Raw genomic sequence first — 60,948 nt, forward strand, 5'->3', positions numbered from 1 at the left:
TTGAATTCAATTTGGTACTTTGACCTCTTTATGATCAAAATAATTGGAATTAAGTCTATATATACACATGTGAGAGTTGGCCTCCATGTGTCCAATGAAGAAATTATGAATAATGGAATGACAAATTAATGATTGTCTAATGCTTACAGGGGTGGATCCAGGAATTTTTGAGAGAGGGGAATTTTACCATTAATTTTGGTTATTCAGGGAGGGGGCTCCACCCTCAAAATGTGTTATTTTTACTTTATTTTAGCAACATTTCCTGAACCAGCACCCCCCTCTGGATCCATCACTGGGTTATCATTTACTCCTTCATTCTTGATTACAAACCTAAGGACACTAAATTGTAATTTCACATTTTTTTTTTAAATTTGACAATATTTCATTATCACACAACAGCAAAATTATGAAAGCATATAGATGTACGTACAATAATAGCAAACTGATTGTTTTGACATATCATTTGATATACATATATATTCATAAGAAAATTCGAATTATCATGCATATTATAGATTATCAGTCTTCAAGTTATTTGTTGTGTGTTTTTTTTTTTTTGTTGTTCAAAGTAATTTCACATTTTGAATCTTGCTTATTTTGTTTAATTGATATGTTGATATGGAATCAAATGACATGCATGCATGCAGAAGCTATGTGAAAAATGTCAGATCTTGTGTAGCAATTTGTAAACCCAATGATTACAAAGCCTATTAGTATTCTAAATGAGTAAAAAAAATCCTATTTTAATTCATATTTTGCAATAGATATGATAAAAGGATTAGCATTTAATAATCTATAGTTTAAAATTGAAAAAAAAAATCTCATAAAAAATATAACATATATTTTACAGATGCATTTTTTGTAAACTTTACAAAAGGAACAGATTTTCCCCCTGAATTTATATAAAAATCAGTATTATGTCCTGTGACATTTTGTTATTATGCTTTAATAAACTTCTGATATTGACTTTGTCCTTGCATGGTCATTTTGTCCATTTTTTTTTATATCTGTACCCAGGTTTTGTCTTTTGACTTTTACCCCAACTAATCTCTTTGTGTATAATACACATGGGATGTTCTTTACAGCTCAGCAAGCCCCTGGCTTTGTTTCTCATTGTTCCTTATCTACAATTACTGGGTGAATGTACTGAATGACTTTGTGAGGTTGTAATTTGCCATCTAATACTTTTATAAGCATTTCATATCATGATCAACATATCATGCTATTTCAGTCAATATTATAAATAATTCATTTGATACATAATATGTAATATTGTAGGCTTATATGGTGATATTTGGAAAATAATGACAAAGCAATTCTCAGCATGAATATTGAAAATTATGTTGCAATATACATCACCCAATACAAAGGCAAAGGATACATTTTCATTTTTACATTTAAATTCATATGAAATATTGTGAAATTCATAATCATGTGAATGCATAGCTGCAGAACTGTAGCTCTCTGAGAAAATATGAATTGGTACAGATCTGTCCCAATATTTTGTCAGAGAGCTACAATTCTGCAGCTAGTGAATGTGGTTAACTTATACTACCATTAAGATATGTAATCTCTTTCTAATATGTGTTTGATTTGTACCTTTTTCATATTGTACAACAAAGTATAATTTAATGCACATTAATCCTCGGATTATATTTTTTTTTAATTATTTTTTTTTTAGGCTTAATTTTTTTTTTATTTATTTGTACAAATAGAAATTAAGTGCATCATAATATATACTTTTAAAGGTAAGATGTACAATTGATATATAATCATTGATACCAACCATTCATACTCCACTCAAACATTTCAAAAATATGGATTATAAATTTTGATTAGTGTAAAATTTGTTAATTTCTATAAGGTCATCTAAAATCTTTTAAAATCATTTTAGTGACTTTTTGGAGGAAAACACCTGAAACACTTTTAAAGCCAATTTAAATGGTCCAGGTCAAGCATATTTTGCTTTTAGGCCAAATCTTTGTAAGATCATTAGTGCACTTTGACAATTATTTCTAAATATTCAGGCTAGTATAATGAAGAAGTATGGATGTTTCAATTTTCATTAACATTTAATACCAAAACCATATCTCCTTTGCTTGACCAAAAAAGCCCCTCTCCCCTCCACACACACACACACACACACACACACACACACACACACACACACACACAGTGAGGTCTAGATCCGCCACTGTTTAATCTGTGATTTTGGGGCGAAGTTGGATCAATTTCATTTTATGAACAGGTCCAATGGTGCGATGGATTTTTCATTTTCAAGACAAATTAATAGAAATATAAATTGCTAGCCAGTAAAAAGAAGTAATGATTTAAATCAGATACTTGGAACAGTGTTGATGTTAACAGGGACCTATATACTAGTTAGTATATATGTCCCTGATGTTAACTTATGAAATTCTTATATTGTATACAAGATATTATCCAACTAACAGATAGACTTTTGCAATTATATCTTATGCATTATGAACTGTAGCTAAACAATATTACTATTAAAATCTTATGTCCATTTCCATGTAGTTGGGAATCATTTAAGCTTTCCTGGTGCAGATTTTGATTTAATTTTTATTTTGTGAACATAAATCAATATTTGTCTAATCACAGGAACCGGTAATTTTGTCTGTAATGATAATGAGAGTCTATACCATACCACCCCCGTGTTTTTATTAGGAGATGGTATAGAATACACCCGTATTATCATTACAGATAAAATGGTAATATATTTACAAGTGCACTCTACTATTGCTCTCCAAGGGCAAGGGTACAGGCACCGGAAGTATGGATACATGTATTTAGAGATTGGCCTTCTACTGGTATATAATAAAATGAATTTTATTATACCGGTAGAAAGCCAATCTCTAAAGCTTACAAAAAAGCATGAAACGATTACATGAATCGAAAGAGGGATGGAATAGACTAGGAATTCATACATTTCAGAGAAATTATTCCCACCAAAAAAAATATGAAAAAAGGTGGGGGGGGGGGGTGTTAGTAATATCCATATTTAAGGTGCCTGTGGGCAAGGGCGCATCCAGAAATTGTTTAAAGGATGAGCGGATTGCGACCCAAGTTTGTGCCTATTCCGCCCCGGCCCCAAAGAGGGGTGAACATCTCAAACTGGTAAAATGACCAGTTTTGTTTAAAACTGTAAAACTATGGAAGTAAAGTGGAGTGACTACAACCCTCTCGATTCACCACTGATGAACAAGAACTACATTACGAGGATTAGGAAGCACAGGGTTCATTTAGAATAATTGTAATCTTTAAGGAAATCTTCTTGGAGCACATTATCGCAAATAGTTGCTGAAATTGAACCTTACCATAATTCCGCCGGCGAGGATTGCAGCTATTTTCACTTTCACATCGCAGGAGGCGCGTTTGATGAGCCATCAACTTATACAGACAGTATCTCCTCATATCTACATGTACAGGGGCGGATCCAGGAATTGTGGTTACGGGGCGCCACTTTATGAGGCAGTGGGTCCATGGCGAAGCCCTGGTTGGGGCCCAAAGGGCGAAGCCCCCGGAACCTCCTGGGTTTTACAAATTTTATGGGGCTTGAAATCTTTCTCCTATTTAGTCATTTGTACTACATGTATTTTCTATCATTTTAATAGTTTCTGTGGAAACGAGGGGGTTATTTATATTCGGTCTTTCTATCCCCCTCGTTTCTGTCCAAGCCTTCATAAAGTATGTGGGAAATCAGTCGCGCTTCGGTTTGAATTTATTTCAGCTTACATTTGATGTGAATTGTTCGAAAACTTACATAAATCAATTCATGAATGATTTTGCCGCAAGGGAATACAATTGAAACCATTCAATTCCACACGAAAGCAACGATAATCGTCGTCATTTCAAACACAACAGCCTTTTGCTGTCAAATTCGCCTCCATGATAAACAATGACTTCAGCGCATGCGTCACCTCATTTTGTAAAACAGCTAGAGTCCCAAGAGGGATGAAATGCCTTACTTTAGTAAATCGCACACAAATCTAACTTTTTCAGTTTATTTTTTCATCACACGCATCGTATTTTTGTGAATGGACATATTTTTCTGAATTTGAAAATACAGAAAACAATATAGATAAAAAGGCAGTTGCTACATAAATTATTCAAAGTGTTTGTTGAAATGAAAAATAGAAGAAAATGTACGTAATTTATATGTAATTGTCTGAAATAAATGCGCATATTGTTTTTGCTGTGCTGTTTGTTTTCAAAAATGTCATTGTTGTAACAAACAAAAAAAGAAAAAAAAGAAAAACAAAAAAGAAAAACAAAAACAAAAAAAGAAATAATAACTAGATGCGATCTCGTTGCGAGCAACGAGTGGGTCTTCCGCCCAATTTTAGATGTGATGAGATAAGAATTTGACTGAGATTTTCGTTCATAAATAATGATACAAATATATTATCTAGACGTACAATTTAGCTTCGGTAATGTTTTACAAATATTGATCATTTAAGTGTTATAAATTAAAGACTATCTGCCCCTCTCGGCCACTAATTAAAGGGGTCAGCCTTTTTTCGAGAAAAAAGTTAATAATGTTATTTGTTGCGATACAAATTCGACTGATCAGGCGAGTCATGTCGCCCGGAGGCCTATTTTTTGATATCATTCTAAATATATCTCGCAAAACTGAACAAATTTTGATCTACATGTCTTATCAAAATTTTCTTGAGAAAAAAATTATTGATTGCGACATTTATCAGACTCTAAAGGCGAGTCATAAGGCCCGAGGGCCTTTTTCTTGATATCGTTTGAAAGATCTTGCAAAACTGAACAACTTTTGTTCTACATGTCTTATCAAAAGTTTCTCGAGAAAAAAGCTATTGATTGTGACACTAATCAAACTCTTCAGGCGAGCCATGAGGCCCTTTCGCCTTTTTCATGATGTTTTTCGAAAGATCTTGCAAAACTGAACAACTTTTGTTCTAGATGTCTTATTAAAAGTTTCTTGACAAAAATGTTATAGACTGCAACAATAACCCAACTGTTCAGCTGAGCCATGAGATCCGCAGGCCTATTTCTTCAGATCATTAGTTAACGCTTGCGAAACTGAACAACTTTTGTTCTACATGTCTTATCAAAAGTTTCTCGAGAAAAAAGTTATTGATTGTGAAACTAATCAAACTCTCCAGGCGAGCCATGAAGCCCGTTCGGCTTTTTCATGATGTTGTTCGAAAAATCTTGCAAAACTGAACAACTTTTGTTCTAGATGTCTTATTAAATGTTTTTTGACAAAAATGTTATAGACTGCAACAATAACCCAACTGTTCAGGTGAGTCACGAGACCCGCAGGCCTATTTCTTCAGATCGTTAGTTAACGCTTGCGAAACTGAACAACTTTTGTTCTACATGTCTTGTCAAAAGTTTCTCGCGAAAAAAGTTATTAATGTTATTAATTGTGATACAAATTTGACTGTTCAGGCAAACCATGATGCCTGGGGGCCTATTTTTTGATATCCTTAGATAGATCTTGCAAAATTGAACAACTTTTATTCTACATGTTTTATCAAAAGTTTCGTGAGAAAAAAGTTAATCATTGTAACAGAAATTCAATGGTTCAGGCGAGCCATGAGGCCCATGGGCCCATTTCTTGATATGGCACGAAAGATCTCAATAAACTGTACAACTTTTGTTATATATGTCTAAACAAAATATTTACGAGTAAAAAGTTATGATTTAAAACGTGGAAAAAAATTGGACACTTTTTTAAACTCCATTTTCGACCCCTACCGAGCTTCCATACTAGGCACTTCCGGAAATTTTGAAAACCCAGGTGCACAACTACAACATGTCGTCTAACATCACTGAAAATTTCAGCATTCTAGCTTTTATCGTTTTTGAGTTTTTGTCTGGACAAAATGGTCATCTGAAAATCGATAAAAGGGGGATAACTTCCAACCGGAAGTGATTTTGCAAAAATTGAAACGGCGGTACAAACTTCAAATGGCAACGCATCAATCCTGAAAATTTGAAGCAAATCGATCCAGCCATCTCCGAGAAATCTTCTGCACAAAAATCGGTAAGGAGAAAAAAAAAAGAATAATAATAATAACTAGATTCGATCTCGTTGCGAGCAACGAGTGGGTCTTCCGTCCAAATTTAGATGTGATTAGATAAGAATTTGACTGACATTTTCGTTCATAAATAATGATACAAATATATTGTCTAGACGTACAATTTAGCTTTGGTAATGTTTTACAAATATTGATCATTTAAATGTTATAAATTAAAGACTCTCTCTACCTCTCGGCAACTAATTAAAGGGGTCAGCTTTTTTTCGAGAAAAAAGTTAATAATGTTATTTACTGCGATACAGATTCGACTGATCAGGCGAGTCATGCCGCCCGGAGGCCTATTTTTTTTTTATATCATTCTAGATATATCTCGCAAAACTGAACAAATTTTGTTCTACATGTCCTATGGAAATTTTCTTAAGAAAAAAGTTATTGATTGCGACATTTATCAAACTGTTAAGGCGAGTCATAAGGCCCGTGGGCCTTTTTCTTGATATCGTTTGAAAGATCTTGCAAACCTGAACAACTTTTGGTCTACATGTTTTATCAAAAGTTTCTCCAGAAAAAAGCTATTGATTATGACACTAATCAAACTCTTCAGGCGAGCCATGAGGCCCGTTCGCCTTTTTCATGATGTTGTTTGAAACATCTTGCAAAACTGAACAACTTTTGCTCTAGATGTCTCATTAAAAGTTTCTTGACTAAAATGATATAGATTACAACAATAACCCAACTGTTCAGGTGAGCCATGAGACCCGCAGGCCTTATTCTTAACATCTTTAGTAACGCTTGCAAATCTGAACAACTTTTGTTCTACATGTCTTATCAAAAGTTTCTCGAGAAAAAAGTTATTAATGTTATTAATTGTGATACAAATTCGACTGTTCAGGCGAGCCATGACGCCCGCAGGACTATTTTTTGATATCATTAGATAGATCTTGCAAAACTGAACAACTTTTATTCTACATGTTTCATCAAAGTTTCGTGAGGAAAAAGTTAATCATTGTAACAGAAATTCAATGGTTCAGGCGAGCCATGAGGCCCATGGGCCCATTTCTTGATACGGCACGAAAGATCTCAATAAACTGTACAACTTTTGTTATATATGTCTAAAAAAAAAGATTTACGAGTATAACGTTATGCGACATTTATCACTGTTAAGGCGAGTCATAAGGCCCGTGGGCCTTTTTCTTGATATCGTTTGAAAGATCTTGCAAAACTGAACAACTTTTGTTCTACATGTCTTATCAAAAGATTCTCGAGAAAAAGGTTAGTAATTGTGACACTGATCAAACTGTTCAGGCGAGCCATGAGGCCCGTTGGCCTTTTTCATGATGTTGTTCGAAAGATCTTGCAAAACTGAACAACTTTTGTTCAAGATGTCTTATTAAAAGTTTCTTGACAAAAATGTTATAGATTACAACAATAACCCAACTGTTCAGGTGAGCCATGAGACCCGCAGGCCTATTTATTAACATCGTTAGTTAACCCTTGCGAAACTGAACAACTTTTGTTCTACATGTCTTGTCAAAAGTTTCTCGAGAAAAAAGTTATTAATGTTATTAATTGTGATACAAATTCGACTGTTCAGGCGAGCCATGACGCCCTGAGGCCTAGTTTTTTATATCATTAGATAGATCTTGCAAACCTGAACAACTTTTATCCTACATGTCTTATCAAAAGTTTCGTGAGAAAAAAGTTAATCATTGTAACAGAAATTCAATGGTTCAGGCGAGCCATGAGGCCTATGGGCCCATTTCTTGATATGACACGAAAGATCTCAATAAACTGTACAACTTTTGTTATATATGTCTAAGCAAAATATTTACGAGTAAATAGTTATGATTTAAAACGTGGAGAAAAATGAGACACTTTTTTAAACTCCATTTTCGACCCCTACCGAGCTTCCATACTAGGCACTTCCGGAAATTTTGAAAACCCAGGTGCACAACTACAACATGTCGTCTAACATCACTGAAAATTTCAGCACTCTAGCTTTTATCGTTTTTGAGTTTTTGTCTGGACAAAATGGTCATCTGAAAATCGATAAAAGGGGGATAACTTCCAACCGGAAGTGGTTTTTCAAAAATTGAAACGGCGGTACAAACTTCAAATGGCAACGCATCAATCCTGAAAATTTGAAGCAAATCGATCCAGCCATCTCCGAGAAATCTTCTGCACAAAAATCGGTAAGGAGAAAAAAAAAGAATAATAATAACTAGATGCGATCTCGTTGCGAGCAACGAGTGGGTCTTCCGTCCAATTTTAGATGTGATGAGATAAGAATTTGACTGAGATTTTCGTTCATAAATAATGATACAAATATATTGTCTAGACGTACAATTTAGCTTCAGTAATGTTTTACAAATATTAATCATTTAAGTGTTATAAATTAAAGACTCTCTGCCCCTCTCGGCCACTAATTAAAGAGATCAGCCTTTTTTCGAGAAAAAAGTTAATAATGTTATTTACTGCGATACAAATTCGACTGATCAGGCGAGTCATGTCGGCCGGAGGCCTATTTTTTTTTTTTTTTAATATATATATCATTCTAGATATATCTCGCAAAACTGAACAAATTTTGCTCTACATCTCTTATCAAAATTTTCTTGAGAAAAAAGTTATTGATTGCGACATTTATCTGATTGTTAAGGCGAGTCATAAGGCCCGTGGGCCTTTTTCTTGATGTCTCATTAAAAGAGTCTTGACTAAAATGATATAGATTGCAACAATAACCCAAATGTTCAGGTGAGCCATGAGATCCGCAGGCCTATTTCTTAACATCGTTAGTTAACGTTTGCGAAACTGAACAACTTTTGTTCTACATGTCTTGTCAAAAGTTTCTCGAGGAAAAAGTTATTAATGTTATTAATTGTGATACAAATTCGACTGTTCAGTCGAGCCATGACGCCCGGAGGCCTATTTTTAGATATCATTAGATAGAACTTGCCAAACTGAACAACTTTTATTCTACATGTTTTATCAAAAGTTTCGTGAGAAAAAAGTTAATCATTGTAACAGAAATTCAATGGTTCAGGCGAGCCATGAGGCCCATGGGCCCATTTCTTGATATGGCACGAAAGATCTCAATAAACTGTACAACTTTTGTTATATATGTCTAAACAAAATATTTACGAGTAAAAAGTTATGATTCAAAACTTGGAAAAAAATTGGACACTTTTTAAAACTCCATTTTCGACCCCTACCGAGCTTCCATACTAGGCACTTCCGGAAATTTTGAAAACCCAGGTGCACAACTACAACATGTCGTCTAACATCACTGAAAATTTCAGCATTCTAGCTTTTATCGTTTTTGAGTTTTTGTCTGGACAAAATGGTCATCTGAAAATCGATAAAAGGGGGATAACTTCCAACCGGAAGTGGTTTTTCAAAAATTGAAATGGCGGTACAAACTTCAAATGGCAACGCATCAATCCTGAAAATTTGAAGCAAATCGATCCAGCCATCTCCGAGAAATCTTCTGCACAAAAATCGGTAAGGAGAAAAAAAAAGAATAATAATAACTAGATGCGATCTCGTTGCGAGCAACGAGTGGGTCTTCCATCCAATTTTAGATGTGATGAGATAAGAATTTGACTGAGATTTTCGTTCATAAATAATGATACAGATATATTGTCTAGACGTACAATTTAGCTTCGGTAATGTTTTACAAATATTGATCATTTAATTATAAGTGTTATAAATTAAAGACTCTCTGCCCCTCTAGGCCACTAATTAAAGGGGTCAGCCTTTTTTCGAGAAAAAAGTTAATAATGTTATTTACTGTGATACAAAATCGACTGATCAGGCGAGTCATGTCGCCCGGAGGCCTAAATTTGATATCATTCTAGATATATCTCTCAAAATTGAAACAAAAATTGTTGTACATGTCCTATGGAAATTTTCTTAAGAAAAAAGTTATTGATTGCGACATTTATCAGACTGTTAAGGCGAGTCATAAGGCCCGTGGGCCTTTTTCTTGATATCGGTTGAAAGATCTTGCAAAACTGAACAACTTTTGTTCTACATGTCTTATCAAAAGATTCTCGAAAAAAAAGAAGTAATTGTGACACTCCTCAAACTGTTCAGGCGAGCCATGAGGCCCTTTCGCCTTTTTCATGATGTTGTTCGAAAGATCTTGTAAAACTGAACAACTTTTGTTCTACATTTCTTATCAAAAGTTTCTCCAGAAAAAAGTTATTGATTGTGAAACTAATCAAACTGTTCAGGCGAGCCATGAGGCCCGTTTGCCTTTTTCATGATGTTATTCGAAAAATCTTACAAAACTGAACATCTTTTGTTCTAGATGTCTTATTAAAAGTTTCTTGACAAACATGTTATAGATTGCAACAATAACCCAACTGTTCAGGTGAGCCATGAGACCTGCAGGCCTATTTCTTAACATCATTAGTTAACGCTTGCTAAACTGAACAACTTTTGTTCTACATGTCTTGTCAAAAGTTTCTCGAGAAAAAAGTTATTAATGTTATTAATTGCGATACAAATTCGACTGTTCAGGCGAGCCATGACGCCCGGAGGCCTATTTTTTGACATCATTAGATAGATCTAGGAAAACTGAACAACTTTTATTCTCTATGTTTTATCAAAAGTTTCGTGAGAAAAAAGTTAATAATTGTAACAGAAATTCAATGGTTCAGGCGAGCCATGAGGCCCATGGGCCCATTTCTTGATATGACACGAAAGATCTCAATAAACTGTATAACTTTTGTTATATATATCTAAACAAAATATTTACGAGTAAAAAGTTATGATTGAAAACGTGGAAAAAAATTGGACACTTTTTAAAACTCCATTTTCGACCCCTACCGAGCTTCCATACTAGGCACTTCCGGAAATTTTGAAAACCCAGGTGCACAACTACAACATGTCGTCTAACATCACTGAAAATTTCAGCACTCTAGCTTTTATCGTTTTTGAGTTTTTGTCTAGACAAAATGGTCATCTGAAAATCGATAAAAGGGGGATAACTTCCAACCGGAAGTGATTTTTCAAAAATTGAAACGGCGGTACAAACTTCAAATGGCAACGCATCAATCCTGAAAATTTGAAGCAAATCGATCCAGCCATCTCCGAGAAATCTTCTGCACAAAAATCGGTAAGGAGAAAAAAAAAGAATAATAATAATAATAATAAGAAAAGTGAAAAATCAACAATAGAATAATAGAAGGGTCTTCCGCTGAAGACGGAAGACCCTAATAATAATAAGAAAAGTGAAAAATCAACAATAGAATAATAGAAGGGTCTTCCGCTGAAGACGGAAGACCCTAATAATAATAAGAAAAGTGAAAAATCAACAATAGAATAATAGAAGGGTCTTCCCCTGAAGACGGAAGACCCTAATAATTAAAATAAAGAAAGAAAAAGATAAACCGAAGTTTTGAAATGTATGGGATTAAATATTGTTTTGATTGATCTCGACCATAATATCAGGCGCGAACATAGATTTTCAAAGAGGATGAATCAGAGGATCTGTTGACTGTTGTTAATAGTATGGTATGTGTTTTGTACAGTGTACATATTTTTTATCGTATGCTTGCAGTTTTATAAGTTAGTTACCGATTAAAACATCCTTCAAAACAGAATTAGATATGACTAACGTTTATATTGACAATATTCATTGATAAATGTTTTAAAATATCTGACAAAAACTTAATTCACTTAGTCTTCATCAACACCCCCTCCCCATTAAAACAAAATTGTATTATGTTGAAAATAATAATCAGTGTACATGAATATCGATGTGGGATCGCATAAACTTGCAGGAGTTTCGACCCCCCCCCCCCCCCCCATAAATATTAATTAAGTTTTGATCCAGCATTGACGATTTGTCATTTTCCCTAAAAGAGTTCAATTGATTATTTCGAATGCATGTGAATGAATCTCTTTGTTAGATGATTAATGTCCAGCTGGATGTTGGGGTAATCGTTCATTATAATGACACTCCAACTCCAAAAAGTCTCTCCTTGCCCATTGTGGAACGTAAAGTGCATCTTTACAAGTAAGTGTTGAACTGAAAAGGACCTTTCTGGTTTGCAGTTGGTAACGGGTAAGGTGCAGCCGATGAAGAATTATAATTTCTACTGGTTGGAAAATATCTTTATTGAATTCCGACAAGCATTCCACTTGGCATCAACTAAATCTACGACTGACCACTTCTGTTTCCAAGCGCTGACCTCGTATTGGAGAGACGTGGACGATTAAAAGTCATTTCCCCGCATAAATAAACTCTCTCTCTCTCTCCCACTCCAAAATGAAAAGGAGAATTGCAGCCTGTGCACCCCCCCCCCCCCCTGTCGAGATCCGCCAGCAAATGTTAGGTGGACTGAAATTAACAACCTTCATTGATTTGCAGTTTAACAGTCTGTATAAACAGATAAAGTTCTTCTGTCACAGGTTTGTTGTTCTGTCATAGATTTGTTGTTTTTAGCTCACCTGAACCGAAGGTTCAAGTGAGCTATTCTGATCACATTTTGTCCGTCGTCCGTCTGTCTGTCTGTCCGTCTGTCTGTAAACTTTTCACATTTTCGACTTCTTCTCCAGAACCACTGGGCCAATTTCAACCTAACTTGGCCAAAAGCATCCTTGGGTGAAGGGCTTTCAAGTTTGTTCAAATGAAGGGCCATGTCCCTTTCAAAGGGGAGATAATCACAAAAATGCAAAAATAGGGTGGGGTCATTTAAAAATCTTCTCAAGAACCACTGGGCCAGAAGAGCTGAAATTTACCTGAAAGCTTCCTGACATATTGCAGATTCAAGTTTGTTCAAATCATGGCCCCCGGTGGTAGGATGGGGCCCCAAGGGGGGATCAAAGTTTTACATACAAATATATAGGGGAAAACTTTAAAAATCTTCTTCTCAAGAACCACTAAGCCAGAAAAGCTGAGATTTACATGAAAGCTTCCTGACATAATGCAGATTCAAATTTGTTCAAATCGTGGGCCCCTGGGGTTGGATGGGGCCACAATAGGGGATCAAAGTTTTACATACAAATATATAGGAAAAATCTTTAAAAATCTTCTTCTCAAGAACCACTAAGCCAGAAAAGCTGATTTTTACATGAAAACTTTCTGACATAGTGCAGATTCAAGTTTGTTCAAATCATGGCCCCCGGGGATAAGATGGGGCCCCAAGGGGGGGATCAAAGTTTTACACACAAATATATAGGGAAAAACTTTAAAAATCTTCTTCTCAAGAACCACTAAGCCAGAAAAGCTGAGATTTACATGAAAGCTTCCTGACATAATGCAGATTCAAATTTGTTCAAATCATGGGCTCCGGGGGTAGGATGGGGCCACAATAGCGGATCAAAGTTTTACATACAAATATGTAGGAAAAATCTTCTTCTCAAGAACCACTGAGCCAGAAAAGCTGATTTTTACATGAAAACTTTCTGACGTAGTGCAGATTCAAGTTTGTTCAAATCATGGGCTCCGGGGGTAGGATGGGGCCACAAGGGGGATCAAAGTTTTACATACAAATATATAGTTAAAATCTTTTTCTCAATAACAACTGAGTCAGAAAAGCTGATATTTACAAGAAAACTTTCTGACATAGTGCAGATTCAAGTTTGTTCAAATCATGGTCCCCGGGGGGTAGGATGGGGCCACAAGTGGGGGGGGGGTCAAAGTTTTACATACAAATATAGAAAAAAGCTTTAAAAGAACCATTGGGCCAAAGAAGTTGACATTTACATGAAAGCTTTCTGACATAGTGTAGATTCAAGTTTACAAAGGGTAGTTTGGGCCATGATAGGGACCAAGGTTTTACATGCAAATATATATGGAAAGTCTTCAGATATGGGCCAAGGTGACTCAGGTGAGCGATGTGGCCCATGGGCCTCTTGTTCAATTCATGTTATGAAATTCCCTATAAGAAGATACACCCCCCCCCCCTTAAAAAAGAAGGTATAATGAATAAATATAATAATAACAAAATATGAAAATAGAAATGAATGAATATAAAGGGGGATAGACACATGAGATGCGGTTCCTTTAATGATATTTAATCCCATTTCAGGAATGCAGTACACACTGCCCACTTTGCACCTTTGAGTGGTATTTTTTAAATATTTTTTTTATTCCATATTACATTTTTTTTTTACTTATTTTGTTTCCAGTAATTCATTATTTTCATATTCAGAAGAATAAGTCCATTCACAGATATGAAATGCAATGCGTGTGATGAGAAATAAACTGGAAAAGGTTAGATTTGTTTGCGATTTACTAATAGTAACTCATTTCACCCCTCTTGGGCCTCAAGCTGTTTTACAAAATGAGGTGACGCATGCGCTGAAGTCATTGTTTATCATGGAGGCGAATTTGACAGCGAAGGGCTGTTGTGTTTGAAATGACGACGATTATCGTTGCTTTCGTGTGGAATTGAATGGTTTCAATTGTATTCCCTTGCGGCAAAATCATTCATGAATTGATTTATGTAAGTTTTCGAACGATTCACATCAAATGTAAGCTGAAATAAATTCAAACCGAAGCGCGACTGATTTCCCACATACTTTATGAAGGCTTGGACAGAAACGAGGGGGATAGAAAGACCGAATATAAACAACCCCCTCGTTTCCACAGAAACTATCATTTCAATAAGGTGAAATTAATAAAATGACCCAAATTTTAAGGTTGGTTTTTTTTTGAAAATATTAAGTTCAATTAAAAAAATCAAAAGATTTTGTCATTTATTTCTCCGGGAGTTGGAGAAATTATTGCTTCTTTTATCGTTTAGTACATTTTCCGAAACAAGATTACTGCGATTTACCTTAAATTTGAAAATTCTAAAGGGGGGGGGGGGGGGCACCGGCTGCGCCCCCTCTAAATCCGCCACTGATGTATATTGCAATAATCTACCAGAATATACTGACACTTTATAGGTGATATTTCATTAGTACAAATGGACACCACCACCACCACCACAATCCCTCCAAAGGGAGGGGGTGAGACTAACAAGGAAAGGGGAAAAAACACATCCCGCACATTATAATATACATGTAACAGACTGTCTTTGCATTTAGTCCGAGTGTTTTCAGTTATATTTTTAAAAATTATATATGTATATTGATTGCAACACAAACATCCTATTATAATTACATGGCGATGATAAAGTCTCAGTAAGTTTTTACAAAGGTGAAAATTGATATACACCATATTGTACAAACTGATACAGAACTAAAATATTGCGGAAACTTATCAAAACTTTGCGGTAGACTATCAGTATAGCAATGTGCATACTAAAACAGAACAGTTTCTGCAAACCGAAATTTGCGCAAACTTGATCAGCTTTCAGCAAATTTTCGTTGCGGAAATTACTTGAAAACAACGTAGATATATCAAGTTTCAGCAGGACACACCAAGTTTTTGCAGGGAGAGCTTTCAAGATGAAAAATGAGTGCGGAAACTTGACGAAAACCACTTGTACACCTAAGTCTATGAAGTGAAATTTGCATTTTTCATCCATTTGTAAATTCCGTGTTTTTAATGAAAAGAACTTATAATAATTGACATTAGTAAATACTATGTAATGTTGCAGGTAAATTTTGTAGGGTATATAAGCGAGTGAGGGGGGGGGGGATTCAGACCAGCTTTTAGTGTTAGGAATTACATGCTTTAGTCCCAGTTTGTGTTACTCTGAAGTGAAGTCCCAATTGGTTATTAAAATGCACGTACATAGATCTATACATTTCCATACACCTATTCAGTGCAAACGCCCCCCCCCCCCCCTCCCCCCCCCCCCCCCCCCAATTTTCAAATCTAAGGTAAATCGCGGTATCTTGTTTAGAAAAATGTACTAAACGATAAAAGAAGCAATAATTTCTTCCACTCCCGGAGAAATAAATGACAAAATCTTTTGATTTCTTGTATTACTTTATTGGAAGAACTTAACTTTGTTCTAAAACCCCTAAAATTTGAGTCATTTTATTAATTTCACAAATGACTAAATAGGAGACATATTTCAAGCCCTGTAAAATCCCGGAGCTTCCAGGGGCTTCGCCCCCCTGAACTCCACCAGCGCTTCGCTCTGGATCCACTGTGCGCCTCAAGGCGGCCCCAGACCCCCTGCCTCATAAAGTGGCACCCCCCTCCCTCCCTGTAACCGCATTTCCTGGATCCGCCCCTGATATTACGAAGTTCATACAGCCCGAATCATCGAAGCTTAGACTGGGTATTTTGAATTGAAGATTTTAAGATTTTCAAAACGCAGTTTGACAAATAAAAACGGGTGTGTAATGCTCTAGTATGAAATTATTTGGAAAAGAAGAATCTACACGCGTGCACATGCGCATGCCTCTCTGCTGTCTGACTTGCTCTATCCTTCAGACTCTCGCGTTATAATCTAGGGGATAATTGAATTATCTCTCAAGATCCATGCAAATGGCCACATTCAAGTAATAGACAATTGTGTGGTCGTACATGAATTTACATCTGTTGATTTTAAAGCAAGATAACCATGAATTATGTATTGTATTCAGAGGCGGGTGCAATATTTCAGTTTGGGGCCCGGAGAAATTGGTGGGTGGGTGGGTCTAAAGACCGCCTTTAGACCTCAGTAAGTCCAGGACAAAGTCCTGGGTGGTTCCAGGGGACAAAGCCTATTAAAGCTCCCGCTTTTTTCTCTCTTCTTTTTATTGCAAAAACTAGCACCAGTACTCTCTAAAGTATTTTGATTGCATATCTTTCTTCTTAAACGCTGTATATTTGGCATGCGCATATTTAATATACATTAATGAAAAAAAAAGGCTAAAACTATATTGCATTAAAAGTGTACAAATTGAGTTTACTTAGTTTATTCCCAACATTGGGTGCATAATCTTTTGTTCCTTAGAATGTATAAGTACGAGAGACACACGTTACATGGATATGAAAACAGACACTCAGATCTGATTGATAGGATTAAGTTTCCTCTTGAGAATTTTTCACTCATATGGAGACGTCACCATCGCCGGTGAAGGGCTGAAAACATAGGCCTATGTTCGGTGCTTACGGCCTTTGAGCAGGGTGGGAATTTTCGTGCCACAGAAGTTGAGACAGTGGGCCTCGGTTTTTGCGTTCTCATCCGAAGGACTGTCCCATTGGGTCGTCTCTTACGACAGGCACGGAGTACTGAGGACCTATTCTACCCGGTGTTGTAAAGCATTTTTCCCCGCATAGACTTTCCCTCCGGAAAAACGGGCCCGGGATAGATATTCCCCCTGGAAAGATTGGCCTGGAATAGAATTTCCCCTTACGAAGAATTAACCCGGGTCCAACCCCAACCCCCTAGGAAAAACCGTCCCAATATAGAAATTCCCCCTAAATGACAGTACACCCCCATTCTTACATTTTAGCTATGTATCTGTTTCCATTTCTATTACTAGAATTCTATTGCTTATTTAGACCCAGTAATTGTTCTGCTTATTTTTGTGTGTATGTATCGTGAACAATCATCATCTTATGATTTTTAATAAAAAGGAAATTGCTTAAATCGTGTAATGGTATATCAAAATTCATTCAGACATCTTAAGTCTTTATCGTTATTTACTAGTATCTAACATTTGAATTAGTAAAGTTGGGAAGAACTTAAATGATTTTTTTAATTGAAATAAACGAGAACATTGAATCACTTTTATTTATACAGTTCATCTATTTTACTTTTCAGATATTTTAATTATACATCTTATAGTCGATTTTTTACGAAAAATCCTACTGATATTGACCATCGTTAAAGTCTTTTGGTAAGCATATTGTATTTACAATATGCATTTCAAAGTTTTCAGCGTGTAAATCCAACTTCATCATGTCAACAACAAAAAATATTCGTTTGTTTTATGAATATCGTAATATTAATGAGCGCATATCTATTTCCTTAAACTATTATAGCAAATGAAATCCGGAAACAAGGGGGGGGGGGGGGGGTGTTCTATACCAGGGCGATTTTTCCGCCAAGGGGGAGACTCTATACTGACTTTGTACATAGGGGGAGATTATATGCTGGGGCGCTATTCCGGGCCCGTTTTTCCGGGGTGAGGGTGGGGGTCTATGATACAACACCGGATCCCCACGGAATAAAACATATCTGATATACATATTACATGTAAAAGCCCTACATTAACTCGATACTGGATATTGGACTACAGGGGCTTTGCAATTGAGGACTAACCAAATCACGGTTAGGGTGCACGTGGTTCGGGAGGGGTTGTCCCCCTCCCTTACGGGAGAAAATATTGAAGTATTACAGGTAATGAGCAATTGCAAGCACATTAAATTCTTATTTTTGAAATGATGGGAGGGGGGTGCGATCTCCACACCCCTTAATTCTGCAAGTGAGACTGTTAGTTAACTCTATGATAAAATTTAGAAGATATAAAACAGAAAGAATTTTGATACAAGTAAACTTTTTTATATATTTTTTGAAAATTATCTAGATATGCAATATGTAGGATTAAGCTCAATAAAAATCCGAAGTATGTAACATTTGATAAGGATAATTTTCGCATTGGGCGCCTCTATGTCGGCTTGATTAGATCGCGTCGTATACGTACATTTAATGACAGAGTGAAATTTCAGTTTTTTTATTGAAGAAAATATGCGGTTGTCATAGACAAAAAACTCCGCACTTTTATCGTGTCCAGAGTTAGGCTAAATGTCGCACTTTTAAAGGTATTTTGTTGATTAGGAATATGCATTGATTGATCACTATTTTACGATCAAGTGTTGCATCTATATATTTTGGAAAATGAACTATACGTGATGGCTGAACAAATCATCGATACATAAATGTTCGAGATTATGTCTCTAGGTAGTGTCAATAATAACAACGAAATCTTTCTTTGGAAGCGGAAGACCATAATGATAACAGAGATAACAATGAGGTCTTCAGTTGGAAGCGGAGGACCTGAATTACAGTAAACAAAAAACCCATATATACTAGACTAGATAGGTAAGGGTCAATGGCTTATGATATCGTGTCTGACGAAGCGTAACGTGTAGAATTTAATAGGGTAGTTTGTTAATTGGGAATACAAAATGACTGACTAGTGGGATCACTATTTTTTTTTTAATTTAAGTAGTGTCAAGAACAACGAAATCTTCCGTTGGAAACGGAAGAACTTAATGATATCTTATTGAGGTTTCCATTTGGGAGCAGAAGACCTTAATTACAAGACTTGTTTGGTTAGGGTCAATGTGTTATGTTGTCGTGTCCGACGAAGCATAACGACTAGGATTTAAAAGGATAGTTTGTTAATTGGGAATACACAATGACTGACCAGTTGGGCCACTATATATATTTTTTTTTTTATATCTGAACTAAACATCGTGTGATTATTTCCTGTACATATATGAAGTATTCAAATTGTACATTGTATAGAATATCAGGGACTAAGTAGAGTACAATGGGGGTACTTTGTTAATTTGGAAGTGCACAATGATTGATCAGTATTTTCCGTTCAAGTGCCATTTCTATCTGGTCAAAACGAGCCTTTTGTCAATTTTGGACCATAAATCCTGCAGGAGGAGGGGTGGCTTCTGCTCCTCCGCCGCTAATTTTTTTTTTTAAAATTTCAAAATATTCAAAAATAAACACCGCACGATTATCTATTCTAAATATTTAAATTATTCAAAATGTTAATGTTGTCTATTGGCTAAGTGAATAACGCTGAATATTACCGCAGATATCCATTGACTTCTATTACCTAATTATTATAGATCAACACAATTATATTTATACGTTTACTTAAAAAAAAGTGGCGGATCCAGGAGGTTAAATTGCAATATGAATACTTTACTTTTGAAGAAAGAAAAAATAGAAAACCCAAACAGATTGTAAGAAACTGGATTCTTTTCATTTTCTCTATTCTTTATTTTTTTTTCTATGAAGTATTCAGTATCAACTATATCAACTGTATCAATGTGATGGATCTACAAAACACAGTTACAAATGTTGTAGAAAATAAATTACCAAAAAAATAATTATAAGGATTTTCAGATTCAGATTATTATTCTACATCAATACCATGATATGAACTATTTATCAAATAAGTTATGAATACTCAATTTACTTTACTAATACATGAATAAATGCAAGTACTTTATGTGCTGCTCTATTTACAATTATATCTATATTCATCACCTTCATGAACCTTTACTAAATATACTACATATATTTACTAAACTAGTACACACCATTGCACAAATATTACAATGTAGGTTCATGGTTCATAAATAATAAAAACAAAATATAAAGCATACAAGATATCATACTATCTGACCACTATACCTACCCCAGATAGGGAAACACTGGTATGTCAGAACGTCTCCAAATAACAGACAGACAGACTAGCGTGCTAACACAGCATTGACTGATATCTGTAACAATACCCTTATCTTAATAATTTGATAATAAGAATAAAATCATAATAGAAAAGCAATCGGCATTACTCTGGTATTTCACCCAACTTGCAAAGTTTGACAACATTGCTATTAAATAATCCAATTTCATATTACACAATATATCTTAAAAATATATATCACACAAATACTACACACTCTGTATGCATCTCAATTTCTAATCAATACTTACAATGTACCTCATCACACAGTAGAATCTTTGACCACAGACCATAACACAAATGGCGCGCACGAGAAAAATAATCTCTATGACCAAGTTTTGACATATTTCAAAAACTTCTCTTACAAACATAATACCATTTTAAACATGTAAATAATGCAAAATATAAGTTACAATATCTTCATTACTCTGAATCTGCACAAAACTTAATATACATGACTGCATTATTTTTGAGAGTGCGACTATGAAATTTTTTTTATTGCGTAACAACTTTGCTATTATATATAATCTGCAGTGGTCAAGTGGTAGACCCACCGGATTGGCAATTCCAGACCACAACAACCCCGGTTCGAATCCTAGCTATGCTAAAATAATTTTTTTTTCTTTTTCTAACATATACATAAAAATATGGTATTAAAATACATCTCCAAATAAACAATGAAACATACGAGTAAAGATCATAGGAATTTATCACGTACAAAATCAGTATCTAGGTAGTGTTAGTGTGTTAGTGTCTGACGAAGCGTAACGGTCAGGACTCAATGGTGAAGTTCGTTAATTGGAATTACACAATGACTGACCAGTGCTTTACGTTCAAGGGTAATATATATCTGGTCAAAATGGGCCACTTGTCAATTCTAGAAATTGAATTGTGCGAGGGAGAGGGGGATGTTCGCTCTCGGTCATCCACCACTAAAGTTAATAAACATCATATGATGAATTCCTTTACATGTATATATGTAAAGTATTCAAAATGTTAACATTTTATCTACTTGTATTTTAACTTCCAATAATGTTACAATGATAGGTGAGTGCCGCTGTTATAGGCATCACCAAAATTATCTAGCTAGTGGCGGATCCAGAGGGTAGAAGTAGGCATAAAATCGTGATAACAGTACTTTGCTTTTGGAATAATGATAAATAAACCCTGACAAGACAACCCTGATATATATATATATATATATATATATAAAGCACTAAATAATCACAACTAGGTACTGAAAATTTTCGCCCCAGCCCGGGGTCGAACCAGCGACCTACGGCACCCACCGCCTAGCAAGATTGTCAAACCAGTGCGTAAGTCCACTCGGCCACAACGACTTCCCTAAAAAAGGAAGCCTTGTTATGCTCCTAAAGCGCTACTTATACACACTGATGCAATCCCACACAGTCGCTGTGTCATTCAGTGTTTAAGATATTTTATAAGGAGAGTGGATCTCTCGATGCAATTGTATAGAATATTTAATATAAAGCACAAACAAACAATTATAACACCCAACCTTACGTTTACCCCTAGGATCTAAACGATACATGTGAAAATCAATTAATTAATATATAAAGCACTAAATAATCACAACTAGGTACTGAAAATTTTCGCCCCAGCCCGGGGTCGAACCAGCGACCTACGGCACCCACCGCCTAGCAAGATTGTCAAACCAGTGCGTAAGTCCACTCGGCCACAACGACTTCCTTAAAAAAAAAAAATATATATATATAAATGTCTGTGATCATAGAAATGTATCACATAAAAAATCGATGACTAAGTGGAATAACAATTAATTGTCAATGATAACGGGTTTTCATTTGGAAGCAGACCTTAATTACAATAAATAAGTACGCCCATACAAACAAGACTAGTTCGGATATGGTGTCGTGTCCGACGAACCGTAACGAGTGGGATTTAAAAGGGTAGTTTGTTAATTGGGAATACACAATGACTGACCAGTGTCCCCACTACATTTTTTTTTAAATTTCCGAACTAAACATCGAGAATCTTATTTGAAATGTCTGATTCGGTTCACTAAACAACTTAGCATCACCAAGCAGAGTCCATCTTTCACCGTAGATTTTTCTACGAGCTTTGCCGCTTATGGGAAATGTCACGAGAGATTCTCCGACATTTTCCAACTTTTATGTCATGTTTTTATATAAAAAAGGGAGATTCAAGGAATTTTGGTTCTGCTGTGAGATTCGATTGTTTAGTGAAGCAGCATTTTAGGCGTAAGGAGTTAGAAGTTAGCATGGGTTGGGTATTTTTGTATTTATAATTGAGAATGACCTTTTAATTTTATTTTGAGAGGAGCCAGGTATATTTTCAGCACAATTTTGGGTCTTTTGGAATTATTTGTGGAATTTCATAAGGAGTTTTGGTTAAGTGACTTTTAGTGAGGAATTAGACTTTGCTGATATTTGCTATTTGTTGAATATTTAGTAAATTGGTGTCATATTATAGTTAGAGAATTTATTGAATTTCATTTATTATTAGATTTGTGTAATTCATACATTTAGCTGAGGAAGCTAGTGTATTTCTAAATTTTGCTTTGTTTTATAACTGGAATTCAGATTTACAAAATTATTCAGGAATTTCAATAGTGTTGGAAATTCACTAAGAAAAATTAAGCCCAAGAGTTTAAGTTTTAGTTATTGGTTTTACTTTCATCCAGGAGGTCTGGGAGAAAGATTAGGAGTCAGGAATAATTTATACTATGAAGTGTTGATTGATTTTCCAACATGAGAGTGGTGGGAAAAGTTGTTTACAGACAGATTTAGATGACTTGATACAGCCTGAGACAGAGTTTAGAATTTATTGATCGTTTGAGAGATTTAACCATTTTAATAAATTGTAAAATTGTATTTTGTTTCATTTCAAATGCAGAGATTTACAAGGTTTCCTAGAATTGAGGGTTTTCCAACCAAGTTGGAAATGCAGGACAATAGAGTAAGAATCGAACCAGAAGATACTAAGTGTTTAAGGAATTTTGTGACTTCCTTACAGTCTAGGTGTTAATAAGCTGACAAATAGAGAAGAGAATTTAAGAGATTTCGTGTATTAATAAATTCAGTGTAACTTAGAGAGCGCGGGTAAATAATAGGAGGTATTGGTTGTAAGCAGTGGTGAGTGATAGGGATGAGTAATCAAAGATGATGATTCAAGGGAGATAACTCAGTGTTGCGAAATAGGAAGTTAAGGGTGTTAAATTTTAAACCACTGTGCCACACAAGCCCTCCTAGGCTCAGGTTGAGCCGTGTAACACAAGCCTTACCACGAAAGATAAGACCACCCCCACAGACCGTTACAATATTCTGACTGAATAACAACTCTGATGACACCCCTTCTTTTAAATACGTACCCTAGCCGTAAAATGAAATGGATTGCATTTGTTCTCATGGTATAACTTTATCCTAAATAAAATTTTGTATGATATTTTTAATGAATTGAATTATCGATTAATTAAACTTTTCTTACGATATTTTCTTGAACTTAGTATATATAAAGTTTTCAATTTCTAGTGTCAAAATTGCGCACAACTCTACATTACCATGCTATGAGTATATGTATGAATAACCTTTGAAATCATACACTTCAAATGACATAAATTTTCAAAATATATAATAAAAACGAAGATAACAAACAGCATTATTCTCATCAATGCAATAAAGAATACATGTACAAGGGTAAACACAAACCTGTGGAGACACCAACAGTAGGATCAAGTGCCTAGGAGGAGTAGGTACCCCATGTTGTATGGTCACACCTGTTATTGTTAGCCAATGAAAATACATCAAACGTTTTTGGTAGGTTTCCTGTCTTACAGGTGGTCACATTCAGTTGCAGGGAACTAATAAACTAATACTCGTTTTTATAGATGAAACGTCAGTTATGGAAGTGACGCAAATCTGTAATACGTTTCTAATTTTTTCCTTCCATTTCGACGATTATTAGAAGGAAGGTCAATATATATTAATTTTTAAGCCGTTTGTTTGGATTGATTTTTTATATGTTGTCAAGACTTAAATGTAGCCAAACTACGTTATCATTGAATTAAGGAATCTTGTTCAAAATTCTTCCTGCGCAGTTTACATTGACACCATCGTGTCATTGCTAACAGATACACGTCTCATTTTTAAATATGCATGCTCTGGCTAAGACCGAAACAGATACCACATGATAAAGACATCCAAAATACGATAAAGGACTCATTTTTAGCTCACCTGAACCGAAGGTTCAAGTGAGCTATTCTGATCACATTTTGTCCGGCGTCCGTCTGTCTGTCTGTCCGTCTGTCCGTCTGTCTGTAAACTTTTCACATTTTCGACTTCTTCTCCAGAACCACTGGGCCAATTTCAACCTAACTTGGCCAAAAGCATCCTTGGGTGAAGGGCTTTCAAGTTTGTTCAAATGAAGGGCCATGTCCCTTTCAAAGGGGAGATAATCACAAAAATGCAAAAATAGGGTGGGGTCATTTAAAAATCTTCTTCTCAAGAACCACTAAGCCAGAAGAGCTGAAATTTACCTGAAAGCTTTCTGACATATTGCAGATTCAAGTTTGTTCAAATCATGGTCCCCGGTGGTAGGATGGGGCCACAAGGGGGGATCAAAGTTTTACATACAAATATATAGGGAAAAACTTTAAAAATCTTCTTCTTAAGAACCACTAAGCCAGAAAAGCTGAGATTTACATGAAAGCTTCCTGACATAATGCAGATTCAAGTTTGTTCAAATCATGGGCCCCTGGGGTTGGATGGGGCCACAGTAGGGGATCAAAGTTTTACATACAAATATATAGGAAAAATCTTTAAAAATCTTCTTTTCAAGAACCACTAAGCCAGAAAAGCTGATTTTTACATGAAAACTTTCTGACATAGTGCAGATTCAAGTTTGTTCAAATCATGGCCCCCGGGGATAAGATGGGGCCCCAAGGGGGGATCAAATTTTTACACACAAATATATAGGGAAAAACTTTAAAAATCTTCTTCTCAAGAACCACTAAGCCAGAAAAGCTGAGATTTACATGAAAGCTTCCTGACATAATGCAGATTCAAGTTTGTTCAAATCATGGGCCCCGGGGGTTGGATGGGGCTACAATAGGGGATCAAAGTTTTACATACAAATATATAGGAAAAATCTTTAAAAATCTTCTTCTCAAGAACCACTGAGTCAGAAAAGCTGATTTTTACATGAAAACTTTCTGACATAGTGCAGATTCAAGTTTGTTCAAATCATGGTCCCCCCGGGGGGGGGGGGGGGTAGGATGGGGCCACAAGTGGGGGGGGGTCAAAGTTTTACATACAAATATAGAAAAAAGCTTTAAAAGAACCATTGGGCCAAAGAAGTTGACATTTACATGAAAGCTTCCTGACATAGTGTAGATTCAAGTTTGCAAAGGGTAGTTTGGGCCATAATAGGGACCAAGGTTTTACATGCAAATATATATGGAAAGTCTTCAGATATGGGCCAAGGTGACTCAGGTGAGCGATGTGGCCCATGGGCCTCTTGTTATTATATGCATTGATTAACGACAAGATGCATGTGTACATTTGGATTATAAACAGATTTAAAGAGACCTCGCTTTATTAATCATCTGTTTCCACAGTATCATAGACTAGTTCTGCACGTATCAAACCAGGAAGAGTAAACCTATATTCGTGCCAATCTTACACGATAGCAAAGTTTCAATAAACCAAGGGCACACGTTTAGGGATAGTGTAATCCACATTGCCTAGTTTGGTTGTAGGATAGGGTTTCCAATTCGAAATAATCGTTACAAAGGTTAGTTTTAAACATCACAGACATGAGTAACCATGGGGAAAATATGTTTTTCAAAAGTATTAGAATGGCAACAGATTATCATTAATAACATTTATATCGTTGGTCATTTGTATAGTTTATTGTATCTGACCTTGTATCCAGGTCGTGGATTCGACATTTCTAAGTATCGGGTGTTGTTGGAACTTGATGCATACATATCTCTCTCTCTCTCTCTTTCTCTCTCTCTCTCTCTCTCTCTCTCTCTCTCTCTCTCTCTCTCTCTCTATATATATATATATATATATATATATATATATATATGTAAAACTTATACGGTACCAATTTTGATGCACCAGATGCACATTTCGACAAATAATGTCTCTTCAGTGATGCTCAACCAAAATGTGTGAAATCCGAAATAACCATGAAGTTGTAGAGCTATTATAGGGGAAAACAGTGTGCCAAAAAAGTGGAGTCAAATTCGTCTGGTTAGAACTATAAGAGAGGGAGATAATGCTTATCTATCTATCTATCTATCTATCTATCTGTCTATCTATCTATCTATTTTTATTCATTTATTTATGTGTGTGTGTTTATGTTTGTGTACCTGTGTATGTGGGTGTGCACTGGATCAACGACATTCTAATATTCAGGGGTCATAATAGTTTTGTTTAAAGGCAGCATTTCTCAGATTGTATGGTGTCTATAACGGTGTAGTTTGCCATCATTGGATGAAATGATGTTTGACGTGTTTTAAAAGTATAAATGGTTAGTCCATTCCTGGCATAATGATTCTGATTACGGATTACTCCGTTTACCTGATCAAGATGTAACTTGCCTAACGTTCAATTTTGTATTTCTTATAGGAGTTGTATTCATCATTTCATTTAAATACAAGAAATTCAATTATATTTCAATCACATACCTGGAATTCATGGTAAAGAACAAACAATTATGCATTTTGATTTAAACTATATTTTATCATCAAAAGCAGCATATGAAATAGACAGTAGCCTGAACATATACAAGCTTTCTCCTTTAATGTACAATGTCAAGTCTATCTGTTGATATAAGAATTTAGTGCATATGATAGATAACGATATATGAAATGAAGCTACAAAATGCACAAATATATGGCATTTGATTGAATACACAACACAGATCCAAATACAAATTTAAATAAACAAAACAGGAAAAAATGGAGAATGGAGGATACTGGGAATTCAAAAGCAAAAACAATAATAACAAATAAAAGGAAAAAAACAGAGGCATTACTTATCACATATCAATTATGAATTCACGAACATTATCATATCTCCTCTTCCTATAGCATTAAGACATAAACTTGCCTTATGTATACACAGCGTCTCTAAATATCTCAATCGGATACATGCAGCAGTAATTTAATCATTATCTACAATACGTTTTGATAAAATGTCTTCAGAAACCTTACTTTGAACATACAAATGAAAGGTGAAGATATCGAACAGTAATCAATCTCACATCTCCTATAAGCAATAGAAAATAGAGAGTTGGGCAAAGACGGACCCCTGGATATAACAGAGGTGGGATGTGGTGCCTAGGAGGAGTAATTTAATATGACAACTCATCTACTGACTGATAAAGGCTATTGAAAAATAAGTTGATGTCACAAGTGTTTAAACAGTTTCGCTTAAAGTCAGATTATATAGTACTGATAGTGATTTAAATTCCAAATACCAGCTATCATCCTGTTACTGTATAACGTTTAGTAGCGGACAACTTGGGGAGGCGATGTTGAGAATGTCGTTGTAAACATTTTTAGAACCACCCATAAAAAATCGGACGGGGGTATCCCAGTTCATGAAAGTTTAATTCAGAGATTTGACGCGTTTATGGCGGACATTTGAAAATGGTGAGTTCATAATTTTATTCCTACCCCATCATACAAATGTCATGAAGATCGGACAACATTGAATAATTGAAAGCGTTGGGCAGGGGTATCATATAAAGAAAACATTTGAATGTGTACTGCTGGAAATGTCTATGAAAACATTTCCAGAACCCCATGGGGAAGCAGGAGCTGATTATACTTCAAAGGTGCCCTAGACATTTATCGTGCATCTGGAGAGAGAGAGAGAGAGAGAGAGAGAGAGAGAGAGAGAGAGAGAGAGAGAGTAGATCATATTTACAAATGAATAAAGGAACAGCTAGTAAACAATAGGTTTACATGTATTCTAGCAAACTCGAACTTCCTTGAGTGTTTGAAATGCGCTGTAAAATTAGCTAGACATGCAGGGCTGACTACTTGTAAAAGTTGTTAGCCCTGCCAAAGACCTACTAGCCCTGAAAAAATAACTGTATTTTTTTTTTAAATTACTTTTTCATGTATTTTTAGTACATGTATATATCTTCTAATGAAGTGCGATGAACCTAATTCGTTTCTAGTACATTATATTTTATTGAATTGCGGTAGAATAAACAGTAAAATGTAGTAAATTGACGAAGTCTGTTCACTTTGTTAAAGGTACAAGAATGAATTTAATTCATCTAAATTTTATTCAGCGGATATTTCATCACGTCACGTCGAACGTCTATACCAAGAAATTTATTCGCCTGTGGCAAAATTTATCGTCTCGGGCGGTCGCGCGCACGGTTATTTCAAACCCTGTACCGGGCTCAATACGGACAAGAGAGTGAAGTTGGTCGAACATTGCATAAAGTAGCAGACGTTTTAAGTGAATATGCAAACCAGTTAAAAATAATTATAGTTTTAAATCGCGTTGATATTTTCGAGGGGTTATTTTGCTTGGGAAAGTGAACATATCTATGTGTTTGTGAGAGTGTGTGCGTGTAAATCAACATAAATATTATTCAAAATAGAAACAACTTTGGCTGTATTTCTTGTTAGAATATTAAGACATGATTAAACTATATAGAATAAAAAAATTAACCTTAATGGTACTAAAAAATAAAATTATACTATTATAATTATTAGTTTATTCATTGTTACTGTGATCATGGAGTCGCAAAAGAAGAAAAGAATTTCAATTATTTGCCGCGCAACATGGTTAAGATATGCAATGCAATAAATGTACACATTCATTTATACTGTATTAAGAGATTTTTACATATTTGATTTTCCCTTCAAACCAGGAGTCAATAACGTTGTTTTGATTTCTTTTTGAAGTGATGCATGGGAAGTAAATGAATAACGTTGTTGAATGACGTCGCGGATATCTGTAACGCTATTTGTTAAAAACTGTTCATTTGATAGTTTTTATCAAACTTTGACATCTTTTTCTTAAAAAAAAAACTAACTCGATTACAGCACAATTTTTAAAACAATATTTTTCAAAATGTTTTTGTTTCGCTTTGATATCAATATTATCAAGATGAACAACACCAAATTGTGTCTATTTTAAGTTGTATTATGCAATGAATAAAGGTAATCACTATCATTTTCAATATAATTCAACAGAAAACAGTGTCAACATTGGCATGTTGAAGACGTAATTACTAAACATCTGTGCTGTTGAATGAAAAACAATTTTCACAAAGTGGTATATACATTGTCAAGATACATCAGTCAAATTTTCAGGTGGAGTTTTCGAGTGAGAAAAAAAGTCGGTAAACCCGCGACCTACATTCAATGACTCCAAAGTATTCTATGCGTTTGTTTGTTTGTTCATGTCATACTATTGGCGTTTCTATTGAAAGTTTCCATTTTATGTAAAGTTTGACATTTTATTAAAACATACACTTCTGAAATATGATGGTCAGTTTTGCAAGTAATGTCACTGGTATATTTCATCCCATTATCAAATATTCGATATGCATTAATTCAAAGCTATCGTTCATTTATATCACCTGCCACTTTTGTGCAAAAAATGCAAAGTTAACGCAAATTCAATTCTTTCATCTTGGTCCAAGATGAATATATGCGGCAGCAGAAACTTGAAGAAATACACTGGTATTTCCTTAGCTTTCAATCATATTGACTAATTTATCCCAAAAATCGTCGTAAGCACACTCTTCATCCGGATATTCAATATAACAATTCCGCTTCACCAGATCCATAATTGTACTAGGATAGCTGTTGTTGTACACCTCCGGTAGCAAAATAAGAATGACAAAATCCAAGCGGCCGCGATCGACAATGCCTTCTATCTTCGCCATGTTCAGTTCATAGTCGCGCCACCGGGATTCCAAGTACTTTTTGGACACAATGCAAACAGTTTTTCGACTCTCTTGTAGACTATACATAATATTATCGGTTTTTGGAAACCCTGGCAAATAGTCCCGATCTCTAATAATAAGTTTCATATTCCTGTTTCCTTCAAGACGGGGAATGACTTCATTTAGTACAAACATCAAAGCACAACCACTGTAGGACAGAAATGCATCATGTTCGTAATGCACGCTGTTTGATTTCTGTATCCTTGGTTGCTTTACCCACCCGAACTTCTGCTTTGACTTATAGACAATATATCGGATTTTCCATTTGTTCTTCACCAGCAATCGACCTGTTACAAAACTACAAAATAAAGCCAAGGCGACTGCACATCCAACGTACCAACCTAAATAAGATTTGCAAGATTTCGACAACAAAATTACAGATTTTTTTAATGTTTTAAAACTAAATCGATCGTTCGGTGGAGAGCATATGTAATTATCAATGTTTATAAAATGTTGTTTGTTTTCGTTTATCCATGTGAGGAATTCTTCATTCTTGCATGAACATTGTAGCACGTTATCAGACAAATCAATGGATAAATTGGAGTGTTCGAAAACTCTCTCAATGTCAGTACGAGCGTTTTCATTAAGTCTTGTCAATTTGTTTTGAGATAGATCAAGCAATGTTAAGTTAGACATACCACTCACACTAACGTTCCAGTCAGATAATCTGTTGTTACTAACGTTAATGTACTTCATCCTTTTCAAATTTTCTAGAAGAGGATTTGGTAAAGAAGAAATTTTGTTGAATGACAAATCCAAAATTTCAAGACTCTCAAGATGTTTAAACAGCTGGCCTTCAGTGTCCTTTTCCAGGTCTTGGCTCAAGTCATTGTGAGAAATATTCAGATGTTTTACGTGTCTAAAATCTTCAAAGGTTTGTGGTGACACGTGGAAGCAGAAGTTGTTTGAAATATCAACGGTTAACAAACTGTTGTTTTTCATCCGAAAATTCTTAGTTAAAGAAACTATGAAATTCTCTTGAAGGTGTAGGTGTCGAAGATTTGGAGCATTTACAGAGAACTCCGTACTACCTAAGTATACTTTACTAGAACGATAATCAAATGTTTCAAGATTCGGTGGTGAAGATATCGTCCAATTAAAATTTTGAGAATAGTTCTTATAGTAATGGCTTTCGCATCCATTGATGGAATCACCAGCAGCTTTAACAAAAGATTCCACTATTTTATCCCTACATGGATCTATCACACACTCTGGGAATTTTGGCGAATAGTTTTGAAAACTTACGTTCAACACTCTTAGATTAGTCATCGATTCAAAATCAAACACATATATGCCTATTTGTAATCTATTTTTAGCCATTGAAAATACCTTTATCGTTTTTGGTAAGTTTCTGATCACGCCTTGATCACATATTTCCAGTCTATTGTTGTCAAGGAAGAGTTCTGTAATGTGTGTGCCTTTTAGATTTTTTAGATGATGAAGTCTTAAGGTTATACCTGATCCTGTCGTACATGCGATTCCATTCAAATGCAGGGAACTAATCCTCGTTTTGTTTAAATGAAATGTAAGGTTTGACAGTGACGCAAATCCTAAGTTCCTATTGAAGGAAATGTCTAAGTGTCGCAAATTATACAAATCGCCAAATGATCCCTCCTCAACATCATATATTTTGCAATACGATAAGTCAAGAAAACTGAGCTCTGGTAAAGAATTAAAGACCCCTCTCTTCACATTCTTTATTCTATTCCAAGAAAGATCAAGATATTTCAAATGTTTGGGTAGTGTCTGTAGATGGATTTCTTTAATTCTGTTATGACTCAAATCCAACCAAATTACACTATCGTTAAATCCAGGAATCGATTCTATATTTCCTCCTGAGCACTTGACGTAGACAGCATTGTATTGATGCCAACAAATACACTTCGCTTTTTCAAATATGCATGTCCTCCTGGCAAAGGTCGAAAGAGATTCCACATGATAAAGACATCCAAATAAGAGAACACAGTACAAAAATTGCATAATTCCCATTTTATGCATTGATTGGCTTTAAAGAGAACTCACTCTCAGAATTATCAGTCTATTTTCATAACATTATAGCATATCTCTGCACGTTTATTACCTAAAAGTGTGAATTTATAAATCTGACACAAAAAGAAGTTTTGTATACGACAAGATCACATGACAGTAACTGTTACTTACATTGCATAGTTTGGTTCGAGATATTTCTATTTGAAATAATCATCACAAAAGTGAAATTTTTCAACCATATTTCTGCACGTTCATAACCAGGACATTTAAAGCAATATATGTACGAATCTGACACAAGAGCAAGTTTTGTATAAAGCAATGTCACACTACTGGGATAGTGTTACCCACATAGCCTCTTCTTTAGTTATAGTGCATTCTGATTCGCAATACGCATAACAAAAGTTAAATTTTTCAAACACCATTACGCACGTTCATAACCAGGAAATATAAACTTATAATTGTGCAAATTTGACAAACCAAGGTCGCACCACTGGGAAAAGTGTTACCCACTGTCATATTTCCTTATCAGGAAATACAACACGTACTGTTACATCTACATTTTTAAAAATAATTTTGTCTTTTACGCTTTGAAATATTACAATAAGATGATGAAGCATACTTTATGATAATTCACAGTAATTTCTGTGATTATTTCTTTGATCACGGTGACGGTAGTTACATACAATGGCTATGCATGGAATTTGACTCCCTGTGTCTACTGACCACCACTGCACTACTACTTGCTTTCTTTATAACCATTTTGAATATATGAAATAAAGTTGCACTATATCAAACACACACATTGTGATATTCCATTGTACCTCGACATAGTGCGCATTTTACGCATCACCACAACACTGTATATTTCTTTCTGCACCACCAGCATGATACATTGTAAATACTCAGATATGTACTATTTACTTTACTCATTACTCCAATCTGATCTCACTTCCTCTATGTCCAGGGATCAGTGTTTGCTCAACTCTCTATTTGTATTGCTAATAGGAGTTATGAGATTGATCACTGTTACATTCACCTTCCATATATTCTTGCACTGAGCTTTTGAATTGAAAAACATTCAAGATTGTGAACATCAATATTGTGTTGCCAGATTTATGTTTCAAAGGCGAATACAGATATTTGTCGAAGGGGATTGACGTTCCTACCCAGGTTTGTACCTTTTATGCCAAAGAAAGAGGGGATTGAAGATCCCAAACTGGCAATAAAGAACGTTTAAAGATATTCAACCCTAGGGGATCACAACCCCCGTAACTTTCTCTATTATTTATGATGCATTGTCAATTTCGTTTAATTTGAACTTTAAAGTACAAATCAAATACAAGGGCAACTCTTAATTCTGAGGTCAAAGGCCAAAGCTACAAATATTTCATATTCATTACAATTCTAGCAGTGAGACCTCTAATGAAATATGTACGTGTATTAAGATTTTCTTTTTTAAGAATCTGCTTTGAGTACGCATGTTTATTTCAACCTAAGATATCAGAATTCTGCTACAGATACATATCTATGGTTTACGTATTGCAGTCCCTTGTTCTTCTTTTTACATTTGTTTAACACGTTCGCTCTGTGTACAGAATGGAATGTACCACACCGACAACTCACACAATGCAGATACTAAGCATTAGTACAATAAATGCAAAAAGACATTCACTTGGAATAAACGTGCTATGAAACAGTGGTGCCAACTAATTTTTATAGTAATTCGTAATTCAGTTAATAGTGATTATCTTGTTAAAAGGGACAAATCGACATTTAAATGGTGCATGTAACATCGTATACAGTGGCTTTTACACTAGTTATGTTCAGTCACATCAATAATTACAGCTTAATCATTGTTCTTGTAGCTACACCCGCAGCAAGAAAAACAACTTCATGAAGTTGTCTTCTTTTGTACCTCCACACGTTACTTAATATATCATAATCTTTTAATTTACCAATGGAGCGTTCAACAAGAGATCTGTGCGCTGAAATAATGCGATTTAGTTTGCGACACCTTCTTCATTCAAAACCATTTCTTCCATTCATTTGTTGTTCCGTGAATAACGTAACAGCGGGATGACGGTTAGGATATCTTCAATACCCGAGTAAGATACATTCATCTGGAAAAGAGAGTCCCGGTCCGCTTATTTCCGGAAGACGGGAATACTGTTAAGCATCATCAAAATGACCCAGAAAGCCCTCTCAGCAAATTGGTCCCATGATTGTTAACGATCACTTGCGTATAAATTTCGTGCAATTGACAAATTCGAAAATAAAATTGTTTGGATTCTGTCTGATTTAAATTTTATAGATGTGCCATCAATAGCTCTTACAACAAAGGCCTATATGTGGTCATATATCGTGCTTTGTCCCGCCATTCCTCAACTGTTGCCCATTTAATAAATGTTTTGCATACAGAAAATAATAATCGTGTAATCGTGAATTTCATGTTAAACCGTCACCACACGGATATCCAATACTGTTGATAGTACATGGACATGATGATATGTCGAGTAACACTTCAACCATATCAGAAATAAGAGATTCCTATTTCTAGGAGAGAGTCGATGTGAGCTGCGTCTTGTATGTAAATATTCTCTACGAATCATGACGAGGAGATAAATCTCCTTTCATAAAAATCAATATAATTCTTATAAAATAGATGAAACACATAAAGGTGAACGTAACGAACAATGATCAATTTCATAACTGCTATCAGGAATACAACATAAAGAGTTGGGTAAAGATGGTCCCCTGGGTATACCAGAGGTGGGATTAAGGTTTGTAGGGGGAGTGAGCAATCAATGTTGAATGGTCTCACCGACTGTGAGCCCTATATCTTGATCAGGTAAACAGAGTAATCCGTAGTCAAATTACTTTGCGAAGAACGACATAACAATCGTTGTGAAACAAGTCAGACAACATTTGACCCAAGCATAGCTTGTGTTTACAAATTAAATCATTACAACGACCATACAATTTGCGAAATACATACTTTAAAGGAGACTGTTGAAATAAATGTGCCAGTAGCTTGTTTGTCAATAGTGTGCCTCGATTTAAAAACTGACCATACGCAGAACAAGCTCTTGTGTATCGAATCAGTTGAGAGGTATACATGTAAACACCGAATGTAGGTGATAATAAAATATTGCTACATAAACATGAGAAATTGACGATGGAGAAGCTGAAATCATCCCGTTTGTTATAAAGTTGAGTTATGAGTTGTTAGTTTGCCGTTAATATTTAGTTTCAATTAAATGTCTAAGTACAAAGCAAATGTGGAAGACTCTGTAGTGCCTTTTTTTTCGAGTTCACTGGGATATATCGAATCGACATATGAATGAAAATGATTATTGTTAATAGATAAAACGTTGTCGATATGTCTAAATGTTGAATTCAAGGCCACAACAAGATATTTTTTTTATTCTCATGTCGAAGTTGTTGATTAATTCTTCATAAGAATATAAAAAAGGTCAGCTAACAAAGGCACACGTTTCATACGCTGCCTTTCCACATATTTCCAGACTCTAAATCCAAATGACAATGAATATTTCATAAAGGATGTACTGGAGGTGTGGCTCATCATAATAACGAGAGTAACTATTTTGCAAAATAGTGTTGATGTCCGGAGGGCATCTCCTTAATACTCAAAGAAAAGGTAGGGCACATTCGCTATCTCCCATTGTTCTGCAATTAACAATAATTAAGAAAATCACTAATATGAATAATTATGAATAAAGAGGATTGTTATAGAATTGACTTACTTCTAAAGTTAGTTTGCGCGTGTTTTATTTCAGAGAAAACTGTAATTATTGAACGATCTTTATAATAAATGTTTAAAAATTATCAACTAATTCACAAATATGAGTTGGTGATAGACGCAGAATGTATATCAATGGAACAATCTATTACCGTTTATAATTTTTAAAATTCTGAATTTGTTAAATATATTGATTAATACCAAGCTGTATCGAACGTTCGATTCTATGTAAATCTTGCACGGTTTCAGTAAAGCCCTTTGGTTCCTTGAACCATCACGGGTATTGACAGATCTTGAAAATGAGTAACATTGAAGATGATGACTTGCAAGATATTTCAAACAAAATGATGAGCACGCATGCTGCCAATTTTGTGACGTGGTTACTTAAACTATATTCAGTGATAAAATTGTGTTCATCCATTTTCAAAGTAAAATAGAACATGAATAGCATCATCAAGTAAAGAACTAACGAATTATTAAATCCAATTTTTGTTATTTTCTATAGATGAGAATATGATAACAATTGCCCAACGAAAGATTAAGAAAATCAGATTGTCTGACGTGGATTGTTGATTGATTGAATATTGTTTAACGTCTCCGTCGAGAATATTTCAATCATATGAAGACGTCACCACTGCCGGTGGAGGACTGCAAAATTTAGGCATATGCTCGGCACTTACGGCGCTTGAGCAGGGAGGGATCTTTATCGTGTCATACCTGATGTAACACGGGACCTCGGTTTTTGCGGTCTCATCCGAAGGACTGTCCCATTTAGTCGCCTTTTACGACAAGCAAGGGGTACTGAGGACCAATTCTGTTCCGGAGCCCCACGGGAGCATGCCATTACAGTATATAATCTTCAATAAATCTTTTGACGCGACATTGGAACTCTTCTAAGCAAAAATCCCACTTACATCAATCCACCGTATTTCTACGTCACAGTAAAAATATGCGACGCAATTTTATACATGTGACAAAATAAAAACATATTTACGTTAATCAAGACGCTACATAATTGATTAAACCAACGTGATCAATGAAATTTAAGGTACTGCAAATTTCTTTCTCCAACAATATATTGTTTATTCAATACCTGTACATAGGCATTCCTGCATTGAAAAATTTCAGAAACATCGTGTGTATGTATTTTGTGGTTATATCGACTGCCGTACATTTTTTAACGAAACGCATTGTCATCACATTGTGCTAGTCCTTTGCTTGCAATGAATGACTTACAGGTCTAACATTTTTGGAAATTCTCCCTGAAAATAAAAATCTGGGAGCATTTCAAGAAATGGCCCATTCACTCATTACTGTGTACAGAATAAAACCATAGGCCTATTAATGAAAGCTCTAATAAATTTCCTCCGTTACTGTTGTTGTTTTTTTTTTAATTGGTAAAATGTATGGCGCGTTATGTATTGATTTAAAATATGGAACGTAATTTCAATTTAGAAATATAATTAATTCTTTAAAATAAAGTTTCTAAAAATGGAGGTACTAGTGTTTTGTTTTAGCATATCTTTGGGAACAATACGTGCTTGTTTTTATTGTTATTTTGAAGTAGATTCATTTGGTGAAAAGAAAAAGTATTCATGTGATAAGAATATTCCTTAACATTAGCCAAAATACAAGTCAATAAACTAATTCATATTTCAAACAGTATTTATTAAAAGATTTATTCTTTTGAAATGTGTTGATTATTCGATTACAGTTATTAAAATTATAACGGTTTTTGGATGATTTTCCTCTTTTCTTTCTTACTCAGTGGTGGTGTGACAGGTATGGCATTGGGGAGTTGCTTGTGTTATGGTTTTTTTTAATATTGGTATACTATTTCTGAATGACTCGTGAAGTAGTACATGTATTTTAACGTTGTTTTAAATATAAAGTTTAAACTCCATTACAACGTTTATAAAACAAATTAAACTCAGTGTATTTTGGGTGGATATGAATAATATTATGCAGTTGATATAGTTTGAATTGTACTATTGAAAGTTGAACGTATTGTATCTTCATGTCTATTCTTTTCTATATTTCTCAAGAATATATTGTCTATTGGACAAAATTAACAAAGGAAGTGTAGTTAACAAAGAATGCATGGGTAAGTGCAGTAGTCCACATAAACTATTCAAGCCTACAAAGTGGAAGCTATAACACTGTACACTGATAAAACCTAAAATGATATTAAGCGGCATTGAACTTCATAAGATATGTGTGGCCGCAATCTGAATTTTTATTCAATGCAAATGCAGACATGCTGAAGAATATTTCTACATAAAAGGTGAAGATAACGAACAGTGATTAATCTCATAATCCCATAAGCAATACAAAATACATAATTGGGCAAACATGGAACCTGGATACGCCAGAGATGGGATCAGGTGCCTGGGAGGAGTAACAAACCAGACCTATTTGGATCATTATTATTGATTAGATGGGTCTTCAGTTTCTTTCTTTCATTGTTAATGAAACGTAAGCTCGCCTTAAAATGATGCATGTATGGAATACGAATGTCTTTAGAAAGTGACCACCTCCCACCCATCCCAAAAGAAAATATGAACGGCAATATATGGGAACTGCTTTGTAAACAAGCATATGTTTTATGCTGCATATATTTATTCGTTTATTATGGGGGGGGGTCTTGATTATATTCATTTATTGATTTTCTCCTGGGTCAGCTGGAAAGCTAAGCTGCCAAAAGTTTTCATTGACCTCCATCCCTCCTCAAAATCTTTGATTATTTTTATTACTTCCCTACGAGAAATTTTCACTCACATTGAAAGTCACCAACTGTAGGTACCACAAATTTATGCTTGCACGTCTATGGACCGTAGGAGACCACGATTCACTCGGAACTCTTTGATCAATCTGCAATGGTTGATATCGTTTCAGATATAATTCAACTTCCGTGATTAAAGGACTTGTCCCATAATTTTAGAATTTGCATAATTTTATGAAAAATATTCTTTATAAAGGTCGAAGCCCTCTCGCGGCCCGAAGGGCTGCGAGAGCGGAGCTCTCCCTATAGGTAACACGTATATACATGTTTAAAAGGAAAATATAGAAAACTAATGAAAAATTAAACCATACCTATGGAACTTAAAATTTATTGTCCCAATGGCGTCGATTCGAATACTATCGCGTGGACATGTATTTCTCCATTTTGAATCTCGTGTACCCAAGTTCACGTCATTCTGAGATGTTACATAAAATCCATAAAAGCATGTAACTCTTATTTTCTTAGTCATATATAATCACTCCTCGATTTAAAACGCGAATTGTATCGTTACAACGTTTCCTATGTTTGTGTATTTGTTAAACACCGACGCTGAATATGACGTCACAATGCACTGTTTACATCAGTTGCATAACGTTTCCCGCGTTCAATGAATAGGCGGATCAAAAATGTCTAAAGTTAGAATACTTTGATTGAGCTCTGTCCTCACACATAAGATGCTAGTATTTCGGGATATTTTTTGTCCTGTTATGGATCTAGATACTAAGACCAATATTTTTTGCTTCGCCCTCAGACACGGTCACGTCGTAAGACATATTACTGTAGTTGAAAAGTATACTAAATACAATAAAAATTGTTGTGAACATATTTACAGAGATATTTCGAGTTGAAATTCTTGCACAGCAATATGCATATTTCGATCGGAGATTTACGCGCCATATTACTGTGACGTCATATGCGATAATTGGAATGAGAAAACACGTAGTAATCCGGTGGTGATTTAGGTGATAATCCTATTATTTTATCTATAAAACCGATTTAACAGCATTATCTGTATATTTACTCATCAATTGATGGACTATGGTGTATTGTGCGGCATACAGTTGCGCCAGTATTCAGAAGAAAGAGTGCGGATTTAATCAGTTTAATTCCTCAAATGATGCAGCTCGGAGGATTGCATGGATCATACACAAGTTTGATGCTATAGATATCAGTCGGTTGTGTTCGGAACACTTTTCAAAACTTCAGCTAGACCGAGATCCTGAGAATTAGAAGGCGACTGGCTTTGTGGGGAGCAAAGATTCGACTTAAAAATGATGCATACCAGGCCTAGATGTACTTCTTCGTTTGTTCAAAGTCCCGGAGTAACGGATGTTCAAAATGGCTTAACCCCGAGGGACCGTCTTGAAACTACAATAGGCTGATGTGAGTGTTTCTTAATAATATGATGTTTATCTGTCTATAGCGATAATACTTAATTCCTGAAATAAAAAACCCCACACCAATTACATCATCAACAACAGATCAATGGAATGTTTGTGTTTCAAATAGTATACATGTAGGTGCATCCCTCATCATCCCTGATCGTATTTTATAAACTGTAAACCTACAGTTGTACCGTTAAGACGTAGTATATAGCATGTTGGGATACCCCCTCGCAAGTCGGGCACGTAGAACCAGGAGGTAGGGCTGTCACCGCTTTTTCAATCAGTATATATTGGAATGACTCCTCCTTTTTTTCTTTTAATAGTGGTAGTGAAAAGGTTTAAAATATTGTAAGTTTGAAGACAAGAAGTGAAGACGTGTTCCAAAGAACGATTGCTAAAACTCTCCATCCCAGCATCGAAAACAAATTGAGGAAATAAGGATCCACTGCCCCCACCCCCACCCCCGCACATAGAGTATAAATTTGAAGATTAGATAAAACAACATTATTTTGATTAAATTAATATTTGCTTGTCAATTCTTGTTAGTTGTAAATTAAATAAGTCATCATCTCCTTTGGCTGCCCCCTTTTCGAAAATGAAGTTTTATATTTTACAACATTGCAGTATAAGATAATAACTTGTAACATGTCTGTAAAGTTCATAAAAGGAAAATTGAAAAGGTTTATATCTGTTTCATTTTTGACACATTTAAACAAGTATCCCCCTATCTTTTGTATACATACTATGGCATAATGATACCGACATGTATTTTCATTTGCAAGTCAAACTACATGTACATCATTACATTACCTAATCATATGTGTTGTTAAAATACATATTGTACTTCTATTGATTTTAATTAATGAATCTGGATAATATTCAATGGTATTTTAAGTAGCATTGCTTCTTCAACAAAAACGGAAAATGGAAATATTCATATCTAGTGATCGATCATTCAAAAACTTATTTTGTTAAACACCACTCTGATTCCACGCACAAGTACTCTGAAGTTGAAATAAAAAATATGCCAGATTTCCTCATTGACAATATCTTCGTGGTCTTTGGTGATCAGGTCTTCCAACAGTCTTTTGGAATTCCCATGGGCACGAATTGTGCTCCCTTGTTAGTTGACCTGTTTTTATATTTATATGAAGCAGAATTTTCTCAAAAACTTCTACGTGAGAAGAACAAATCTCTCGCTGTGACCATCAATTCGACTTTCAGATATATCGATGACGTTTTGTCTATTAACAATGATAGCTTTCATTCATATGTCGATTTGATATATCCCTGTGAGCTCGAAATAAAGGACACCACAGAGTCGTCCACTTCTGCTTCATACTTAGATATTTTATTGAAAGTAGACATTAACGGCAAACTGACAACTCAATTGTATGACAAACGGGATGATTTCAGCTTCTCCATCGTCAACGTCCCACATTTATGTAGCAATATTCCATTATCACCTGCACATGGTGTTTATATATCTCAACAAATTTGATATGCAAGAGCTTGTTCTGGGTATAGTCAGTTTTTAAATCGAGGTAAGGTACTGACAATTAAGTTGATGGTACAGGGATTTCAAGAGTCTCGATTGAAGTCAGCATTTCACAAATTCTATGGTCGTTATAACGATCTAGTTCGTCAATACAACCTCGTTTTGGGTCAAATGCTGTCTGACGTGTTTCATACCGATTGTTAAGCCGTTCTGATTTTGACGGCGGGTGTGACCGGTCAACAGGGGATGCTTACTCCTCCTAGGCACCTGATCCCACCTCTGGTGTGTCCAGGGGTCCGTGTTTGCCCAACTATCTATTTTGTATTGCTTGTAGGAGTTATGAGATTGATCACTGTTCGTTATCTTCACCTTGCATTGAAATACTTCATATTCATATTTAAAACTTATGTTTTTTAAAAAAAAGAATTGTATATATATATTTGCAGACTATGTGGAGATTATGTGCATTAACTTAATTGAATGTCATCTTCAGTTTCCATCATGTCCGGCAGCTACTGCGGAAGCCGGCAGAGGCATATTTTTCAAACCACCACCTCTTACCACTTCCTTCGCTTATTTCAATATGGATTGACTCGTCTGCATTCCGTCTCATAGCCGCAAGAGAGACAAGGTTTGCCCAAGGCAATCTTGTTGACTGTTGAGGACCCAAGAACTTGAAAATGAATACTGCTGAAACACTTGTTGATGATGTTATAATTGTCGTTTTCTATTGATACTATTTAAATGTGTTGGAATTTTTATTGTCATAAATAAAAATATTTCTCAATGTTACAATATGTTTTTTTTTCTCTTTGTTTGCAAACCGCTCGTGTCAACTTCAAACTGTGTGTTGATGATTCTAAATAAGTTGCGATTTTGCGAAAATATCCAGTTTTCAATGCATGCCTGATGTTGTTTGTAATCTGAACGACGAGAAAACACATAAATCAGTAATTTTATCTGAAATAATAGTTGTAATGGTCTATACCATACCACAAATAATCAAAACACAGGGGCCGGTAATTTTGCTTTTAATAGTACTAATATTACAGACAAAATTACCGGTTCCTGTTTAGTGTTTCCTATATATAAAGTATACTCTCATTGAACCGTCTGTGTTGAAGTATATAAAATGTAATATTTAAATAGGTATTCATTATTCAACTCATCACCAGACAGGAAAAGTACATGTACCTTGATTGAGCGACATCTTTCTGCAAATAATTCAGGAGGGGGGGTGTCGTTGTGTCTATTATACCTTTTACTACGTTCATGATTTAAATATTATATATATCATATATTTGATAGATATGTAGAAAGCTCTACCTAATTCACGTATCATTTTTAGCAGCTGTTTTCTATTTTGATTTCGCCATGTTTACTTCGTTCGATAGACGCGTGGATTATAAGTAAAATCTTCACATCAAGGCATAATTTGTTGGTTTGTTTTCTTTTATTTAAATATATAAATGAAGAACATGAGTAATCAATTGAATGACTGTAAATTATAAATAGTGCAAATAAACAAAATTTTAACCTAATGTAGATGCGTGTACATGCATGTCAGTATGAACTATATGCGATAGGCTATATCAATAAATTACATTCGTCGTTTTCTTGTTGAACAGTTTTAATGTAATGGAATAATATTTAATAAAACAAATTCGTCATAAAAAAGAAGATATCTACCCCTACCACACTGGTATCAACGAAGTTAAATAATAACAGGTTTCCTCACAATAATCTGATCGGCGAGAGATGACGTCACGGCACCACATGACCCGCTCTCCTCATTAGTAGATATTTCGAAACAGGAAGTCGATTGAAATGTTAAATTAAATCTGGACTTTTGCTTTAAAAACTGGGAGATCATTTTATATGTATTGGGATAAAAGTTACTCCAGCTTCTAAATAATTCACGAACGTGGGACATGTTCTTTAATAGAGCGAATTTTGAACATATATGTACGAGTAAAAGGTTGTTCGAAATAATAGAAATGTGGCTTATTTTGGTAGTAGATGGTTATGATTGGTTTTATTGCACTTCTTTAATTGGACACGTCTCATTTATCGACGCATAACTGACGAATTTGTCGCTTTTTAGGTGATTTACTTCTCGTGGGGCACTGATTGGGGATTAGGTAGTTGCAAACTTTGGTCAGTTTTGCATACGTTGGGTGAAGACAATTCTCAAACGTTTGTGAAAATTATTTTTACAAAATATTACATGTAGTATATTCTAAGCAAAATATATTACAGAAAACTAAATGTCCACATCAAGCAGTGGAGAAAAATGTCACGATCATAGCTCGAGTTTCCTCAATAGCTCTATTGTCTATATTTACATTATCCATGATCCGACAGCCTATGGCCGCGACAGGGGATTTTCCTTTTTAAGGTCATATCTGAAAGACCTGAGATTATCATTTCTTAATGTCGATGGTTTGGGTTGCACTACATATGTTTACGTCTTAGGTTTGAAGCGGTCACTACCTCCTAGTTACGAAACAAACGCTCTATAGGCACATATGAAAGGTGAAAATTACGAACAGTGATCAATTTCATAACTCTTATAAGGAATACAAAATAGAGAATTGGGCAAACACGGAGCCCTGGATATACCAGAGGGGGATCAGATTCCTAGAAGGAGTAAGCATCCTCTGTCGAACGGTCACACCCGCCGTGAGCCCTATATCTTGATAAGGTAAACGGAGTTATCTGTAGTCAAAATCAGTGTGCCAAGAACGGTCAAACTATCGGTGTGAAACACGTCAGACAGCATTTGACCCAATGATAGGGTGCATTGGCAGACTAGATTGTTATAACGACTATAGAATTTGCGAAATGCTGACTTCAGTCGATACTGTTGAGGGCCTTCCACCATGAATGACAGCGAAAATAACTTCCTTCATTTTCTTTAATTGTACAGGGGGGTGTAGCCTTTTTTATTAATGCTCAATGCCTTGCTAAATAGTTTTCATTCGTAACTTTTAAGCTTACATTCTTCTTAATCATTTGTTCTGTTAAACAAATTGGTGGGAGAATGTGGGCAGTCACTCAATATATCCCTTTTTGCATTGCATAATAATAATTAGCTTAATAATAATTAGTAATACTTACACATCTAATTGTAAGGAAGAACATAATGTTACCAATTGAGATTTTATTAAATTGGCATCGTCTAAAAGGGTGAGGGGCAATCCTCTCAATTACTAAGTTACCGCGTCCAACAAATGAAATGTGATAAATGTTGAACATAACACTGTAAATAACATAGGTTTCTTTTGTTTCAAGCACCAATAGCAGAAAGTTCTAGGAACAGTATACGTATGCACTTTGAAGGGTAATTAATTTTCAATGTCGGACAACAAAACCTGCTAGATTTTTTAGCCCATCCCAACCCTCAAACTAATGGAATTCATCTTTTTATCAGGCATCAATCTCTTATAATAAAATTTAGATCAAAACATGACGAACCAAAGCATACGATTTTCAGAGGATTCTACTGATACGTGTAGAGACTGGAAACATTATCTTGGGAAGTGACTAAATATGTTTTTATTTTGTAAGACATACAATTTTGATAGGAATAGTTATAAAGATATATGCACTATAAGTAAGGATAAACATGAATCGCACTTACACATCTAATTGTAAGGAAGAACATGATGTTACAATTGAACTTTTGTGCAGTTAATCAAGGATATATGTTCGCTATATACATGTATACATGTATATCGTCCTGAACGTAATTGCAGGCTAATGGTCTCAAATTAATTATTTAACACATATATTCATAACCAAACAAACAATAAATAAATAACAATAAAACATCAGTTGAGGCTGAAGGTAATACTATATTTGTTTGCACAATCTGAAGGCAAACGTCGAATACAGTACCCGGCTGCCCAAGTTAACGCAAGATCGATCCTTTCATCGTAGTCCAACAGATGTCTACGTTACGTGTAACAAAGTACGTCCTCAGCTCTCAATCATATCAGTTAATTTCTCCCAGAAATCATCATAAGCACACGATTCTTCCGGATATTCAACATAACAATTTCTCTTCACCAAGTCAATATTTTTCTGGGATAACCACTATTATACACTTCCGGTAACAAAACTAGGATGACAAAGTCTAGGCGCCCGCAACCGACAAAAACTTTTATCTTTGCCATGTTCAGTTCATGGTCGCGCCACCTGGACTCCAAGTACTTTTTCGACACGATTCCAACAGTTTTTTTACTCTGTTGTATACTTTACATAATATTATCGGTGTCTAGAAACCCTGTCAAATAGTCCCGATCTCTGATAGTAAGCTTCATATTCCTGTTTCCTTCCAGACGAGGAATGACCTCATTTAGTACAAACATTAATGTACAACCACTGTAGGACAGAAATACACCATGTTCGTACTTCCCGCTGGCTGACCCATGTATACTTGGTTGCTTTACCCATCCAAATTTCTTGACAAGCAATTTTCCTTCACCGAAGCTGTAAACTACAGTCAGTGTTACCGCAGTTCCAATGTACCACTCGAAATAAGATTCTCAAAATGTTAGGGTTTAGAATTAGAGGTGTTTCTAATGTTTCAAAATTAAATCCATCGTTTTGAGGAAAGCATGTGTAATTCTCTATGTCGATGAATTGTTGTTTGTAATCCTTCATCCATGTGAGGAATTCATGATTCTCACATGAGCATGCTAGCGCAGTTTTAGACAAATCAATGGATAAATTGGAGTGTTTGAAACCTCTTTCAATGTTAGTGCGAACGTTCTCATTAAGCGTTGTTAATTTGTTTTGAGATAAATCAAGCAATGCTAAGTTAAACATACCACTCACACTAACCTCCCAGTAAGATAATCGGTTGTTACTAACGTTAATGTACTTAATCATTTTCGAATTTCTCAGAAGAAGCTTTGGTAAATAAGAAATATTGTTAAATGACAAATCGAAAACCTAAACTTTCTCAAGATTTTTAAACAGCTTCCCTTCGGTGTCTTTTTTCAAGTCTCGTCCTAAGTCATTGTGAGATAAATTCAAATGTCGTAAATGTTTCAAGTTTTGAAGGCTTTGTAGTAACACGTGAGAGCAGAGGTTGTTTGAAATATCCAAGGTTAATATATTGCAGTTTTTCATTTGTATATGCCCCGTCCATGACATTAAGAAATTGTTTTAAAGTTACACGTGTCGAAGATTTGAAGGATGCACAGAAAAGTATGTAACATGAAAGTATAATCTAGTAGAATGAGCATCATGTTTCAAGATTTGAAGGTAAAGATATCGTCCAGTTAAAGCTAAGAGAACAATCAATATCGTAATGGTCTTCTTTAACTTGTACATCGTTGATGAAATCATGAGCATACATCATCGAATTGTTTTTTCCACTTTATCTTGACAACTATCTATCACAAAAAACGGGTATTTCGGTGGGTGCAATTGTAAACTTGCGTTCAATATTCTTAAATTAGTCATTGATGCAAATTCTAGGAGGTATACGCCTGTTGTCAATTTAATTTTAGCCAATGAAAATACCTCTAACTTTTTGGTAAGTTTCTGATCACGTCTTGTTCACAGATTTCCAATCTATTGCTATTGAGGGAGAGTTCTTCAATATCGGATGTTTCTTAAATGACGACATCTTAAGGTTGTACCTGCTCCTCTGTTACACGTGATCCCATTCAGATGCAGGGAACTTATCCTTGTTTTGAAAAGACCAAATGTCCGTGACGCAAATCCTAAGTTTCTATTGAAGGAAACTTCTAAGTGTTGCAAATTATCCAAATCACCGATGATCCTTCCTCGACATGACTTACACTGCAATACGATAAATCTGGGAAGCGGAGCTCTGGTAAAGAATTGAAGAACATTTCTTCACATTTGTAAGATTATTGGAAAAAAGATAAATGTTAAATGTTTAAGGAGTTTCAGTGGATCAATTTCTTGTATGTTGTTGTGACTTAAATCCAACCAAACTATATTATCATTAATTTTAGGAATCTTCTTTCCAATTCTTCCCGAGCAGTTAACACGGAAACCATTGTGTTGATGATACAACAGATACACTTTGCATTTTCAGATATACATGTTTTGGCTAAGGCTGAAATCGATTCCACTTGATAAAGACATCGCTATATGAAAATTCAAATACTAACCCGCTGTTTATTTCCTTGCCTATTTTACCTTTTAAATAGAAGTTCCGAATTATTGCAAGGTATTCAACTTTAGATGAAACACATGCCTTTACATCACTAGCTATGTTTGACATCAATATCTTATTAAAGAATGCCTCGGTGCGTGTGCAGTTTTGTACCCAGGTAAAAAAAAAAAACACGTATTGAAACAAGGCATGAAAATCGGAAATCGGAAATGGGAAAGGCTGGTTATTAACTCGCCCTCGTATATGTATGAATAACCTTTGAAATCATACACTTTCAAATGACATGCATTTTCAAAATCTGTTATAAAAAACGAAAATAGCAGAATTATTCTCAAAAATGTAATAAAGAATACAAGGGCAAACACAAACCTGTGGAAACACCAACGGTAGGATCAAGTGCCTAGGAGGAGTAGGTACCCCATGTTGTATGGTCACACCTGCTGTTGTTAGCCAATGAAAATATATCTAACGGTTTTGGTAGGTTTGCTGTCTTACACATCATCACATTCAGATGCAGGGAACTAAGAAACTAATACTCGATTTGATGAGATGAAACGTCAGATTTGGAAGTGACGCAAATCATAGGTTTCTGTTGAATGATAATATCTGAGTGTCTTAAGTTATCCAAATCACCGAAAGATCATTCCTCCACATGACTTACACCGCAATACAATATATCTAGACACCTAAGCTCTGGTAAAGAATTGAAGAACATTTACCTCTCATATGTAAGATGATTCGAAGAAAGGTCAAGATATTCAAATTTCTAAGCTGTTTATTTGGATGGATTTCTCGTATGTTGTTGTGACTTAAATGTAGCCAAACTACATTTTCATTAATTTTAGGAATCCCTTTTCCAATTCTTCCTGAGCAGTTTACCTTGACATCATTGTGTCATCACTAACAAATACACGTCGCATTTTCAAATTGCATGCTCTGCCTAAGACCGAAACGGATTCCACATGATAAAGACATCCAAAATACGATAAAGGCCTCATTTCCATTATATGCATTGATTAAAAACAAGATGCATTTGCACTATAAACAGCTTTAAAGAGAACTCGCTTTATCAATCATATGTTTCCATTGCAGTATAGACTAGTTATGCACGTATCAAACCAGGAAGTGCAAACCTATATTCATGCCAATCTTACACGATAGCAAAGTTTCAAAAAGCCAAGGGCACACGTTTAGACATAGTGTTACCCACATTGCCTATTTTGGAAAGAAAAAATCATGAATCTTTTTTTTTCTGGTTAAGATACTAAGACTTAGTTACAAAGTAGAAAAAAAAGTATAAAGGTACAATGTACTTGTGGGCTTACCAATCCACCATTTCCCATTACTTCAAAGAGAGAACAATGTGCTTTTACTAAAGTATTATTGTGTGTTTGCAACGTAGGTGCATTTGTTTTTTTGTTAGTTTTTTTTTTCATGTGAAAACACCTCTGTACAAATGTTTAATATTTATTCATGATTTTATATACTTATCCGCCACGGAATGTAGGGAGATATTCTTGTTATTCTATTTCCATCCAATACTTTCACAAGTTCTCTAGAGAAAGTGCGTCAGTAAGCAGTGAAAAAACTACTGAAGTGATTTGAGTATATTCTTAATACATGGTGGACGGGGCTTTCTTGTCAATCATAATATCACGTGATTCGTTCAAGTTTGGCTGAACAAAGCAGTCCCAGAGCAGTCCCAGTGCAGTCCCAGAACAGTCCCAGTTTTTGAGAGAGCTGTCTCCGAACTGCTTTCTGGGACTGCCTGAGTGTCAGGTTGGGTCTGGTTGGTACTGTACCTGGAATTCATGGCAAAAAACAAACAACTATGAATTTTGATTTCAACAATATTTTATTGTCAAAAGCAGCACATGAATTAGACAGTAAACGGATTATGTACAAGCTTTCTCCTTTAATGTACAATGTCAAGTCTAAATGTTGATATAAGAATTTGGTGCATATGATAAATAACGATATGAAATGAATCGACAAAATGCAATAATATAGGACATTTGATTGAATACACAACTTCATATACAAATTTAAATTAAAAAAAAAAAACAAGAAAGAAAAATGGAGAATGGAGGGTAATGGGAATTAAAAAGCAAAAACATTAATAATAAGTGAAAGAAAAGAAAAATCCCACAGAAGCATTACTTATCACATTTCATTCCTAGGAGGAGTAATTTAATATGATTATTCATCTACTGACTATTGGCATATAAGTTGATGTCACAGGGTTTTCAACAGTTTCGCTAAAAGTCGGATTCTATAGTAGTGATGGTGATCTAATTTGCAAATACTAGTTATCATTTGATCAAATGCTGTTCGACGTGTTTCATGGAAAGCGAAGATAACGAACCGTGATCACTTTCAAAACTCCTATAAAGAATACAAAATAGGGCCCCTGGATGTACCAATTGTTAGGCGGTTCTTTACATACTGATTTTGACTATGGATTACTCCGCTTACCTGAACAAAATATTCGGTTCACAGGGAATATAGCCGGTCAACAGTGATGCTTCCTCCGTTGGTGTATCAGGGGATCCCTAGATGCCTTCTCTTAATTTGTTACCTTTCATTTGAGATTGATCGTTGTTTGTTATGTGCACTTGTTCATCTTAAAGTTCTGTGCAAACTCTACATTTTCTGTTTCTTTTCATATAATTTTCATTTTCAATTACTAATAGTATTGTATGAAGATGCTGAGAAACAGAATATTTCATAAACTTACACAGGAAAAACTGTTAACACCTTCCAAAATATTTTATTCGTGTACCCTTAATTCTCATTACATATCGATTGCGCCTTCACAATTGAGGGGTTGTTTTACAATAACTATGTTAATACAGATCATGACAAGTTGGTCAAAGTGTAAATGTCTATCCTTTCAATTTTTGTGCAAGAAAAGATAACGGCAATTAATTTGATTTTAAGGTGAGTAGACGTTCAACATTGCAAAAAAAAAAATGTTCCTGAAATTCCGAAACACAATGCATGCAGATGTACCCTAATTGATGTTACAATTGAAAATCATACGATGATTGATAAAGCGTAGTTCGTGATATCTGTAAGATACTGGTGACAAGTTGTTTGTTGTGTGGAAGTATACTGTGTTGTAGCAATATGTTTGATGATGACTTCAAAGTAACTGAAGAGTATTTAATAATTTTTCTAAGAATAATTTAAGTCATCAATCACATTTGTGCATAACAGTGGAATTGTAATTCATTGAAGGAATTGGCATCATAATTGAAAGTATTTAATTACATTATAAAGTACTTCAACCTATCACAGTTCGTGAATCTCATACATACATCCTACTCCACGCAGAGGGAAAAAAAAACCCCACACAGATCACAAATGACGTTGATGAAATATAAACACAGAATCAATGACATATGCTTTGTTTTCTATCCACTACTATTTCGATACCGAAAAAATGTTTTTCTTAAACAATTTTGACAACTAGGTTATATTTTTCATTTTGTTCTACTACAATGTATGCAACATGTACAAAATACGATGCTTTAGAATATTCCTGATGTCTTTCAAGAATAACATCTTCAATAATCCATATGACGTGATATAGTGATTTCTTTACATATTTAGGACTTTGTTATAAACCTAACACACGGTTACAACTAAATCATTCTTGAAATATTCCATTTTCATCAAACAACTACATACATTATATGTATTCTTTTATCAATTGTTTATCAACGTGAAAATAAGAAATGGAACAATAAACGTTCGGGGGGGGGGGGGGGTAATGCTACAGACCGGGAAGAGAATTAAATACTCGAAAAATACAAGACTTGAAATTTAAAAAATACCCAGAACATGATCCTTTAAAAAAACAATCTAAAAGTTTTAATTAATAAATGCGATTAAGTTACTGGGTTACTGGGTTATCTAATATATGACTCCAAAGTATTGTCTGTATCTGTGTGTTTATGTCACACCATAGGTGTTTTATTGAATGCTTGTAATTTTTGTGAAAGGTTTACATTTCATCAAAGCATACCTTTCTGAGACCTGACAGCCAGTATTCCATGTGCTTTCACTCGTATATTTGATCTCATATTAAAATATTCGATGTGCAATGATTCAAAAACATACATCATTTATTCCAAATTGTAATATTTCACCTCGCTCCGACAGAAATATATATATACGGAAACAGAAACAGAAGCAATACAATGACATTAATTTAGCTTTCAATCATATTGACCAGTTTCTCCCAAAAATCGTCATAGGCACACGGTTCTTCCGGATATTCAACATAACAATTTCTCTTCACCAGATCCATGATTTTACTAGGATAATCGCTATTCCACACTTCCGGTAACAAAATAAGTATGACAAAATCTAAACAACCCCGATCGACAATGCCTTCTATCTTCGCCATGTTCAGTTCATAGTCGCGCCACCTAGATTCCAAGTATTTTTTGGACACAACGCAAACAGTTTTTCGACTCTCTTGTAGACTATGCATAATATTATCAGTTTTTGGAAATCCTGGCAAATAGTCCCGATCTCTGATGATAAGCTTCATATTCCTGTCTCCTTCCAGACGAGGAATGACCTCATTCAGTACAAACATCAATGTACAACCACTGTAGGACAGAAATATATCATGTTCGTAATTCACGCTGGTTGACCCATGTATACTTGGTTGCTTTACCCATCCAAATTTCTGCTTTGACTTGTAAACAATATATCGGATTTTCCATTTGTTCTTGACAAGCAACCGACCTGTTACAAAGCTACAAAATACTGCCATTGCCACTGCACATCCAATGTACCAGCCTAAATAAGATTTGCAAGATTTCGACAACGAAATCACAGATTTTTTTAATGTTTTAAAACTAAATCGATCCTTTGGTGGAGAACACGTGTAATTATCGATGTTGATAAAATGGTGTTCGTTTTCGCTCATCCATGTGAGAAATTCTTCATTTTCGCATGAACATTGTAGTACATTCTCTGACAAATCAATGGATAAATTGGAATGTTTGAAAGCTCTCTCAATGTTAGTACGAGCGTTCTCATCAAGCGTTACCAATTTATTTTGAGATAAATCAAGCAATGTTAAGTTAGACATACCACTCACACTAACCTCCCAGTAAGATAATCTGTTGTTACGAACGTTAATGTACTTTATCCCTTTCGAAGTTCTCAGAATATGCTTTGGTAACGAATACATTTTGTTGAATGACAAATCCAAAATTTCAAGACTCTCAAGATCCTTAAACAGCTGACCTTCAGTGTCCTTTTTCAGGTCTTGGTCCAAGTCATTGTGAGACATATTCAGATGTTTTAGGTATCTAAAATTTTCAAAGATTTGTGGTGACACGTGCGAGCAGAAGTTGTGTGAAACATCAAAGGTTAATATACTGTTGTTTTTCATCCGAAAATTCATAGTCAAAGACACCATGAAATTGTTTTGAAGGTACACGTGTCGAAGATTTGGAGCATCTACAGAAACATCCGTATTACGAAAGTAAAATGCACTAGAACGAAAATCAAATGTTTCAAGATTTGGGGGAAAATGTATCGTCCAATTAATAGTTCGGGGAGAATTATAATCGTAATGTTGTTCGTAACCATTGATGGAATCACCAGCTGTGTTTGCAGAATTTTCTTTTTTATCGCTACATAAATCTAACACACACGTCGGACAATATAACGGATTCTGCTGAAAACTTGTGTTCAATACCTTTAAACCAGTCATCAATGCAAATTCTAAGACATATATGCCTGTTTTCAATCTATTTTTGGCCATTGAAAGTAACTCTAACGTTTTTGGTAAATTTTTTATCACATCTCGTTCACAGATTTCCAATCTGTTGCTCTCTAGGGAAAGTTCTGTAATATTTGTTCCTATGAGATCTAAATGATGACGTTTTAGGGTTGTACCTGCTCCTGTCCTGCATGTGATACCATTCAAATGCAGGGAACCAATCCTCGTTTTGTTTAAATGAAAGGTCAGGTTTGGCAGTGACGCAAATCCTAAGTTCCTATTGAAGGAAATGTTCAAGTGTCGCAAATTATGCAAATCACTAAATGACCCGTCCTCAACATAATGTATTTTGCAATACGATAAGTCAAGAAAGCTGAGCTCTGGTAAAGAATTGAAGACCCCTCTCGTCACATTCTTTATTTCATTCCAAGAAAGATCAAGATGTATCAAATGTTTGGGTATTGTCTGTAGACGGATTTCGTTAATTCTGTTATGACTCAAATCCAGCCAAATTACACTATCGTTAAATCCAGGAATCGATGTTACATTTCCTCCTGAGCAGTTGACGTAGACAGCATTCTCTTGATACCAACAGATACACGTCGCATTTTCAAATGTGCATGTACTCCCGGCTAAGGTCGAAAGAGATTTCACATGATAAAGACATCCAAATAAGAGAACACAGTAAGAAAATTTCATCATTCCCAATATATGCATTGATTGGCTTTAACAAGAACTCGATTTCAGAATTATCGGTCTGTTTTCATAACATTATAGCATACCTCTGCATTTCATTTCTTGAAAGTGTGAATTTATAAATCTGACACAAAAGGAAGTTTTGTATGCGATAAGGTCACATGCCAGGAACTGTTACTCACATTGCATGTTTTTGTTTTAGATGTTCCTATTTGAAATACTCATCAAAAAAGTGAAATTTTCAAACATCTTTCTGCACCTTCATAACCAGGAAATTTAAAGCAATAGATGTGCAAATCTGACACAAGAGCAAGTTTCGTATGATACAATGTCACACTACTGGGGATTATGTTACCCACATTGCCTCTTCTTTAGTTACATTCTGATTCGCAATACGCATCACAAAATTTAATTTTTTTTTCAAACACCATTACGCACGTTCATAACCAGGAAATATCAATTTATAGTGCAAATCTGACACAAAACCAAGGTCACACCACTGGGGAAAGTGTTACTCACTATCACATTTCTTAACCAGGAAATACAACACTTACATATACTGTTACATCTACATATTTTAAAATCATGTTGTCTTTTACCCTTTGAAATATCACAATCAGATAATGAATCATACTTTTATGATAATTCACACTGATTTCTATGGGTCACTTTTATGGCACTGTGATTGTTGCAATCATTACACTTTGATCACGGTGATGGTAGTTGTGTACAATGGCTATGCATGGAATTTGACTCCCTGTGTCTACTGACCACCACTGCACTACTGCTTACTTTCTTTATAACCATTTTGAATCTATGAAATAAAGTTGCACTATATCAAGCACACATATTGTATATTCCATTTTATTATATACCCATCAATGTATCGTTCTTTGATACTGTGGATTTCACAGCGTGTGATCCGGTTTACTGGATCACCACCTTGTTGTTATCCTCTGAAACTGATAACGTCATAATGACGTCACAATGCATCAATGTAATGTTTTTTGCTTAAAATATTGGCCGCGTCACAAACACAACTGCATCTACACAAAACATAATTTCACTGTATGTCTGTATTTTTGATAATTTGGATTACATTTTGTATCATATAAATGTGGATTTAAAATATTTATCATTACTACAGTAACTTAATCCGAAGAGTTGGATCACGTCTCGTTGACAGGCGCGGATCATCAGAAGCTGCCACATCTACTAAGACACCGGACATCCATACCCGAGGACCCGTGACATTCACACCTGATGCCGATCGTTTGGCGATGGAACTGTCATTACCTGTTTTAACGACTTGGGGATCTCTCGCGGCCGGAAATCGAACCCCGACCTTCCGCATGCGGGGCAAACGCTCTAGACCTCCGCAGCGGTTCAGACACACCTTATATATGCTTCGCGTCTCGTGTGATCTGATGATCCGTGCCTTTCAACTCGACGTCATCCGACTCTTCAGATCAAGTTTCTGTAGTAATAATATTTATGTACCTCGACATAGTGCGCATTTTACGCATCACCACACCACTGTATATTTCTTTCTGCATCACCAGCATGATACATTTGTAAATATTCAGATATGTACTATTTACTTTACTCATTACTCCAATCTGATCTCACTTCTTGTATATTCAGGGATCCGTGTTTGTTCAACTCTCTATTTTTAATAAATTCGATCAGTGCATACTATCTATTCAAGATTTATTACTGGATTCAGGTACTCTTCACACAATTGCTCTGAAAAAATATAGTTCCATTCATGATCAGCAGATACAACATTACAGCAAATGTTTAGAATATCGATGTGTTAGTAATACGTAGAAGAAAACAAAATTAACGTCAAATGATTTTAAGAAAATCACTTTTTCACCAGAAACGTAAATAAGAAGTATTCATATTCCTACGCTAGCTGCCTCCTCAGTGTATTTCACGAAAATATATAGGTCATTCTTCGATTGACAATTATATTCCTTTCATGATTATTGTTCGAATCATCATACAATTTCTTCTGAGAGAGAATGTTAATCATTAATTTGTGTGTGTGTGTGTGTGTGTGTGTGTGTGTGTGTGTTTGTGTGTGTGTGCTTTCTTTTTTATAAGGATTTCTATATATAACAGAGCACTTCTGGTATATGCCGATGATTTTGACATCGGCATTAGTCTTATACAATACGTACAAATACGAGTTATCGATCGTTATAAACAAGCATATGACGCTTTGTCGACACAGCTTCATAGACGCTGGTATTAAATATATGTAATCAGAGCAGAGGAAAACAACTGAACAGAAAAGAGAATAAATGTGATATCTAAAGGAAAACAGGTTACCACTGGTAACGGTAGTTTTGAAAGACAAAAGGCTGTCAAATCATTTCATTAAAGTAATACATATATGTGGGGTTTTCCAACTTCTAAAAATATAACACATGTAAGAAATTTACGAGTGACGAGGTTTTGTTTTTCTTTTTTAAAGGTACTCAACTTATCAACATTTATATTGCAATTTATGTGATTTCTGCTTGTTGTCAGTGAACAAATTAAAGAAAAACGTGTAAAAAAAAATTACATCTGCAATATTCACTGCAGGACAGCTCGGTATTGCGTAGATGAGGTACTACGTGGTACTTTTGCATGGAAAAAGGTTTACGCAGAAAAGTTTATTTAAGTCTTTCGTTTACGAAATTCCCTGCAATTCAAAATGATTCCCATGTTGTTGTTTTTCAATATATAAATAAAATTTATTAAGGCAATGTATACATTTCTTGTTGAATAAGTGCATAGGTTGTGATCCTCATGTACAAAATTTATGAATTCATAAGGATAAGAAAATACATATATAACCATAACAGAGAAAATTTTCAAAAATAGGAGGGGTGGATTAAAGGTTTGGAAATGAGATATTTCTACTATTTTTTATTATCAAGAAAGGGGACACACATTTGATTCTGGGGTGGGCATTTTTTCAATTAAAAAAGAAATAACCTAATTGGGCAATTTATTTTCTAGGAAATAAAATTAGATGGGGAAGGGGGTATCATAGTAAATATCTACAAAGTGATTTTCACCTTGATTTTTGCATTACTCTATATATGTATATTTCAGCTAATATAAAGACAAGATTTTAAATTACCCTTCTTTAGTATTTTTCATGTAATTGTACATTTTTTACAAGGTTAAAAGGTCAAGGACAGGTGTGCGCACTGTTTGCTAGTGAAACAAGACTGGTCACAGTATTTTCTACGAGTAAATTAAAAGTCGAATTTCGTGGATATGGGGTAACCCATATCTATTCTTGTGTATTGCTAATAGGAGTTATGAGATTGATCATTGTTCGTTACATTCACCTTCCATATATTCTTGCACTGGGCTTTTGAATTTAAAAACATTCAAGATTGTGCACATGAATATTTTGTTGGCAGATTTATGTTTCAAAGGCGAATGCAGATATTTTTCGAAGGGCATTGACTTTCCTACCCAGGTTTGTACCTTTAAATGCCCAAGAAAGAGGGAATTGAAGATCCCAAACTGGAAATAAATAAAGTTTAAAATTATTCAACTCTAGGTGAATACATTCCCCGTAACTTTCTCTATTATTAATTATGCATTGTCACTTCTGTTTTATTTGAACTTTAAACTACAAATGAAATACAAAGATGACTCTTAATTCTGAGGTCAAAGGTCAAACCTACAAATATTTCATATTCATTACAGTTCTAGCAGGGAGACTTCTAATGAAATATGTACGTGTATTAGGATTTTCTTTTTTAAGAATCTGCTTTGAATACGCATGTTTATTTCAAATTAAGACTTCAAATTTCTGTTAAAAATACATACCTATGGTTTACATACATGTACTGCAGTCCCTTTTTAAAGGACAAAAACTTGTTCTTTTTAGATTTGTTTGACATGTTTGTTCTGTGTACAGAATGGAATGTACCACAAGGACGACTCACACAATGCAGATAATAAGCATTAGTACAGTAAATACAAAAAGGACATTCACTTGGAATAAACGTGCTATAACACAGTGGTGCCAACTAATTTCTATAGTAATTTGTAATTCATTTTCTTCTTGTTGTTGTCGTTCGCCTCTACACTTGGATTTCTGCTTCCTCTACGAATCTGGTGGTCTTCTGTAAATCCTCCACTGTTCCAAATAGCTTTTTCTGGATGGTTGTTGGTAATGGCCATATCCTTTGTCTCAATGCCTGATGGTTCTTGCATGTCTGTAGTATATGTGTTGTATCTTGTTCTGCCTCACCACAGGGACACATTGGGGATGGTACCACTTTCATCACTCTGTTCAGATGTTTGTTTAGTTTATTGTGTCCTGTCCTCAGTCTGAATATTTGTAATTCATCTAATAGTAATTATCTTGTGGAGAAATCCATATTTAAATGGTGCATGCAACATCGTATACAGTGGCCTTTACACTAGTTATGTTCAGGCACATCAATAATTACAGCTTAATCATTGTTCTTGTACCTACACCCGCAGCAAGAAAAACAACTTCACAAAGTTGTCTTCTTTTTCCATCCACACGTTACTTAATATTTTATAATATTTTAATCTACCAATGGAGCGTTCAACAAGAGAACCGTGTGCTGAAATGATGCGATTTAATTTGGGATCAAGAATGGTGTATGTATTTATAGTCCCTATGTATATTTACAATATGCTTAAGGAGTAATTCGGTTCATTAAAAAATCCGATAGGGTGTCTGAGTAATTCAGTTCATTAAAAAATCCGATAGGGTATCTGTATTTGTAATTCTAGTGTATTTTTTTTCCATATGTTTCAGAAGTAATTCGACTCATAAAAAGTGCTTTATTAATGCTTTACTAATTCAGATTTATAGTAAATGATGTCTAGAGCATGACAAAAATTATACCGATCTCCTAGTCCCAAAGGTACAGTTGGGCTAAAGGTTCAGTAATACAGGGTCGAAAGATCGACACGTCCACAGGTCGACTAGTCGACAGGTCTACACGTGAACAGGTCGACAGGTATACAGGTCGACTTTATCGTTTCGAATCTTGTACGCGCTATGACATTTATTTCTGTATATGAAATTGAAATCAATTGCTTTTAGTTTCCAATAACACAGAAGACTTGAAGGCATGCATACTCATAAACAGACTGAATATATCAACTTGTCTGCCCATAACCCCTCACAAATATCAAGATGCCACCCCGGAGACCCTTAAATATTAACATGTCGACCTGTCGACCCATAGACCCTTAAATATATTAAGTTGTCGACCTGTAGACCTGACAACCTGTAGACTCTTGAACATATAAACCTGTCGACCTGTAGACCCTAAATATATAAACCTGTAGACCTGACGACCTGTATACCCTTGAATGTATAAACCTGACGACCTCTAGACCTGACGACCTTACGAAAACATACCAGATTTTTTCTTTCGCATAAGATTAACAACCAAATTAGATTCTTTCTGAAAAATGTTGGTGGCTCCAAAAAGAACCGTTTTTGAAGGTGTCTGTAAACTCCTTTGATTGTTCTTCTTAGCTTTGTTGTATCTCTGTTGAAGGAGTGTTTTTTGGCAAGGCCTCTATGTTGCACTTCAGCTTTCATGGTTTACGTAGTCATATATTTTGGCACTATAGAGTTGAAACAAGCTCTGCCGTTCGAAATGATGCTACTTGGTTATATAACACTGTGATTGACACCTAAAATTGAGAAACGTCATGGAATCGGCATAATTGAGTAATTGTGGTACATGTATGAATCTACAGTTTGGTGTATGAATTTTTTTAATAGTACACGTTGTTTTTTCTAAAGGCCGGGACTACTTAAACTTAGGCCTTAGTTTGCGACACCTTCTTCATTCAAAAACATTTCTTCCATTCATTTGTTGTTCAGTAAATGACGTATCTCAGGAGTTCCGGTCTGCTTATTTCCAGAAGAAAATATGCTGAGCGTCATCAAGATGACCCAGAAAACCCTCTCAGCAAACTGGTCCCATGAATATCAACGATCATTTGCGTATAAATTTCGTGGAATTGACAAATTCGAAAATAAAATTGTTTGGATTCTGTCTGATTTAAGTGTTATAGATGTACCATCAATAGCTCTTACAACAAAGGCCTATATGTGGTCATATATCGTGGTTTTTCCCGCCATTCCTCAACTGTTGCCCATTTAATAAAAGTTTTACATGCAGAAAATGATTATCGTGTAATCGTGAATTTCATGTTTAACCGTCACCACACGGATATCCAATACTGTTGATAGTACATGGACATGATGATATGTCGAGTAACACCTCAACCATATCAGAAATAAGAGATTCCCATTTCAAGGAGAGAGTCGATGTGAGCTGCGTCTTGTATGTAAATCTTCTCTACGAATCATGACGAGGAGGTAAATCTGCTTTCATAAAAATCAATATAATTCTTATAAAATAGATGAAACATATGTAAAGTGAAGGTAACGAACAGTGATCAATCTCATAACTCCTATAAGTAATACAACATAGAGAGTTGGGCAAAGACGGACCCAAGGGTATACCAGAGGTGGGATTATGTTTATAGGGGGAG

General features: G+C 35.1%; 2 protein-coding genes and 1 long non-coding RNA gene across 3 annotated transcripts; 1 reads left to right on the forward strand and 2 right to left on the reverse strand.

Moving 5' to 3' along the window:
* Nucleotides 1–26,088: 26,088 nt before the first annotated feature.
* On the forward strand, nt 26,089–42,565 carry LOC130053401 (uncharacterized). The gene is made up of 2 exons (XR_008801976.1): nt 26,089–26,159; nt 42,264–42,565. It is a non-coding gene; the product is annotated as an uncharacterized LOC130053401 (long non-coding RNA).
* LOC125676520 (toll-like receptor 4) lies at nt 29,609–31,438 on the reverse strand. Its single transcript, XM_048914375.2, has one exon. It carries the CDS (start codon nt 31,296–31,298, stop codon nt 30,099–30,101), a length of 1,200 nt encoding a protein of 399 aa, XP_048770332.2. The 5' UTR covers nt 31,299–31,438; the 3' UTR covers nt 29,609–30,098.
* Nucleotides 42,566–52,092: 9,527 nt separating the features above from the next.
* On the reverse strand, nt 52,093–53,359 carry LOC125676975 (toll-like receptor 4). Its single transcript, XM_056160567.1, has one exon. It carries the CDS (start codon nt 53,356–53,358, stop codon nt 52,147–52,149), a length of 1,212 nt encoding a protein of 403 aa, XP_056016542.1. The 5' UTR covers nt 53,359; the 3' UTR covers nt 52,093–52,146.
* Between the last annotated feature and the right edge of the window lie 7,589 nt (nt 53,360–60,948).

The sequence above is a fragment of the Ostrea edulis genome, chromosome 3 (assembly GCF_947568905.1).
Source record: "Ostrea edulis chromosome 3, xbOstEdul1.1, whole genome shotgun sequence".
In the NCBI taxonomy this organism is placed as follows: domain Eukaryota; kingdom Metazoa; phylum Mollusca; class Bivalvia; order Ostreida; family Ostreidae; genus Ostrea; species Ostrea edulis.

Bases quoted from the DNA above. Each gene is read 5' to 3' on its own strand.
- LOC125676520 (XM_048914375.2), bottom strand. From the start codon at position 31,298: ATGAAAAACAACAGTTTGTTAACCGTTGATATTTCAAACAACTTCTGC.
- LOC125676975 (XM_056160567.1), bottom strand. From the start codon at position 53,358: ATGAATTTTCGGATGAAAAACAACAGTATATTAACCTTTGATGTTTCA.